This window comes from Triticum dicoccoides, chromosome 1B, assembly GCF_002162155.2.
Source record: "Triticum dicoccoides isolate Atlit2015 ecotype Zavitan chromosome 1B, WEW_v2.0, whole genome shotgun sequence".
In the NCBI taxonomy this organism is placed as follows: domain Eukaryota; kingdom Viridiplantae; phylum Streptophyta; class Magnoliopsida; order Poales; family Poaceae; genus Triticum; species Triticum dicoccoides.
Window position 1 is genome coordinate 91376533 of NC_041381.1, and position 72089 is coordinate 91448621.

Consider the following 72089-nt stretch of genomic DNA (forward strand, 5'->3'; position numbering starts at 1 on the left):
ACATGGTTCCCCTTCATCATCCATGGATGCGTCCCGACAGATCTATCATGCACAGGCACACACAGAAACACATCCCCACTCTTATTAATAACATTGCAGTTCCACCCTTAATTTGTCTAGTAGGCCTCTCCCAACATCTCCAAGAAGCAACTCCATCACCCATCCAGCACTCTACCCCTCTCCCTCCCTCTCCCTCCCTCCCTCTCTCTGTCCCATCATATTTCCCGTCCTTTAGTTATGTATGGATGTCGACCGATCTCCCTCAAGACATAGCTGGGTCTCTCCTTATCAACACATATACGAGTCGTTCTACCTGTATAGTTAGGCCTCTGCCTACCCCTCCCCCACCCCCTCGCCCCATACACACTGATACATCAAGCGCTCTAGCCATGTCTCCCTGCCACACACAAACTTGGCATGTGCCCTCTAACGTTCCGGTAGGCCAGTCGCCCTATATCTTTGACTTGCACACAGACACAATTTCGATGGCTCTCTTCATCGATCTCGCACCCACCCACTTGATCCTCTCTTCGACTCTATCCATAGCTATGACCCCTCCATCTCTTCTCGTGGATTGCCCGACCCTCTATGTATGATATGGATAGGCCTCCATTTCACACACATTGCATGCAAAATTTTGTTTGAGATGTCATCGACACATATTCCCACAAATAATTCACGAAATCAACCCCCCACCCCACCCCCACCCCCACCCCAAAACAAAAAACACTCATAGACGCGGTTTGTATCTCTCACACACACCCACATATGTGGGGGACGTGCACGAAGAGAAGAGGTGCATGCACGATGCACGTACTCCCGTCTCTTTCCCAACCACACCCGCGCGGGTACACGGTGGAGCTCATTTCTGTACGAAAAAGGCAGCCCACGTGGTAATTTGGCACGTGTACTGGTTGTCCACTTGGTGGAGGGAGGATCGTCTACCACGGGTGAACAAACAAATTGCGACTTGACGCGTTATGTTAAATTAAAAAAGAGGCAAACCATGTGGGGCCTACCTTAGAGGCAAGGCTCTATACACTGGAGTATTTTTGATGTGTCCCGTCAACTCGCAGAATGAGGAGAAGCTTTCTTAGTACGCCGTCTCCCCCGCCCACGGGCGCAGTGACTCGCAGGATGAGGTGAAGCTTGCTCCGCCTTACGCCCACTCCCTCGCCCATGCGCACGGTGGCTCGCAGGACGAGGAGAAAAATTTACTACTCCCTCCGTTTACTCCTCGTCCCTACTACCTTGGTTATAGAGATTATATCATATTGTTTGGAATATATATGTCCTTTAGTAGATTTCAATATGAACTACTAGTACATACTCCAAACGCTGATGTATATAGACGTATTTTAGAGTGTAGATTCACTCATTTTCCTCCGTATGTAGCACTCTCCCTCGCCCCTCGACCCTCGCCCACATGGTGGACGTGCAGCAATTCATTCGGTCTCATATAGCCAGAACGATATATACTGCACTACCATTATTGCTCGACTTCCCGAAGAGGCGAAGAGCCATCGCAAGGTTAATATTTTGGAGATGCCAAGCGCAAGGTTATAGGAGAACGAGTAGTAGGTGCCGCGTCATTTATAAATAAAGGTTTTTTTTTCTTCAGTGGCACGCACGCAATATGATAGGTTCATATGGAGAGAAAAGGAAACCGCTCCACTATATACATAGTCAGGACGGGCCAGCCTACACGGTTGCTTGCTGGGGTTGCTCTCTTCACACTCTCTCGCACAAAATGACTGTGGCCACATATCTAACATCCCGGCGGATCACGTCCGCTTGGGGAAGGGGGTGGATGCTTAGTGTAGATGCGGTGGCCGTCGCCGACGGCGAAAACCCACTATCGGCACATCCCGATCAGGGGTCCCCGCCGTTCTATCTCACAAAGCCAGTGAGGTTGCCTTCGTCCCTTGCTCACTGCCGCGACATGGGCAGTTGCCGCCTCCCGCCTACCTCCTCAAGGTTGAGCTACGTCCCTCAGAACTCTCTTTACAGCCGGCTTGCACCACTGCTCGAGCTGCCCACATCACTCCCTGTGGATATTTCTCTACTTCTTTGACCCGCACATACCTGATACCTCTACTGGCTTCTACGTACTGTATCTGTGATGAGTTTATGTCTCATCAACTAGTACCAGTAATCTTATTCTAATCACGCTTCTTCAATTTCTTTGCCACAAGGATGCTCATCTCGATTTTGGTGAAACTGCACAAAATGATCCGATGGTCAAAAGGTTGCAAACTTCATTTATTAGGAAGCTCGAACGTTGCTAGCAAATTGAATCCTGGTCAGGGTTCACGGTTCAAGGGCTAGGGACTGCATGGATCGTTTTTTTCTTTAGCTGCCTCTGTTCCAAAATAAGTGTCAACATTAGTAGTAGTACAACTTTGTACTAAAGTTTGCACAAAGTTGAGACACTTATTTTGGAACGGAGGGAGTACATATTTGCTATGATCTGTCAATCATTGAGTTGCAATAGCTTGCATGTTAGTCTCCTTTGTATTTGATGAAATGTTGCAACGGGCAACCTTGGACGCAAGATACATGTAACAGAAGCTGGAAGCTTCATAGCATTGTACTAATTTATCTCGCTGATAAATTACAGTACATACTATACTAGTACTTCCTCTGTTCCTAAATATAAGTCTTTGTAGAGATTTCACCATGAACCACATACGGATGTATATAGATGCATTTTAAGTGTAGATTCATTCATTTTGTTCAGTATGTAGTTCACCTAGTGGAATCTCTACAAAGACTTATCTACTAGTAATAGCTAGCCCCCACTACTAGGAATTCTCTATCCTCTCCTTGAGCCACATCATCAAAATTGATGTAGCCGTTAGATGAAGTAAATCAGTCCATAATAGCCGTCTAATCTAGACGTTGAGAGGCTCCGCACTAAGCCATATGCAAGCATGCAGAAATATCGTGGTACACGGATGTGAGTGGGTTTTAAATCACATCAGCATGTCTGCATGCAAGCATGCACTAGTAGCATGCATGTAAGTGAGCTTTTAAGTCCCATTAACATGTCAAAAAGAAAAATATAATCCCATTATGCAGTAGGAGTTAGCTGATCTTTTTTTCCTTACGTGGGATGATCTAAATGATGATGGGAGTTTATTTAGTTTAGCTACCACATATGTCATGCGGTTATAGAGTTTTTTTAGTTCTATGGAATCGATAATTTTGCGCAGGGAGATATACCGCTGTTCCCGGCAACGCGCGGGGACTCATCTAGTAATATTTAGGAACGGAGGGAGTACTATGTAAAGAGTTAGGTGTCGCACGGTGATAGTGTGAGGTGGGCCATGTAATCACTGAGCCTGCGTGTTTTCATTGCTCATGCACTCCTCCACTGTAAGAATGTAGAAAATTGTAATCTAGTAGTAGTAGTACTACCTCCTTTCGCCAAAAGCGTGGGACATCCAGCAGTCCTACCACCTCAGTAATAAAGACCAATGAGCTGTCAAATCACATAGACCCGGCAGTAAGTTGGATGGACGAAGCAACCATCACTCTTGTGCCAGTGAGAGGTCGCGTCCGCTCTACCCGGGCATGAATGCGGCACCAATTCTTTGGAGCGGCACTGACCGTTTCGGGCGGAAAGCACGTGCGGGCGATGGAGGGGCTTTGGGTGGGCCAGGCTGGTCAGGAGCGGGCGTGGCAGCTGTCCGCATGTCCCTACCAGACACACCCGGAAACGAGAGGATGCACCGAATCTCGCGGCTAAAATCATACACTACACACCATCTCTCTGTAGGAGTAGGTCGATCTGTCGCACTCTCTAACACACACATGCTGTTAAACACACACACGCACACGCACACACCTTGGTCTCGTTGCACCTTCTAACGTGACTTATTACACCTAGACGGAGGGAGTAGTAAGTATACGAGATACGGTGGCACACTGACTTAAGTCGAATACAAGTGCCCAAAATTTGTGTGCATGTTATAATAATGATTCACTTAAAATAGTACGTGAGCGAACAGAGGGATCAATTGGACAGTGTTCCCGAGCAGTAGCGAGATGTGTGAGGTAAGATACACCGCTGGCGCTTTTAATTTTTCTTATTAATTTGTTTGTTTCACCCTCTGGCTGGTGGGACCCAACGTACTACGTGGAGAGAGGTAAGGTGACTAAGGCTGCATCATTTCTGCACCACTGTGGATAGTCTTACCACCAAAGCCACATGACACGATTATGATTGAAATCCCAATGACTCCCACACACACACAAAAAAAACACGGCATGCTTGTCACATGAATGCAGGAATGTATAAAAGGTTATTTGACTCTCGTTGAACATAACGGGAGGGTTGTGTAGCTGGTTAGCCTGTTCGCTCATCAAACTTGAGGTCTCGGGTTCGATAACTACACTTGAGCATAATTTGTGCCAGGAGGATTCTTTGACTGGTCAAAATATTTTCTAGGGTTTGCACGCTTCACACTCTCTCTCCAGTATATATATACACGCAGGAGCCTCAATGCTTGTACTTGCTCTCTTCACACTCTCTCGCCCTCCCCGCTGGAGCCTCAGCGCTTGTAGTTGCTCTCTTCACACTCTCTCGCCCTCTCTAGATCTAAACAAGACTTCGTTGGCCTCTCTCTCCCCTCACTGCTGCTCAAAGAGCCGGCAGGATCCGTCCGCCGGGAAGGGAAGGAGGCTTAATGCTGTCGCCGTCGGCGAGGGAGGGAATCCACTACCGGTGCAGCTGTTCACTTTCCACCTAGCGGCAGCGTGGGAGGGCCTCCGGCCCCTTCTTCTTTGCCGTCGTCCTGTCGCCCACCGAACCATGCCCCAAGAACCTTAAGGTATAATTTACTTACTCCACATGCATTGCTCTAGCTACATGTATACCATGAATCTAGGACGTGGTTCAAAGAGGAAAGGAGTGGGGGAAAGTAGTGGGAAAAGTTGTATATAGCATGAATCTAGGACGTGGTTCAAAGAGGAAATGAAGGGGGAAAGTTGTATAGCATGAATCTAGGACGTGGTTCAAAGAGGAAAGGAATGGGGGAAAGTAGTGGGGAAAGTTGTATCGCATAAATCTAGGACGTGGTTCAAAGAGGAAAGGAAGGGGCGAAAGTACTAGTTCAAAAAGGAAAGGAAGGGACAAGGCTGTAGAGTTTGAGCAGGACTAGATTTGTTGCGCTCACATAGGGAAAGGTGTCTAAAGATAACAAAACTAGGACCAACACAAATATGCTCCTTGGTTGTTTGTTCTTTGTTGCAATAGAATGTGCATGACCACAGTACATTGGTAGATGCACATGGTGTTGGTGCGTCCACTGTCCCGTGCAACTCATTAGCCGTTGTTAATCTAAGGCCATGTTTGGTTAAAAACTCCCTAGTCCCTACCTGCTTGGTTCCAGGGACTAAACATGGACTAGAGGTTACTAAATGACATGCTAAAAGACCATGTTACCCCTAGTAATGAACTAATAGAAACAAGGTGCGATGCCTGGCAGGGGCAACTGTTGGAAAAAGTCCGAAAAAGACTCCCTCGGGGTCTTCTTTCTTTAGTCCCAAATGCCCACTTTTAGTCCCTAAAAGTCCCTCCTGTTTGGTTTAGATGGGATTGACACGGAGTTTTTTTAGTCCCTACACCAAAATGTCCCTGTAAACAAACACCCTCTAATAATGCCGCTGGAAAAATGATGCAATGCCACAGTTAAAAGCAAATTACATGTTTAACAAATTTTATTGTTAATATAATCTCTATGTTAATATTAATCAATGCCACCGTTTGAGAAATGCTACTGTCTTGCTTTCTTTCCCATTTAGATAAGGTAGATGCTTCTTTTTGTTGGCTTCTGTGTCATCCACCGTTATTGACCACTAATTGTTTCCTTTGCACCTCTGTGTAAGTAGGGTTATCTACTTCACCTCGTTGCCATTGTGATCTTTTGTTGCACTGCACAAAACACTTTTGTTTTAAGAGTGTTTTGTGCAGTTCAACCAAAATGTCACACCGACAACGTTGCTTGATTGCTTGATCTTAGTGGAACTGCACAAGAGGAGATCTTACTTCCTATCCGTTAAGGCGAATTTGGTTCTGATCTTCTTCTTGTGAGTTGTTTAAATTCCGCATCATGAGAGGTCAGTACTAGCCTTCTTTCACATGATTCTACAGTGTGCTTTCATATGTTGTGCTAGTTGTACAAAAATGTTGCTCGATTTTAGTGAACTGCACAAATGGAGACAAGACTTCCAATCTGTTTGTGCACCGTAATATCCCATTTGAGGTAAGATAAGGATATTTCACAACTACTGGCCTATATTTTGCCACTTTCATCAGAAAATTAAGTTTAGTACTATACTTGTGCTCCCTAATTGACATGCCAAATCTTACATTGAAGGCGAAGCTTGTCTGTTGTTGAACCAAGTGATGAAGGGGAAGAACAAGCGGAAGGAAAACAAAAATCAACTCCCAGTGCTGTAATGAAGCACTGGAACTGTGATGACACAAGTAATGATATAGTTTTGCATCTTAATTTATTGCTATGGCTGTAACGAGCAATTGTTTTGCCACTGATTTGATGCCACTCTTAATGTAATACGTAATTATCTCTACTTGTGCAAACAGGGATCTTCTTTGAAGATACCTTATATTCTAGTGGAACTGCACAAGAAGATGTTGGAAACATTAAACTAATCGAGGAGTGTATAGTAAGCATGGCCACCACCGTAGATAGCAACAGATGGTTCCAGAGAAGTGCTTCATCTGTATGCTCTACACAATAAGCCTCCTGACAAAGGTTGGTACTCGCCCACTGATTTCATCCATATGATTGAGCTTTGTCATCTCTATTGGTGTTGTGCTACTGTTTAGATACTGTCATGAAAAAGTGGTATTGTCCTTGAGAAGTGCTTCATCTGTGTTGTTTTAAATATTTCCTTCCCCTTTTTTCGAGCAAACAGGGATGCTAGCATTTAGTAGTCCTCTTGTCTTTGCACAACAGGATCATCTTCTTCTGAAGAAGAATATGGAGTACGTGAAGTGACTAGTTCCGATTATGCCAGGATGAAGAAGCCATGTCTATCATCTTATCAGAAGGAGCAGTTGAAGGATGGTTACATTACTCCCCACAAGACCAAACTAAGTTCAGCTCAGAAGGACTGACAAATCTCCATTTTTTGCTGTGATGCACGAGTACAATGTTGTTCTAGAATTCTTTCTGGTGAGTTCCATTTTTCTAAAAGTGTGCTCTACATGGACCATGTATGTGCCTGTTGAAACTGTCAATTCATAGTACAGTTTGCTTTATACTAATCACTTTTTTGTATTTGTGCAAACAGGGGTGCTCAACTTGATTTCAATGGGAACTGCACAAAATGTTCATGAATACATCGAATCATCCATTTCCACCACAAGAAAGGAGGTGCCGATAAGTTCAAGGCGTTGCAACATATAAGGGCGAAATCATACAAGCTATGCGCGAATTTGGTTGATTTTGGTGGAACAGCACAAAAAGAACAGTTGGTTTATTTAGCACGAGGTGCCATTCAATGTCCGAACTGATGGCAAACCCTGCCCATTCCAGAATCGTAGGCATTTGATATTTTGGAATGGGACAACCTTGTCAAATTTTGCTCATTGATTTTAGCAAGACATGTGTTTGATATTTTCGAATGGGACTCCCTTTGCTATCAGTAGCGTCGATCAATTTTTTTATTCTTTAGTTGTGAAGTAAATATTGCCTCTGACATGTGAGTCGCTGAGATGCATAATCATCAATTGTTTTGAATGTTCTCTATGAATTGTCAGGCCTGTGTGTTTGATTGCAATGTACAGAAATGCTAAAAAGCTGCTCAAACTCTTTGTACTCCTTCTGTTCCTTTTTACTTCGCACATTGTGAAAGTGCATACTTTTTTGTATAAGATTGGTCAAATTAGAGATACTTTGACTGCAGACAAAACTTGTATGCAGACTAGAAAGGACCGGAGGGAGTACATGTGAAATTGCTACAAACAAGGTGATCACCCTTGGAATAATGCTAGTACGTATTGTTTTGCATGTTCATCCAATGCCAGTGATACAGGAATTCGGACTAATCGAAATAAATGCATTCATACACGGTCGGATTTCATATAAACATGCCGGATTTCATTACATTTCATACATTCTTCAACTAAAAAGGGGTGCGCTCGAGGTATAATTAATTAACCGAAGCTACCCACCTGTGTCCCGCTGAGCCGAACAGAAGCTTCAGTGACTTAACTGCACGTGCAGGTGCGTAACTGACATGTGGCCTGTTGGGCCCACGTGTCAGCCAGCCAACTGCACCAGCAGTTAAGTAGAAGCAGCGTTCTTCTCCAGCGCAGCTCTCCGACTCCATGTCGCCGCCAAGAAGCTAACCGGCCGTCAATGGTCAACCTGCCTAGCTTGGCTTCAACCGGAGGGTAGCAGCGGTGGCCTTACTTGGACCCGAGTGGCGGCGACCTACAGTGTTCTACTCTTCCTTGTTTTCTGTGTGGCGCGGCCTCGTTGGCAGCGGGGCGGGGCCTCGGCGGAGCCGGCGATGTCCTCTATCTCGTTGCCGGCGGGCGGCACCTCAGCGGAGCGGTGGAAATCCTCCCCCACGTTGCCGGCAGGGTGGGGCCTCGGCTGAGCCGACGATGTCCTCTGCCTCGTTATTGGCAGGGCAGGGCCTCGGCAGAGCCGTCGGTGTCCTCTGCCTCTTTGTTGGCGCCGTGGGGCCTCGGCGGAGCCGGCGGTGTCCTCTGCCTCGTTGTTGGCGCCGCAGGGCCTCGGCGGAGCAGGGCCTCGTCGACGCCAGCGGAGCGGGGACTCATCAGAGCCGGCATTGTCCTCTGCCTCGTCCTCAGTCTCGCCAAACAGCGCCTCGCCCGCTTCATCGCCCTCTTTGCTAGCCTCTTTGTAGGCGGCCACAACCTCCGCCACCCGCATGCGGTACCGCCAGCGCTCGAGGCGGCCCTTGCGGGCGAAGCGGTACGAGTCGAGCAGCGCCTCCTGCCCCGCCCTCTCTGCGGCGATCTGCTCCTCCGCCTGCAGGTGCTCCTGGAGGAGATGATGGTTGTAGGTGGCGTCGGCCTGCGCCTCCCGGAACTGCTCCTCACGCATCTGCCTCACCCTGTCCATATATTGGGCATGTGCCTCGCCGATGGTCATGGTGCAATGCACCGGCGAGGATGGCGCGGAGGAGGGGGTTGGCGCCGGATCGTCGACTACCATGTTCTCCATTGGGACGTCGTCGTCCTCCGGCTGCCCGCCGGCCAGCCGGTCGGCAGCAATGGCTGCCATCTCCTTGTGGTCCATCGTCCGCCTGTCCCGAAGAGCGTTGGAGCGCGAGGAAGCCATGGTGGGCAGTAGTGGTGTGGACAGGAGAAAGGGAACGGATGCGGATGACTGCGGCTATGCTCGGCACAACAGTTTATATAGCAATGGTGGGCGGGCGGAGGGACGGACGTGTGGCGCCGGAGTAGCCGCCTCGGCAACCGCGTATCATTAATGTGTGTGGCAGATGGACGGACGGACGGACGACACTTGTGTCGTTTGAAGGCGGAGCAATCTCCTGCACCGGGAAGCGGGGCGGGCGGCGCTGACTGTTTCGGGCAGAAAGCGCGTGCGGGCGAGGAGATGACTTTACTTGGAGAGGATGACAATGGGGACCCACCAGGTCCATAGCCTCACGTACGCAAGTGCCTCCTTATTATATATAACCAAAATTTATTTTGCTTCCTCCTGGTTTCCTGACATCACGGTCCCACACCATTGTCAACCTATGTACTCCCTTCTTTCCGGTTTATAGGGCTTATCTCAAAATTTTAGTTTTTCCATTTTATAAGGCTCAATTTGGTTGTTTTCCATCACATGTTCAGATTCCAAGGTGCATTAAATCATTGCATGCAAGTACTAAGAGAAAATTGACCAATGCATGTACTTTATGCATGCATGCATTGCAATTAATGCATTGATAAACATAATTTTTTGAGGATAACAAGAGCATTAATTAGGTGCTTTTGCAAAACTACAAAAAGTATTCCACCACTCGCCATCTACCTTTATTGGTGAGATTTTGGAATTGAGCATTATAAATCGGAAAGGAGGGAGTAGTCAATAAACGAGAGAATTGCACAAGAAGCGGCCGACAGCTGGGACCAAGCAGCTCGAGCAGTATTTGTGTTTTTGAGGTGTGAGCACTGCAGAGTTTTTCAATGTTTAGCCCAGATATTAATTTTTCTCCTCTGAACAACAACAAAAACATCACTGCAGGTATTAACTGGGCGGGTTGTGGCCCGTCTAGCCCAGGCCAGATATCCAGCCCAAATATTAAATTTTTTCAAGCTGAAAATGGCTAGCCCAGCTATACTTTTTTTAGGAATACCCAGGCAAGGTCAAGTTGTTATTCTCCGCCCCGCTGGGCTGCAAATCTTTCCTAGGAGGGATGCATTAGGCTTAACAAGAAAATGGGCTTTAAGAAATAATAAATGGGATGTAATTATAAAAACTGGGTAGTGACTATAAAAAATGCACCAAACACGTGATTACTTTATAAAATATTATTTTTGGATATTGAAATTTTAATTTCATTAATTGTTGCGAGCGCAATTTTTTCTCTGGATTTTTACGTAATATAAATTTATATTGAAATTTTATTTAATGTGACTAGAAATTTCGGGATAAAAATATTCGGATCCCATCAAAATGTGGGAAATTTTATTGAATTCTGTTTTGAACGGTTGGTTGAAATGGGTTGTACTTTTAACAAACTGTAAATGGGCTGTAGTAAATTCCATTATAATTCAAAAATGGGCTACACATTCTTACAAATGTCAAATGGGCTATAAGTTCTCTACCACAAACTTCTGGCCTTACTAAGTTGACGCATCCCCTAAAAAAACAGAGTTGACGCGTATGCAAGGCTTTGTCAACTTATAGTCAACACACGGTTCTAGCAACAGTGGCCGTTGGATGTCCATCCAACGGATGTCGTGCTTCTTCTTCAATCTCGGATATTCTAGCTTCACCCCCCAAAAAATGATTCCTCCCCCTGACATCTGGGGCGCACCGTTTCGGAAGCTGACTTGTGGGCCTACTAAGTTGACGTACCAAGGGCTTTGTCAACTTAGTCAATATAAACGATTCTAGCTGCAGTGACCGTATGATGTCCATCCAATAGCCGTCATGCTTCTTCAACCTCTGGTCTTCTTGCTCCAGCCGCCCAAAGCAGCACCGGTCGTGCCGCCTGCTCCTGCCTCCTGTGGCCGGCTGTGCTACCGCGGAGGCCTCACCGCCCCCTACTACTCCCACCGCTGGCCAGGCCATCCCTCCACTCACCCACACCCCTTGTTATTCTGCGGCGACGGCAGCACAGCCATACCAGTGAACCCTCGTACTCCTCTCCGCGTGTGCATCCACTGCCGCGTCTTCCCCGGCTCCGCGTCGTCCCCTTCCTAGGCCTCGCCGTCGTCCACCACCATGGTGCTCTCGGCGCAGCATTGTCAACATGGTCAAGGAACGACCTCCATCGGACGTGGGCTGTACATGGAGAGGCTGGCAGCTGGGTCCACGGCAGCCGCAAGGAAATGCCTCCTTATTACGCGCACAATAATTATTCCTCCACCTGACAGTGGGGACCCACCGGACGAGCCACCGTATTTCGCAAAAAAAATGATTCGCCCCCTGACTGCTGGGACCCACGAGCTACATCTTCGCACGCAAGGAAGTGCGTCCGGAAAAAAATGATTCGCCCCCCTGACTGCTGGGACCCACCAGCTACATCTTCGCACGCAAGGAAGTGCATCCGAAAATAACGATTCGCCCCCCGACTGCTGGGACCCACCAGCTACACCTTCGCATGCAAGGAAGTGCGTCCGGGCAAAAAAAGACCAAAACGATTCGCCCGCCTGACTGCTGGGACCCACTAGCTACATCTTCGCAGGTAAGGAAGTGCCTGACAGTCGGGACCCACCTGGTCGAAGCGTACGTAGCATTGTCATTCTGGTCACGAACGTGTACGTACATATATACTGGTCGATGTAGAGGCGCGCACGTGTCGTAGTAGAAGCGCGTACGTGTCGTAGTATAGGCGCGCACGTAGCATGTACATGTACGTACAGCAGCCAGGGTGCAAGAAAGAAAATACGGCCACGTATGTGTACATACGGGCGGGGTCTCGAACGCCTACTCGCGCATACGTACGGCGAGGGCTCGTGTACATGGCTGGGTTGGAACGGAGAAACAGTGTCGTCGTCGTGTTCATGGGGAGGCAACGGAATGCATCGTGTTCATGGGGAGGCAACGGAATGCTTGTATTCATGGGAAGGAAACGGAATGCGTCGTGTTCATCGAGAGGCAACGGAACGCGTGGGAGCCAACCGGCTGGGTCAGAACGGAATGCGTCGTCGTGTTCATTGGGTGTCGGAGTAATGGGCCACGGGTAGGCTGACCCGGGACCCAGGATCTTTCAAGACATCGGGGCAGGCCACGCCCCTCTGGCCGAGTCCCAGCGGGCGACCTCCAGAGAGGCCGAGTCCCAGCTGGCGACCTTCAGAGAGGCCGAGTCCCAGCTGGCGATCCCCCGAGAAGCCGAGTCCCAGACGACGACTTTAAAGCAAGCCGACTCCCGGCTTCCGACCTCCAGGAGTGCCGACTATGGGAGTCGGCCCGTGACATTTCACGAAGACCGATGCAGGGCATGGCTCCGACGTGGCCGTCCCTTCCTGCCTACGAGGGGTTGGCATGGCTACAGTGAGCCGTATCGCTGGGAGATCTCCGGCGAGGCGCGTTACTGTTGCCATGCCTCCCCTGACCTCAGCCACAGTGCATGATGCACTGTGCCCACGACGCCGGCCTGTACGGCCCAGAGATCGCAGGACCACCTGTCAGAGGATGAATCAAAGACGGCCAGAGCGCCAGAAGACGGCCCTGTTGGAGTCGGCCTCCTCGGAGTCGGACGTCTCCCCGCCAGGGCCCCACAAGCCATAAACCAGATTGGATGGGGAGTGGCGACAGTGATCGCCTGACAGACGGCGGCACTGTTGCCACAACCCCATGACCAAGCCTGCGTCATCAGGAGCGCCGCATAGTGTCCGGCCTGTCCGCGGGACCCGCCAGTTGGCGGGCCCTAGAAGCCGGCGGGAAGGACGGCGGCATGAGAGACAGACGGCCGGGGCCCACCCCAGTTAGATTACCATTGTACCCCCGGGGGGTAGGCCTATATAAACCCCTCGGGGCACCCATGTAAAGGGTTCGACCCTTGATAGAGTTAGACACATAGACCAGGGAGGAGAGAACTAGCTTGCTCCCTCCTGCCTCCCGATACAGCTCTAGGAGCACCATTGTAGCCACTTTGCCATAGTGACCATGCGGAGGCCCCGCAGAGCAGCAGCAGGGGTGTTATCTCCCCGGAGAGCCCCGAAGCTGGGTAAGATTCGCCGGCGTGCATGTCTACGCCTCATCCCGTTTCCAGGCACCGGCGACGTTCTACTCGCCCCCACCATGATAAGCCATCCTTTGGCATATGTCACACCCAATCCCCGATATTTGGCGCCCACCGTGGGGCGAGGTGCACCGTCGTCCTGAGATCTGTTCTGGACGGGAACCCTCTTCCTCCCTGGCGAGCGCAGCCAGCCAGCCTCGCTAGACGGAGTCTGCATCGACACGCTGCGCGGTGCTGAGGCCGCCTGCGCCGCAAGCGGCCTCGCCGAACTTATCGGCGAGGTACGCCTCTCCGACGAACCTGCATCCGACGCAGGCACGGGTGGCCCCAAGAACCTTCTCGCGGGCCTCCTTGACCAACTCCACGTCGCCGTCGAGCCTGCCGTAGACTTGGAGTCCGTAGGCTCCTCCGACCCGATGCTGGTCGACTCCGACGCCGTGTCGCTTGACATCTTCCCCACTAACGTGGTGGTCTATGACGAGCCGCTTCCGTACGAGGAGAGCGGCGGAAGTGCCGTCACAGAGGTGCTCGTCATCAGCCACGGCGAGCACTCCGGCGAAGAAGCCCAGGATCCGCTGCCAGCGGCCCTGCAAGACCTAACCGCGCCCATTCCAGAGGACGCGGACGCCGAGACGCTGGAGACGCAGACGCCGAGACGCTGGAGACGCGCCGCCTTCAGATCATCGAAGGCGCCAAGAAGCTGGCAAGCATGAGGCACTTGTCAGAGGCATACCAGCGCGAGATGGATCGTGCCATAGGCGGCTCGCTAGCTCCGACTGGGCCGAGCCGTCTGGGTGCGGTCCGACAGCGCGGCGCAGCCATCGCCGACTTGCTCGGGGCGAAACGCCCCGTGTACGCCACCCCAGTGGAGAATATCCGCGCCGCCCAGGCGGCGACTGACGAGCTGAAGAACTTTGAGGGCGAGGAGCGCCGTGTAATGACGGAGCGAGTTCAGCAGCTCCTCGACGCGGTTGCTGCGCAAAACGCGGCCGGCGGCCGCGCAGATGCACTGCAGCAGCCGAACGACGACTTACCTCCCCGCCGAGATCAAGGCGCGACCTCCCGGACGCCGACTGGCTGAGTCCGCGGAAGTAAAGAGAAGGAGCCGGCTGCCAGTCACAGTCGGACTCATATCACCATCGAGCGCGACCAAGACGGCCGCCCGAGAGCAGTAGAACGGTGGGACGATTATCATCCTCCCCGGCCCAGAAGAGAACGGCGAGTTTCCCCGCCGCCCGTTGAGCATCCGACTCTCGGAGGTCGCCTTGGTCGCCGAGAGGGAGTCGGAGAGAATGACGCCCGCCATCGGATCGACCGACTCCACCGATCCCTGGCGCTGGAAGAAGAAGATGAGCTGGGTCCGCCTTGCTTCGGGCCCCGCATCAGAGACGAGCCCTTCCCCAAAGGGTTCACGCTCCCCCGAGACACGCCCAAGTACACCGGCTCCGTGAAGCCGGAAGACTGGCTAATAGACTACTCCACAGCCGTCAGCATAGCAAACGGCAACAAGCGAGTTGCCGTGAAGTATGTTCCTCTCATGCTCCAGGGCATGGCCCGGACATGGCTGAACAGCCTGAAGCCCCGCAGCATCAATAGCTGGGTCGACTTCACCGAAGCCTTCATCCGCAACTTCACCAGCACGTACAAGCGACCTCCCAAGCCGCGCCAGCTCTCCTTGTGTGTGCAAGGCCCTGAAGAATCAACGCGCGACTACCTCACACGCTGGGGCAAACTTCGAAACTCCTGCGAGGGCGTGCACGAGGTGCAGGCTATCGAGTACTTCACTGCCGGGTGCCGAGAGGGCACCCTCCTCAAGCACAAGCTCCTCTGCGACGAGCCAGAAACCCTTGACGAACTGCTAGTCATAGCAGATAAGTACACCATGGCCGACTCTTCTATGAAGACGGAGACTCAAGTCAACGCGGCTGGCAAAGTGACTCCCCAGGCTCCCAGAACCCCGGCTGGAGACGCCAGTCGGCGACAGCAACAAAACAACAACAAACGCAAGGCCCCACAGCTGACTTCCAACAGTCGGCAGGTCGCAGCAGTAGAAGATCAGCAGCCGGAGGGGCAGCCTCCGGCCAAGCGGCAGAAAGGCGGCAAGTCCAATTGGTTGCCGGCTTTCTCCTATGAGCAGACTTTGGATGGTCCTTGCAAGTTCCACAGCGGCACGAAGCCGTCGAACCACACCACCAGAAAGTGCCACTGGCTCGCCAGAATCGCCAAGGGAGACGGCCTCACTCCTCCGCCGCCTGCAGGGCCGCCGCCTCCGCCGCCGCCCCAGCAGCCGGCGGCTCGGCCAGTCGGCGCAGTACAAGACGAGTTCCCAGAAGAGCATGGAGCCTACGTAGTATTCACCAGTGTGGCAGATGACCGGCGCAGCAGGCGCCAACAGCAGCAAGAAGTAAACGCAGTAGCAACGGATGCTCCAGAGTTCATGCATTGGTCCGAGAGGCCTATCAGTTGGAGTCGGGCGGATCACCCAGAGGTGATGCCGAGTCCAGGCTCCTATGCCATGGTCTTAGGTGCGACCTTGGCTACTGATAGGCGGGCCGCCCGTTTTTCGCGGGTCCTGATAGATGGAGGCAGCAGCATAAACATCCTGTACAAAGACACCACGGAGAAGCTAGGAATCAGGCAAAGGCAGCTGCAGAGCAGCCGCACCGTGTTCCATGGAATTGTACCCGGCCTCTCCTGTTCACCGATTGGCAAGATCCTAATAGACGTCCTCTTCGGAGACAAAGATCACTTCCGCCGAGAGCCGGTCTGGTTCGAGGTGGTGGACTTGGAGAGCCCGTACCACGCTCTGCTTGGCCGGCCTGCCTTGGCCAAGTTCATGGCGGTTCCACACTACGCCTACCTCAAAATGAAGATGTCGAGTTCCAAGGGGATTCTGACCATTGCCGGCGACTACAAGAAGTCGTGCGCTTGCGCGGCCGAGAGCAGTCGGCTGGCCGAGTCCTTGGTGATCGCAGCCGAGAAGCGGCTCCTTGACCGAGTCGTGGCGATGGCCGGAAAACAGCCAGAGATGTCGCCTGACCCCAAGGAGTCGGAGGTAGAAGGATCATTCAAGCCGGCCAAAGAAACCAAGAAGATACCCTTGGACCCAGAGCACCCAGAGAGATACGCTGTCATAGGCATAGGCCTTGACAGCAAATAGGAAGGCGAGCTCGTCGATTTCCTCCGTGAGAATCGGGACATCTTTGCATGGTCCCCCAAGGACATGCCGGGTGTACCGACGGAATTCGCCGAGCACAAGCTACACATCAGGCCAGATATGAAGCCCGTCAGGCAGCCCTTGCGCCGCCTGTCAGAAGAGAAAAGAAGAGTTGTTGGAGAAGAGATAGCCCGGCTCCTGGCAGACGGTTTCATCATGGAGGTGTTTTTTCCAAAGTGGCTGGCAAACCCGGTTTTGGTGCTGAAGAAAAACAAGCAGTGGCGGATGTGCATCGACTATACAAGCCTCAATAAAGCCTGCCCGAAGGACCCGTTTGCTCTGCCGAGGATTGATCAAGTGATAGATTCCACAGCCAGATGCGAGCTGTTGAGTTTCCTAGACGCATACTCAGGATACCACCAGATCAAGCTGAATCCAGCGGACAGACTGAAGACCGCATTCATCACGCCGTTTGGAGCCTTCTATTACCTAACAATGACGTTCGGCTTGAGGAATGTCGGCGCCACCTTTCAGCGTTGCATCCAGAAGTGCCTCCTCAAGCAACTCGGCAGGAACGCCCACGTCTATGTGGATGATGTGGTGGTGAAGACGGAAAAGCGTGGGACGCTGCTGGAAGACCTCAAAGAGACCTTTGAAAATCTGTGCCGGTTCCGGATCAAGCTCAACCCCGAGAAGTGCGTTTTCAGAGTGCCAGCCGGCCAGCTCCTTGGCTTCCTGGTTTCCAAACGCGGCATAGAGTGCAACCCCGTGAAGATCAAGGCCATTGAGAGAATGGAGGTACCGAGCCGACTGTTGGATATGCAGAAGTTCACTGGCTGTCTGGCGTCCATCAACCGATTTATCAGTCGGCTGGGCGAGAAGGCCCTGCCCTTATATCAACTGATGAAGAAGACCACCTTTTTCGAGTGGAACCACAAGGCGGATGAGGCATTTCTCCAACTAAAAAAGATGTTGACTACTCCCCCCGTGTTGGCAGCTCCGACTCCCAAAGAGCCCGTGCTCTTGTACATCGCCGCCACCAGCCGAGTAGTCAGCACAGTCATTGTAGTCGAGCGCAAGGAGGAAGGCAAGGCGCTCCCTATCCAGAGACCGGTATATTACCTGAGCGAGGTACTGTCGACCTTCAAGCAGAACTACCCTCACTACCAGAAGATGTGCTATGGCGTGCATTTTGCCGCCAAGAAGCTGAAGCCCTACTTTCAAGAGCATCCAATCACTGTGGTTTGCACCGCTCCACTCGCCGAGATCATCGGAAGCCGAGATGCCTCCGGCCGAGTGGCCAAATGGGCTATAGATCTAGCTCCGTATACCATCTACTACCAGCCCAGCACCGCCATCAAGTCGCAAGCGCTGGCCGACTTCCTCGTCGACTGGGCCGAGACCCAGTACCTGCCGCCAGCGCCCGACTCCACTCACTGGCGAATGCATTTCGACGGCTCCAACATGCGCACCGGCCTTGGAGCCGGCATCGTCCTCACCTCCCCTAAGGGCGACAAGCTCAAATACGTGCTGCGAATCCACTTCGCCGCCTCCAACAACGTCGCCAAATATGAGGCATTCGTCGGATCCTGTGCTATGGCGACTCTGACTTGGTGGTTGAGCAATCATCCGGCGACTGGGACGCCAAAGACGCAAACATGGCGAGCTACCGCTTCCTGGTGCAGCAACTCAGCGGATACTTCGAGGGGTGCGAATTCCTTCACGTGCCAAGAAATGACAATGATCAAGCAGATGCCTTGGCACGAGTCGGCTCCACTCGCCAAGCAATACCTTCCGGCGTCGCCCTTCAGCGCCTCCTCAAGCCGTCTATCAAGCCCTCACCAGAGTCAGACTCCATCTTCGTGCCGGCTCCGCCAGAAATAGTCGGATCCGACTCAAAAGCTCCAGCAGGCGACCTCAAGAAAACCACAGTTGAAACCGGCCCGGGGACTTTAGAGCCCGGCCCGGGGACTACGCCAGTTGGCCCGGGGACTTCAGAGCCCGGCCCGGGGACTACGCCAGTCGGCCCGGGACTGCCCCAGTCGGCCCAGAGATTCCGTCAATTCAGCAAACGGCCGCAGACTCCAACCCGCCGCCTCCCGGCCCAGCCACCCTTGTCCAAGTCGCTGCGATAGCAGTTGAAGAGATAGCAGCACCTTCATGGGCACAGCCCATCCTCAAGTTTCCAGTGAGCAAAGAATTGCCAACAGATGAGATCTTGGCTTGGCAAGTGCAGCGCCGAGCAGCAGCATACACCATAGTCAACAGAGAGCTAGTCAGGCGCAGTGTCACTGGTGTCTACCAGCGCTGCGTAGAATCAGAGCAAGGCCAAGCGATCCTCAGAGACATCCATCAGGGCGAGTGCAGCCACCATGCGGCTTCAAGGGCACTCGTGGCCAAAGCCTTTCGGCACGGTTTCTTCTGGCTGACTGCCCTGGAAGAAGCTAAAGAGCTAGTCCAAAAATGCAAGGGGTGCCAGATGTTCCGCTCCAAGCCACCTCAGCCAGCTTCTGCGCTGAAGACAATCCCCATCGCCTGGCCCTTCGCAGTTTGGGGCCTGGACATGGTAGGACCATTCAAGACGGCCCGAGGCGGCCTAACTCATCTGCTTGTCGCGGTGGACAAGTTCACCAAGTGGGTGGAAGCAAAGCCCATCAAGAAGTTGAATGGGCCGACTGTAGTAACCTTCATTGCCGACATCACGGTGCGGTACGGCATACCGCACAGCATCATCACCGACAACGGCACAAACTTTGCCAAGGGCGCCTTGGCTCGTTTCTGCGCGACGCAGGGCATCCGACTGGACTTAGCGTCCGTTGCCCATCCGAAGTCAAACGGCCAGGTGGAACGAGCCAATGGCCTCATCCTGTCCGGCATCAAGCCTCGACTGGTCGAACCACTCGAGCGTTCGGCCGGCTATTGGGTCGAGGAGCTGCCAGCCGTCCTCTAGAGTCTGCGCACGACCCCAAACAAGTCAACCGGCTTCACGCCTTTCTTCCTCGTCTACGGTGCCGAAGCCGTCATCCCAATGGATATAGAGTTCGACTCTCCGCGAGTCTCCATGTACACCGAAGAGGAAGCCGAAGAAGCACGCCAAGATGGCGTCCATCTGCTGGAAGAGGGCCGACTGTTGGCACTCAGCCGGTCCAGCATCTACCAGCAGAGTCTGCGCCGATACTACAACCGCAAGGTCAAGCCAAGATCGTTCCAAGAGGGCGACCTTGTGCTCCGGCTGATTCAGAGAACAGCCGGCCAGCACAAGTTGTCAGCGCCTTGGGAAGGTCCCTTCATCATCAGCAAGGTGCTAGGGAACGACGCCTACTATCTGATTGATGCTCAGAAGCCTCGAGCGCGCAAGAGGGACGACTCCGGCAAAGAAACAGAGCGCCCGTGGAACGTGAATCTTCTTCGAAGATTTACAGTTGATGCAGTATGTATCACACTACCCTCTTTGTATTAAAGTACTAAGACCTTAGGCCCCCCGGGACGAGCTCGGGGACTGCCTTTTTGATTATCTGTATGATAAGAATTACGCTTCCGAATATGCTACTCTTTTTTATCATAATGTCTGGCACCGGGTCCGACTAGTCAGCCCGGGGACTTGCCGTCTTGCGCTATGAAATGCTTCGTGCAGTCAGACAAGTAATGTGTTGCGCTCAAGCCGTCTCCTGTCGAAAGCCGCAGCTCGCAGAGCGACTGTCGATAGGCAGGGAACAAGCAAGAACGAGCACACGCATGAAAAATGGCTAAGGACCTAAAAGCTTACGCATAGCCCAAGCCGGCTACCGGCCTCCCCCCACCGAGCCGACTCATGAGCAGTCGGCTCGCCGTCTCGACTTTTACCAAGGACAGCCGACTCTCGAATAGTCGGCCTGTCGCTTTCTAGCCGATTTGCTAGAGAAACTCTAAATGGCTAAGTACTTGCCTTCCAGAAGTAGCCAAGCACTTGACCTGGCGACAGTCCGCAAAGCGGCTGCCCAACCGGCAAGGCGGCAACTAAAGGAAGGCGGCAAAGGAAAAAGTCTAAGGAGCAATAAGCAAGGAAAGGCGGAAATTAGATAAATATTTACATAGGCCCTCAGCTGAATCTCCGAATAAGAATTCAGGATACACCCAGTGGGTGGAATTGTTCGAACCTAACAAGTCTTTCAAAAGATTAATGAAGACAGATAAACAGAAGCAGTCTAGGAGGCGGCCTCTGGGGCCAAAGGATCAGAGGTGATGGCGGTGTCGGATGCCGGGGCAGTCGGCTGGGCGGTCTTAGCCTGGTCGCCTCCGGCGGCGTTCGCCTTGTCCCCGCGCGGCTCGTTGCTGGAGGCGCGATCGGGCTGAGGCTGGCCGCCTGCTTCGTCTTCTGGCGCCTCCTCCTCGCCTCCGTCCTCTGACTCGTCCTCCTCCTCGGCGCTGGAGTCGATCACCTCCGCCGAGTCTTCCTCGTACTCCGGGTTCATCCCAAACCAGTCCGGCGGTGCTTCCTCGCCGCCTTCAGTCCGCTCGGGCACGAAGACGCTGGTGTCCGTGTACTCGGCGATGGCCGCCGCGCGCTCGACAAGGGCGCCTTCTACGGCCTCCGGCTCGGCTTGGGATTCTGACCGAAACGCGGCCAGGCGGTCCAGGTCCAGCCCCGGATACCACGCCTTGACGAATTCCAAGGCCCGGCGTGCTCCGGCCCGGGCCGAGGAGCCCTTCCAAGCCTCAAGGCGGCTGGCGGCAACTTCCAGCCAGTCGGTGGTCCGACTGGCGGTGCGCAGAGCCGGCACGTCCGGCCACAGGGCGGCAACCACCTGGGCACCGGCACGCTGAAGACGGCGCAGCAGCCGGTGAGCCGGACGAAGACGAGCCCCGATGCTCAGAAGCTGCTCGTCGAGGGTTCAGGGGGCGTTGGCGGCAATCACCTCACCCTTCGCCCTTCCCGCCTCCCGAGCCACCTCGATGGCCAGAGGGACGGCTTGTGAATGACCGGGAAAGAAGTCTGCCCAGATAGAAAAGAAGATAGTCGGAAAATCAGAAATCAGCCTAACACAAAGTCGGAAGACCAAAGAAGCCAAAAAGACTTACCATCGATGATGTCCTCAAGCTCGTGGTAGCCGGAGGTCAGCATCGCCTCCCGATCAGTCCAGGCGGAGCGTTCGACCTCGAACTCGGCCATGAGGGCGGCCTCCCGCGACTTAGCATCGTCCTGCGCCTTCCGGAGCAACTCCTTCTGCTCGGCCAGCTGCGTCGCCAGCAGATAGCGCTCTTTGGCGAGCCTGTCGCACTCCTCTTCCTTGGCACGACGAGCAGTGTTGGCCTCGCCCAGCTGCTCCTGGAGGGCGGCGTTGGCGCCTGAAGAACAAAGAAGAAGACAAGAAAAGTCATCAGTAAATTAGATCGCCGGGGAGATCCGGCCCGACTGCTCAGCAGTCGGCCCGAATCTCGGGGACTACAGCCCGCGGGCGCGCCAGCGCGCCCCCACGGAGAAGAAAGAAATTAGATCGCCTGAGAGATCCGGCCCGACTGCTCAGCAGTCGGCCCGAATCTCGGGGACTACAGCCCGCGGGTGCGCCAGCGCGCCCCGTGAAGAAGGAAGAAAGAGCTCACTCCGGCTTTCCGTCAGGTCGGCGGTCCGCTTGTTCAGCTCCTCGACATTGCGGTTGAAGGCAGTGCCGCGGAGATTATGATATTCCTGCAAAAAGCCGGCAAAGGCAAAAGTTAGTATTCGGAGCTCACCAGAGGGAGTTCCGAACCACCTGCTCAGCAGCCGGCCCGGAACTCGGGGACTACACCCAGTGGGTGCACTGGCGCGCCCCCACAGAGAAAGACAGGAATTAAAAAAGAGAAAGGAAACATACCCGAACGGATGTCCGCACGGCCAGATGCGCTCTGGTGCAGAGTTGAAGGGCGTCGCTCTCCGCGCACAGCTTTGACTAGACGTCCAGGAGGGCCTGATTCAGCGGGCCGGTGCCGCCTCCGCGCAACCAGCCGGTGGGCGCGGCACTGGAGGCCTCGACGTCCAGATTCGCCGAGCTGGCTGCGCCAGTCTCCCTAGCTCGCGGCCCCGAGCTCGTCCTCTCAAGCCGGCGGCGTGCTGGCACGGCGACTTGAAGAAGCAGCCGCGCCTCGGCATCGTCCATGGTCGGTGGATCCTGCGGGTCCACCGGCTTCTTGCCATGCGGCCTCCTACACGGTGGCGGAGGCGGCGGAGGCGGCGCGTGGGTGTCCGAGCCTGAAGCCTCGCCGCCCTCCTCCATGAGGGGGTTCTCGGTGCCGACCTCTCCGGTCTGCCCCGTGAACTCCGGAGCCGGCGGCGCCGACGAAACGGAGGGACGAGCATCGCCGATCGGCGACGCGCGACCTCCTCAGCGCGCCGTTTTGTCGCAGCGGCAGCCTCGGCCTCCTCCAGTTTCTTCTGGGCGTTGGCGGCCGCCTTCTCGGCCTCCGCCTTCTCCAGGCGGTCGGCCTCCTCTTCGTCGCGCTTCTCCCGCGCATTCCGTTCCGTCGCCTCCCGAAGGTCGGCAGCGGGATCGACCCGCCGAGTGTTGGCGGATGTCTCTACCGACCCCATGACAGAGGGGACAGCGGCTCTCTCAAGGGAGAGGGGAGCTCTGGAGAAGAACGGAGGGAAAATCAAAGAAGACTCGGATAAGATCCAACAAAGAAAATGAAAGAGTGAAAAAGACTTACGCGGAAACTAGCGGCGGCCTTCTCACCCTTCGGAAACGGTTGGCCTTCGCGGCCGCCTCCTCCCGCTTGGTCGCGGCGGCCGCCCCCTTGAACTTCTTCTGCTTGCCGCCGGGCGCGCTCGGCCCGGCGTGACGCCTCTTTGCGCCGACTTGGCCGGAGGGGCCGGCCCTCGGCTGGCGGCATGGGACGACTTCCACGTCGGCGTCGTCCTCGGGCCAGTCGGCGAAGGTGGCCGATGGCCTGAGGCCGCCGTCCGCCCCTTCTCCGCCGCCTTCGGCGTCGGCCTCCAGCGCCGCCACCCCCAAGTCGGGGTCGTCGACGTCGCTGTCCTCGCGATCTGGGACGTAGTCGCGGGGCTCTCTCATGGCGCCGGCTGCGGGCGCCGTGAGGGGATTCTGCCCAGAAGGAACCAATGAAGATTAGAGGCCGGAGTCGGCTGCAAAGAAGATCAAGCTACAGAAAGATGCGACTTACCACTGGAGGGGGTTGTCGCGCGAGTACGGCTCCTTGCCGAACTGCCAGTCCTCTATGAACTCGCAGTGCGCGATGTGGTTCACCAAGTTCGCCACCTCCCTGCGGGGCATCTCCTTGGTGCACAGTCGGCTCGGGTCGTGGCGGCCGCTCATCTGACAGATGAGGTCAGGCCGACCCTGGAGTGGGAGGAGTCGGCATGCCACAAAGGCGGCCAGAAGGTCGGACCCGACGAGGCCCTCCGACTGCAGCAGAACTCGGAGTCGCGCCACGGACGCGGCTCCCGAGGGAGACAACGACTTGGATCGGTGGGACCAACTGGCAAGCCTGCCAGTCAGAGGCTCGGGGTCGAAGGGCGGCAAGTTGACCCAGTCGCCATCAGTGGAGAGGTTCTTCACGTAGAAGTAAGAGCGCTGCCACATCTTCACCGACTTCACCAGCGAGATGGGAGGGAAAGGGTTGTCGGCCGTCAAGCGCCGCACCGTGATGTAGGTGCCGCACTGAGCCGGTGTGCCGGCGGCCTGAGTGCCGAGCTTCGAAGAGAAAAATTCTCCCCACAACTCGAGGGTGGGGAGAACGCCGAGGTAGCCTTCACACTGAGTGGCGAAGGCGGAGAGCAGCACCACCGCGTTTGGGGTGAGGTGGTGCGGCTGAAGATTATGGAACTCCAGGAACGAGCGGAAGAACCCGCTCGCCGGCAGCCCCAGCCCGCGCATTAGGTGCGAACGGAAGACGACCCGCTCGCCTTCCTCCGGCGCGGGCCGGATCTCTCCCGCCGGCGCGGGACGGGCGTGCACCAGGTCCGCACTGGGGAGACGGCGGGTCCGGCGGAGAAACTTGATGTGCTCCGCCTCCACATCCGAGTCGTCCCACACGCCGGAGCGCGGGGCGGAGGGCGCGGCGGAGGAGGAGCTCATCGTCGACGAAAGAAGATGCTTTGGCTCGCGGCGGAGGAAGAAGAGAAGGCAGGAGAGCGGGGGAGAGGGTGTGCGTGTAGTGCCGCCCCGCTCCTTCCCGCCTATTTATAGCCCTACGGGCTGAGGAGCCGAGGGGGCGGGCGTGGGATTAACTGCGCCCGAAGCCCCACGCCGCCCATGATTTACCCCACGAAGTTACTGCGCGCAGTAACAACGTGGGGATGCCAACCGTCCGCAGCCGCAGCGGATCCGCTCGGAAGCCGAGGCGCGGTAGTGGCGGGCCCCACCTAGCGGCCCGTCCCATCGCGCGCGTGGGTGGGCAGACTATCCTCCCCACGTGGCGCCGCGCGATAGGACCGTCTCGATGGCGGCAGGGAAACGTATCCGATGCGCCGCCTGTTTTCCCGCCGCGACTTACGGATAATGGCCCCTCGCTGAACAAGTCCGACTTCGGCGAGTCGGCCCGAAGAGGACAGCGGCCGAGTCTCAGAGTCGGCGCTGGGAAGATTGAAACTGTTGAAGCCCCACGAGGCGGCGTCCGCAGGGCTTCACTAGCTTCGGGGACTACTGTCGGAGTAATGGGCCACGGGTAGGCTGACCCGGGACCCAGGATCTTTCAAGACGTCGGGGCAGGCCATGCCCCTCTGGCCGAGTCCCAGCGGGCAACCTCCAGAGAGGCCGAGTCCCAGCTGGCGACCTTCGGAGAGGCCGAGTCCCAGCTGGCGATCCCCCGAGAAGCCGAGTCCCAGATGACGACTTTAAAACAAGCCGACTCCCGGCTTGCGACCTCCAGGAGTGCCGACTATGGGAGTCGGCCTGTGACATTTCACGAAGACCGATGCAGGGCACGGCCGCGACGTGGCCGTCCCTTCCTGCCTACGAGGGGTTGGCATGGCTACAGTGAGCCGTATCGCTGGGAGATCTCCGGCGAGGCGCGGCACTGTTGCCATGCCTCCCCTGACCTCAGCCACAGTGCATGATGCACTGTGCCCACAACGCCGGCCTGTACGGCCCAGAGATCGCAGGACCACCTGTCAGAGGATGAATCAAAGACGGCCAGAGCGCCAGAAGACGGCCCTGTGGGAGTCGGCCTCCTCGGATTCAGCCGTCTCCCCGCCAGGGCCCCGCAAGCCATAAACCAGATTGGATGGGGAGTGGCGACAGTGATTGCCTGACAGACGGCGGCACTGTTGCCATGACCCCATGACCAAGCCTGCGTCATCAGGAGCGCCGCACAGTGTCCGGCCTGTCCGCGGGACCCGCCAGTTGGCGGGCCCTAGAAGCCGGCGGGAAGGACGGGGGCATGAGAGACAGACGGCTGGGGCCCACCCCAGTCAGATTACCATTGTACCCCCAGGGGGTAGGCCTATATAAACCCCCCGGGGCACCCATGCAAAGGGTTCGGCCCTTGATAGAGTTAGACACATAGACCAGGGAGGAGAGAACTAGCTTGGCTCCCTCATGCCTCCCGATACAGCTCTAGGAGCACCATTGTAGCCACTTTGCCATAGTGACCATGCGAGGCCCCGCAGAGCAGCAGTAGGGGTGTTATCTCCCCCGAGAGCCCCGAAGCTGGGTAAGATTCGCCGGCGTGCATGTCTACGCCTCATCCCGTTTCTAGGCACCGGCGACGTTCTACTCGCCCCCACCATGATAAGCCATCCTTTGGCATATGTCGCACCCAAACCCCAACATTGGGAGGACTTGGACGGAACAGGCAATGGAAACGAGGCCTAGCGTACCGCGGAACGGAGGAAACGGACCTCCTATGTTCAGAACGGGGTCCTGTTGATCGGGAGGGGTGTGGCATACCGCAAAACGGAGGAAACAGACCTCCTACGGTCGAAACGGGGGTCCGGTTGATCGGGAGGGGTGTGGCGTACCGCAAAATGGATGAAACGGACCTCCTACGATTGAAACGGGGGTCCTGTTGATCAGGAGGGGTGTGGCGTACCGCAAAACGGACGAAATGAACTTGTGTTGGAGCGCTACGGTCGAAACGGGGGTCATGTTCATCGGGAGGGGTGTGGCGTACCGCAAAACGGGACTCCACGGGATATTGTTCATCTCCACCATCGACCTCCTCCAGCCTCCACGGGCTACTGTCGACCTCCTCCAGCCTCCACGGGCTCCTGTTCATCCAGCCTCCACCGCGCGCTACTCCACCGGCTACTGTTCAACCACCCCTCCACCATCTACTGTTCATCCAGCCCTCCACACCACGGGGTCCTGTTCAACCACCCCTCCACGGGCACCCCTCCACCGTCTACTGTTCATCCAGCCCTCCACACCACGGGGTCCTGTTCATCCAGAGGCAACGCCACCGCTCATTGTTCATCCAACCCCCCTGCAACGCTCATTGTTCATTCAATCGATCGGCTTCAGTTAGCAGCAGTAGCGAAGGAATCGCTCGATCGGGTTCAGTTAACAGCCATCGATCGATCGCTTGGGTTCAGTAACGCATAGCCTGAAGTGCAATCGCTCAGGTTCAGTTAGAGCCCAACGCCTCGCTCGGGTTCAGTTAGAGCCAACGCCTCACACACACGCGTGTACGTGTATGAGAGAAACGCGCATCGCTCGGCCCCCGACTTCCCACTGTAACCGGGAACTCCCCGAAATTTTCCTCGCCCTCACTTCTACCACGGTTTTTTCCGTCATGGACGGCCCAAAGAATGTCATGCAGCTGCGTCTCCGGCCCGCCCAGGATGAAAAGCCCATTTTCTGTCATGATTTTTTGCCATAGAAGTTGGAGCCCACCACATCTATGATGATATCGGGTTTTGTCACAATTATCGTCATAGAAGTGTCATATGTATGACAGAAAAAATTTCGTTCGACCCAAAATGTCATGGATGTGTCTTTTTTTGGTAGTGCATCTTGTTATCCTTAGTAGCAACGATACATACGTGTCAGTTCCCCTTCTGTCACTGGGATCAAGCACCGTAAGATCGAACCCACTACAAAGCACCTCTTCCCATTGCAAGATAAATAGATCAAGTTGGCCAAAAAAACCAAATATCGGAGAAGAAATACGAGGCTATAAGCAATCATGCATATAAGAGATCAAAGAATACTCAAATAACTTTCATGGATAAAAACATAGATCTGATCATAAACTCAAAGTTCATCGGATCCCAACAAACACACCGCAAAAAGACTCACATCATATGGATCTCCAAGAGACCATTGTATTGATAATCAGGAGAGTGAGAGGAAGCCATCTAACTACTAACTACAGACCCATAGGTCTACAAAGAACTACTGACGCATCATCGGAGAGGCACCAATGGAAGTGGTGAACCCCTCCGTGATGGTGTCTAGATTGGATCTGGTGGTTTTGGACTCTGCGGCGGCTGGAATTGATTTTCGTCCACTCCCCTAGGGTTTCTGGAATATTGGGGTATTTATAGAGCAAAGAGGTGGTTCAGGGGGCACCCGAGGTGGGCACAACCCACTAGAGTGCGCTTGGGCCTCCTGGCGCGCCCTGGTGGGTGCTGCTCCCCTCGGGGCACCCCCCAGGTGCTTCCTTGGCCCACTGGATGTCTTCTGGCCCAAAAAAATCCTCCAGGAGTTTCACTGCGTTTGGACTCCGTTTGATATCGATTTCCTGCGATTTAAAAACATGCAGAAAATAGAAACCGGCACTCGGCACTATGGCAATAGGTTAGTACCAAAAAATGATATAAAATGACTATAAAATGATGAAAACATCCAAGAATGACGATCAAAAATTATAGATAAGTTGGAGACGTATCATCCACCCCTTGTAGGCTCTCCTCTATTTCCACTATGGCCCATGTTGGCCCATTACTTCCCCGGGAGGGGGGGGGGTCCGGTAACCTCCCGGTACTCCGAAAAACATCAGAAACTTCCCAAAACCATTCCAGTGTCCGAATGTAATCTTCCAATATATCAATCTTCATCTCTCGACCATTTCGAGACCCCTCGTCATGTCCGTGATCTCATTCGGGACTCCGAACAACCATCGGTCGCCAAAACACATAACTCATATAATACCAATCGTCATCGAACGTTAAGCGCGCGGACCCTACGGGTTCGAGAACTATGTAGACATGACCGAGACACCTCTCCGGTCAATAACCAATAGCAGGACCTGGATGCTCATATTGGTTCCCACATATTCTACAAAGATCTTTATCGGTCGAACCGCAATGTCAATATAGTTATTCCCTTTGTCATCGGTATGTTACTTGCCCGAGATTCGATCGTCGGTATCTTCATACCTAGTTCAATCTCGTTACCGACAAGTCTCTTTACTTGTTCGTAGTGCATAATCTCGCAACTAACTCATTGGTCACATTGCTTGCAAGGCTTCATATGATGTGCATTACCGAGAGGGCCCAGATATACCTCTCCGATACTCGGAGTGACAAATCCTAATCTCGATCTATGACAACCCAACGAACACCTTCAGAGATAACTGTAGAGAATCTTTATAATCATCCAGTTATGTTGTGATGTTTGATAGCACATAAGGCCCGGAGTTGCATAATCTCATAGCCGGAGGAATATATATTTGACACAAAGAAAGCAGTAGCAATAAAACTAAACAATCATTAAGCTAAGCTAACGGATGGGTCTTGTCCATCACATCATTCCACTAACGATGTGATCCCGTTATCAAATGACAACTCATGTCCATGGTTAGGAAACGTAACCATCTTTGATCAACGAGCTAGTCTAGTAGAGGCATACTAGGGACATGTAGTTTTGTCCATGTATTCACACATGTATCAAGTTTCTGGTTAATACAATTCTAGCATGAATAATAAACATTTATGATGAATAAGGAAATATAAAATAACAACATTATTATTGCCTCTAGGGCATATTTCTTTCATTCTCCCACTTGCACTAGAGTCAATAATCTAGATTACATTGTAATGAATCTAACACCCATGAAGTCTTGGTGTTGATCATGTTTTACTCGTGGAAGAGGCTTAGTCAACGGGTCTGCAACATTCAGATCCGTATGTATTTTGCAAATCTCTATGTCTCCCTCCTGGACCAAATCTTGGACGGAGTTGAAGCGTCTCGTGGTGTGTTTGGTCTTTTTGTGAAATCTGGATTCCTTCACCAAGGCAATTGCTCCAGTATTCTCACAAAAGATTTCCATTGGACCCAATGCACTAGGTATTACACCTAGATCGGATATTGATAATCCCCAAGTGCAGGGAATCATCGTAGCAATTTCCAAAGGTGGAAGTGATAAGTATGGAGTGTTGAACCCACAAGGAGCTAAAGGTAAGATCAATATTCTCTTAAGTCCTATCTGCCACTGATACGACTCTATGTACACCGAACGTTTGCTTCCAACTTGGTATGAAGAGGATAAAACTACATTGTGGGTGTGAAGAGGATAACTTTGCATGATATCGGAGAGCTAAAATATAAAAGTAGGTGCTGTTATCATAAAGTTAGAATATATTAATAAGTATTATAAATAGCGAGTGTGGAATAATGATGGTTCGGTGTGCGGAATTATCCTAGGCAATTGTTAACAAGACCGGTAGTCGTCATTGCAATTTCATATGAGGGAGAGGCATAAGCTAACATACTTTCTCTTCTTGGATCATATGCACTTATGATTGGAACTCTAGCAAGCATCCGCAACTACTAAAGATCATTAAGGTAAAACCCAACCATAGCATTAAAGCATCAAGTCCCCTTTATCCCATATGCCACAACCCCCTTACTTGGGTTTATGCTTCTGCCACTCAAGCAACCCACTATAAGTGAATCATGAACGTATTGAAACACCCTACAACAGGAATCCCTCACGCTCGCGCGACACGGAGGGCAAAATAGGACAGCACCAAAATAAAACATACAACTCATACCAAGATCATCAATCAACCCAAAGACAAAAGATATCTACTCAAAACATCATAGGATGGCAACACATCATTGGATCATAATATGTGGCACAAAGCACCATATTAAAGTAGGGATTACAGCGGGGTGCGGGAGAGTGGACCGCGTAAAAGAGATGAGGATGGTGATGTTGATGAAGACGATCACCGCGGCGATGATTCCCCTCCCGATGGCACGCCGGCGCCACCAAGAGAGAGGAGGAGTGGTCCTCCCCCTTGTGCTTCCTCCTCCATGGCCTCCCCCCTGGATGGGGAGAGGTTCTCCCTCTGGTCCTTGGCCTTCATGGCGATGATGGCCCCTTCGGGATCCTCCTCCATGGCCTCCGGTGATGATGGCCCCCTCTGGCAGGGTGCCAGAGAGGGCCTAGATTGATTTCTCGTGGCTACAGAGGCTTGCTGCGGCAGAACTTCCGATCTAGGTTATTTTCTGGAGGTTTCTGTATTTATAGGAATTTTGGCGTCAGTCTCACGTCAGGGGGTCTCCAGATCGTCCACGAGATAGGAGCCCACGCCCGGGGGGGTGGGCGCGCCCCCCACCCTCGTGGACAGCTCGGGACTCTTCTGGCCCAACTCTTACTCCAGGGGCTTCTTTTGGTCCATAAAAAATCTTCAAAAATTGGCACGTCAATTGGACTCCGTCTGGTATTCCTTTTCTGTAAAACTCAAAAACAAGGAAAAAACAGAAACTGGCACTGGGCTCTAGGTTAATAGGTTAGTCCCAAAAATCATATAAAATAGCATATAATTGCATATAAAACATCTACGATGGATAATATAATAGCATGAATACTTCATAAATTATAGATACGTTGGAGACGTATCAGCATCCCCAAGCTTAATTCCTGCTCGTCCTCGAGTATGTAAATGATAAAAGAAATAATTTATGAAGCGTGAATGCTAGCGGGTGCACAAGTTTGATCAATGATAATTTCAATCACCTTTTGTAGCATCATTATATGTCATAACAGTAGCTCATCTCATAAAACTTTTCATGATCAAGTAACAAGCTATTCACATGTTAAAGTATAGATCATAAACTTTCTTGAAAACTAACAAATAGTTCTCTTAGTCATCAAACAATTGCAATTCATCCTATTTTCAGGAAGGGTCTATGTAAGAGCTTTGATTTAGCAAATCCCACATATTCCACTATCATATAGTCTTTCACAATTGCTAACACTCATGTGACATTTATGGGTTCAAAGTTTTAATCAGACACAGAGGAATATATGGGCTTATAGTTTTGCCTCCCAACCTTTTACCTCAAGGGTATTGTCAACAATAATACTTTATGAAAACCTACATCTAAGTGGATATATATATATATATATCCGGATTGCTCCAACACAAACTGCTTGCCAAAGGAAAAAGTGTAAAAAGGAAAGGTGATGATCACCATGACTCTTGTATAAGGGTAGAAGATAAAAGTAAAAGATAGGACTGTCACAGAGGGAAGCAGAGGTTGTCATGCGATTTAAGGTTGGATGCACAAAATCTTAATGCAAAAGAACGTCACTTTATATTGCCTCTTGTGATAGAGACCTTTATTATGCAGTCCATCGCTTTTATTTCTTCCCTATCACAAGTTCGTATAAAGCTTATTTTCTTTGCACTAATAGATCATACATATTTAGAGAGCAATTTTTATTGCATGCACCAATGACAACTTACTTGAAGGATCTTACTCAATCCATAGGTAGGTATGGTGGACTCTCATGGCAAAACTAGTTTAAGGGATGTTTTGAAGCACAAGTAGTATTTCTACTTGGTGCAAAGAATTTGGCTAGCATGAGAGGGAAAGGCAAGCTCGACATGTTGGATGATCCAAGACAACATAACGTTTCGTAAATAGGCAAACATATCCCATTAAGTTGTCTTCCTTGTCCAATATCAACCTTTTAGCATGTCATATTTTAATGAGTGCTCACAATTACAAAAGATGTCACATCCCTGGTCCTGTTATGCACTAGGCTAGACCTCATGTGAGCATCATGTTTTAATTCAAATGAAATTTGAATTGAGGAATTTTCAAAGCCTCAGAAACCTTCTAAAAATGATCAACATTAAAATCTCCTCAAAGAAGTCCAAGAAAATGTTCCTCTTAGTCTCTGAAAATATTGCAAAGAGGTAAAACTCAAAACAATATTTTTGGTATCTCAGAGTTAATTATTTTGGGCCTTTGAATTAAATAAATAGCTATTTGCATTGGATATATATTTGATATATAAATAATATATGTCCAATAATTACTGGAACATTTTATGTGGTTTGGTATATTTTAACCCTAGCCACATAACTATTTTCAGGATTTTATAAAATGGTTTAGTATTTTACTAAACTAAAACAAAACAGAACAAAATAGAAAACAATAAATAAAAACAGAAATAGAAAGAGAGAGAAGGACTACCTGACGCTCACCTGGTAGCCCACCTGGCCCAGCAGCACGGCCCAGCCCATCTCCACCCCCCTGTCGTCTTCCTCCCTGCCAGGAGGACAGACACCGCGACGCCGCCGCGCGCGCCACCTCCTGCTTCCTCCCCGAGCCCTCTAGCGACGCCACGGAGTCGTCCCCGACCGCTATCCCTCTCTCTGCTCGCTCTGGCTCTCTCCCTCTCTCGATTTGGAGCACCACCGAGAGCCACCGGAGGCCGCCGCCGTCGCATCCATAGCCACCGGCCACCCCTCGCCCTTCCGATGAGCTCAGGAGCTCCGTCCCGACCCCATGGAGCTGCACACCGACGCACGCGACCAGAGGAGGCCCCAGTCGACCGGAGCATCGTCGTCTTCATCCCTGGTGCCCGGAGATCGCCGCCGTAAATTCACCGTCGCAGAAGCTTCCCCGAGCTCGCCGACCCCTCCGTCCAGTCCACTGTGAGTCCCTCTTCCTCTTCCCCCTTCCCTCAAGCTCGCGCTCATCCCCTAGCCTCTTCCTCCACCGCGGCCGAGAGTTTCTCGCCGCCAGCCATGGCGTGGCCGTGGCCACAGCCACCGCAGCTCGTTTCTGAGCCCACTGACGTGCTCACCGCGATCTCAGGAGTTCGTAGCACGCCCTAGCTCCTCCTGCCGTGCTCCCTAAACCCGACCCCGAGCTCGCCCGAGCTCCGGCCGCCGCCGAGGTCGACGCAGTGCTCAACTCCGGCCACCTCCGCTCCAGCCGCCTCCACCACTGGAAGCGCCACTCCGCCAGCTCCCCGTAGATGCTCCCCGCGCCCCAAACCCTGGCCTGTAGCGCAATCCCGATGCGGACGCCGCCGCGATCTGAGGTCGCCGGCGGTTAAACGCCGGCAGCTGACGTGGCGATGTCATTAAACGCTAATGACGCCCTAACCAACCCCCTAGGCCACTGACTGTGGGCCCCACCCCTGATCAAACCTCAGTTAGCGCTGGGTTTGACCGGGATTAGTTCCTGTGTCACTGACGTGTGGACCCCGCACGTCAGGTTTGACCTGGACCTGGCCGTTGACTCGCTGACGGTATGCTGGCGTCAGGCTGACGCAGTTAAATCATTTTCTGGAATTATTTTAATTCTAAATATTCAGGAAATTCCAGAAAATGTTCAAAACTTCAAAAAATCATAGTAATTCAACCGTAACTCCAAATTAAATAATTTATATATGAAAAATTATCAGAAAAATTCAAGGAATCCATCTGTACCATTTTTATGCATGTTAGAACAACTTATAGCTGCTGTATAGCACAAATCAATTAAATGGCATTTGAATAATCACATATGGAGTTTGAATTTGAATCTTGTATTCAAACCAACTTCATTTAATATGTTGCTAGTTGCATTAGCTCAAAACACATTCATATTGCCATGTCATAGCATGCATCATTTTGTGCATTGCATTGATTGTGTTCTTCTTTGTTGCCGGTATCTGTTCCCTCCCGGTAGACGATGTTCTGACGTTGTGATCGTTGACACTGATGAAGACTCAATGTTATCTTCAGAAGTGCCAGGCAAGCAAAACCCCCCTTGTTCATTTCGATACAATCCTACTCTCTCGCTCCTGCTCTCTTTTAATGCATTAGGACAACACCGATTCATCTGTTACTTGCTACGGTAGCTGAACCCCTTTATCCTCTGCATGACCTGTCATTCCACAGTAAATAGATGAAACCCACTAGCATGAGTAGGAGTTGTTTGAGCCCTGTTGTGCCTACTCATTCTTGCTTGTTTGTCATGCCTGCTACTCCTTAGAGTTGAGTCAGGTCTGATTCATCGGGGATGAATCAGAGGCGTGTGAACATGTCCTACTGTGTGTGAGCTAAGTGTGTGAACACGTTTTGGTAAAGGTAGCGGTGAGAGGCCATGTAGGAGTACATGGTGGGTTGTCTCATTGCAGCCGTCCTCAGGAACTGAGTTCTGTGTTTGTGATCCATGATTCAGCTGCTACCACGCATTGGGCCCGAAACCAATGGACCCTCTCGGCTTCTTGATCACCCTTGTCCTCTGTCCAGGAGTTGCAAGTAGTTTCTGGTGTTTGTAGTATGCTGGAGGCCGTGGGCAGCGCTGACGGTAGGGGTGGGCTGTGATGCGGTAGGCACGTGGCACGGTGTACCGGGCGCCCGTTTGGTGTCTCGGGAACCCTGTTCACATCGTTTGGGGCTGTGAGCGAAACTCCGGCCGGATCTCCTCATGGATGGAACCCGAATAGGCGATAAACCTGGACTAGAGACTTGAGTGTTTAGGCAGGCCGTGGCCGACACCCACGTTGGGCTTCCGCTTGAAGGTTGTCGAGTACATGTCGTGTAAACGGCGGTAAGTGGTGAGAGCGTGTGTGAAGAAGTACACCCCTGCAGGGTTAATATGATCTATTCGAATAGCCGTGTCCGCGGAAAAGGACTTCTGGGTTGCTTATATCAGTTCATAGACAAGTGAAAGTGGATACTCTAAAATACGCAAGATAAGCGTGAGTGCTATGGATGGCGTTCTCGTAGGGAGACGGGAGCGGATCCATAGTGGTGTATTGATATGGTGAATATGTGGACTCGTGTGCGCCACCTCAAAAGAGTCGCTTGCAGTCGTAGTTTAGGATAGCCACCGAGTCAAAGCTGGCATGCTGCAGTTAAACCCCACCACCCCTTTGTTGATAATGATGCATATGTAGTTAGTTTTGATGTAAGTCTTGCTGGGTACATTTGTACTCACGTTTGCCTATTTTATGTTTTTGCAGAGAGACTTCAGTCTCACTAGTAGTTCCGCTTGGACTTCGACGTTTAGCTTGTTACCTCAGCTACGATCTTGTGCCCTCAGCAGTATTTGGTAGATAGTCAGGCTTCTCAGCCTTTTTCATTTATAGTGGTCTGTACTCAGACATGATAGCTTCCGCTTGTGCTTTGACTTGTATACTCTGAATGTTGGGTCATGAGACCTATGTTTGTAATATCTCGCTCCTCGAAGCCTAATGAATAAATACTTGAGTCATAGAGTCATGTTCTGATGCCATGTTGTGTTTGCACATATCGAGCATATTGTGTGTATGTTATTGAAATGCTTGGTATGTGTGGGATCTGACTATCTAGTTGTTTATCCTTAGTAGCCTCTCTTACCGGGAAATGTCTCCTAGTGTTTCCAATGGTAGCTTGCTACTGCTCCGGAACACTTAGGCTGGCCGGCATGTGTCCTTCTTCGTTCCTGTGTCTGTCCCTTCGGGGAAATGTCACGCGATGAATACCGGAGTCCTGTTAGCCCGCTACAGCCCGGTTCACCGGAGTCCTGCTAGCCCAGTGCTACAGCCTGGATTCACTCGCTGATGACCGACACGTTCGATGCTGGGTCATGGATGCCTGTCCCTGTAAGTTTGTGCCACTTTGGGTTTACGACTAGCCGTGTCAGCCCGGGCTCCTTATCATATAGATGCTAGCGACACTGTCATATACGTGTGCCAAAAGGCGCAAACGGTCCCGGGTAAAGGTAGGGCGACACCCGTGGGAATACCGTGCGTGAGGCCGCAAAGTGATATGAGGTGTTACATGCTAGATCGATGTGGCATTGAGTCGGGGTCCTGACAAAAGATGTCCAAGATAGTATATTTATATGTGAAATATCTCTTCCTTCAATATTCTTTCATGAATTGTTTGAGTGACCAATTCTGCGTTTGCTAACTTTCAATAAGTTTACTACCTATACTTATTCTGTGTGAAGTCATTACTCCCCATGGTATAAGAATATGAAACATATATAAATTCAGATTTATGATATTCAATTCATTCAACCATTTACTCATAGGATATACGTGAAGCGCGTGAGTAAATGACAAACTACTCCAAAAAGATATAAGTGAAGAACACTGAGTAGTCAAATAATTAACTAGCCATGGGAGGATTATTTTTCATACAAGATTTCAGATCCAATGATTTTATTCAAACAGCAAGTAGAATTGAAAATACTCTCCAAGCAAAACACATATCATCTGATGAATAAAAATATAGCTCCGAGTAAAGTATACCGATAGTTTTGAAGACGAAAGAGGGGATGCCTTCCGAGGCATCCCCAAGTTTAGGCGCTTCAGTCTTCCTTGAATATTACCTTGGGGTGCCTTGGGAATCCCCAAGCTTAGGGTCTTTCCTCTCCTTATTCTCCTCATATCAATATCTCACCCAAAGCTTGAAAACTTCAATCACACAAAACTAAACGGAACTTTGTGAGATAGGTTAGTATGATAAAGAGTAAACCATTCACTTTGGTACTGTCAAAGACAAGGTTCATAATTGTTCTCACACAATTCCTACTGTACATATCATTTCTACAATTTATATTGAGGAATATAAGCCATAGAAACTAGAAAACAAGCAAACTGCAATGAAAACAGAATCTGTCAGAAACAGAACAGTCTGTAATGATCTGAACAACAACCATACTTCTACTACCCCAAAAATTATGAAATAAACTGGAGGACGTGAGTAATTTGTCTATTAATCTTCTTCAAAAAGAATCAACTCAAAATCACTCTTTTGTAAAACAATGGCAGCTAATCCCGTGACGTAAAGTTTCTGTTTTTTACAGCAATATCACATTAACTTTCACCCAAGTCCCAAAGATCTTACTTGGCAATTTATTGAAACAAAAGCTATTAAACATGATTACTACAGTAGCTTAATCATGTAAACACACAAAGACAGCAAGGGTAGATATTGGGTTTTCTCCCAACAAGCGTTTTTCTTTAATGTCTTTTAGCTAGGCATGATGATTTCAATGATACTCACATAAAAGAAAAGAATTGAAACATAGAGAGAGCATCATGAAGAATATGACTATCACATTTAAATCTAGCCCACTTCCTATGCCTAGGGATTCTGTGAGCACATAACTTATAGGAACAAGAATCAACTAGCATAGGAAGGCAAAACAAGTATAACATCAAAACTTTAAGCACACAGAGAGGAAACTTGGTATTATTGCAACTCCTACAAGAATAAATTACTCCCTCATAATAATTTTCAGTAGCATCATGAATGAATTAAACAATATAACCATCACATAAAGCATTCTTTTCATGGTCTACAAGCATAGAAAATTTTCTACTCTCCACATAAGAAAAACTCTTCTCATTCAGAATAGTGGGATCACTAATTCCTAAAGTTGACACTCTTCCAAACCCACTTTAGATGATAGTATTATTCATACTCCAAAAGATATAAGTTAAGTCCATGGAGCATTATACAATTAATATAGACTAACCAATATCCAAGCTCAAAATATGTAAGTGAAGCACACGAAACATTCTATAAAACCATACTCAAAAGATTTAAGTGAAGCACAAAGAGAAATTCTATAAGATCATACTTAAAAGATATAAGTGAAGCACATGAAGTATTCTATAAATCAATGAAGGGCTAACTCATACTAGCATGGTTCTTAAAGGAAAAAAATAAAAACACAAAGGACACAAATCATGTGAACAAAACAAAAACCGAGGTATACCGATATTTGTTGAAGAAGAAAGATGGGATGCCAACCGGGGCATCCCCAAGCTTAGATGCTTGAGTATCCTTTGAAATATTTACTTGGGGTGCCTTGGGCATCCCCAATCTTGAACTCTTGCCTCTCTTTATTCCTCTCATATTGATAGCTCCTCGATCTTCGAACACTTCATCCACACAAAACTTTAACAAAACTTTGTGAGATCCGTTAGTGTAATAAAGCAAACTACCACTTTAAGGTACTGTAATGAACTCATTCTTTATTTATATTGGTGTTAAACCTACTGTATTCCAACTTATCTATGGTTCATACCCCCCGATACTAGCCATAGATTCATCAAAATAAGCAAACAACACGCGAAAAACAGAATCTGTCAAAAACAGGACAGTCTGTAGTAATCTGGAAGTTTAGTAAACTTATGTAACTCCAAAAATTATGAAATAAATATGATAATTTGAAAATTTTGTACAAAAGTAATTTGCGGAAAGTTTCAGACCCATTTGACCTTCCAGTAAAAAATGTAAAATCACGCGCTACAGCCGAAGGTTCTGTTTTTGTTCTGCACATAGTAAACAAGCAATCAAATCATCCTAAAACCAAAGCTTGGCACATTATTTTTATAATACAATGGATATATACAAGGGGATAATTATTTACAGAGAAACTTCGATGAAAAATTCTACATTGTTTCTGTGAGCATGAACACAAGTGCTCAAGGTCGACCCTCACTTCGTCAATGCATAACTTTCCAATCACTTCTCTTTTTGAAAAACTTTTTTAGGCATGAGAGGCAAGTAATTTTTTTGTATTTTCATTCTTTAATTTTTTTTATGTAAAAACAAAATCTACTTAGTGAAGAAATCAAACAAGCACACACGAGTATATCAACCCCACGCTATTGCTCCCCGGCAACAGCGCCAGAAAAGAGCTTGATAATCCCCAAGTGCAGGGAATCATCATAGCAATTTCCAAAGGTGGAAGTGATAAGTATGGAGTGTCGAACCCACAAGGAGCTAAAGGTAAGATCAATATTCTCTCAAGTCCTATCTGCCACTAAAACAACTCTACGTACACCAAACGTTTACTTCCAACTAGATACAAGAAATAAAACTACGTTGTGGGTATGAAGAGGATAACTTTGCATGATATCGGAGAGCTAAAATATAAAAGTAGGTGCTGTTATCATACAGTGAGAATATATTACTAAATATTATAATTAGCGAGTGTGTAATATGATGGATCGGTGTGCGGAATTATCCTAGGCAATTGTTAACAAGACCGGTAGTCGTCATTGCAATTTCATATGAGGGAGAGGCATAAGCTAACATAGTTTCTCTTCTTGGATCATATGCACTTATGATTGGAATTCTAGCAAGGATCCGCAACTACTAAAGATCATTAAGGTAAAACCCAACAATAGCATTAAAGCATCAAGTCCCCTTTATCCCATACGCCACAACCCCCTTACTCGGGTTTATGCTTCTGTCACTCAAGAAACCCACTATAAGCGAATCATGAACGTATTGCAACACCCTACAGCGGGAATCCCTCACGCTTGCACGACACGGAGGGCACAATAGGACAGCACCAAAATAAAACATACAACCATACCAATCTAGATCATCAATCAACCCAAATACAAAAGATATCTACGCAAAACATCATAGGATGGCAACACATCATTGGATCATAATATGTGGCATAAAGCACCATGTTCAAGTAGGTATTACAGCGGGGTGCAGTAGAGTGGACCACGTAAAAGAGATGAGGATGGTGATGTTGATGAAGACGATCACCATGGCGATGATTCCCCTCCCGATGGCACTCCGGCGCCACCGAGAGAGAGGAGGAGAGGTCCTCCCCCTTGTGCTTCCTCCTCCATGGCCTCCCCCTGGATGGGGAGAGGTTCTCCCTCTAGTCCTTGGCCTTCATGGCAATGATGGCCCCTCCGGAATCCTCCTCCATGGCCTCTGGTGATGATGGCCCCCTCCGGCAGGGTGCCAGAGAGGGCCTAGATTGATTTCTCGTGGCTACAGAGGCTTGCGGTGGCAGAACTTCCGGTCTAGGTTATTTTCTGGAGGTTTCTGTATTTATAGGAATTTTTGGCGTCGGTCTCACGTTAGGGGGATCTCCGAATCGTCCACGAGATAGGGTCCCACGCCCAGGGGGGTGGGTGTGCCCCCCACCCTCGTGGACAGCTCGGGACTCTTCTGGCCCAACTCTTTTACTCCAGGGGCTTCTTTTGGTCCATAAAAAATTATCAAAAATTGGCACGTCAATTGGACTCCGTTTGGTATTCCTTTTCTGTAAAACTCAAAAACAAGGAAAAACAGAAACTGGCACTGGGCTCTAGGTTAATAGGTTAGTCCCAAAAATCATATAAAATAGCATATAAATGCATATAAAACATCTACGATGGATAATATAATAGCATGAATACTTCATAAATTATAGATACGTTGGAGACGTATCAGATATGAACTCCTTCATCCAGACTCCTTCATTTGCTGCTTCTGAAGCAACTATGTAATCCGCTTCACACGTAGATCCTGCCACGACGCTCTTCTTGGAACTGCACCAACTGACAATTCCACCTTTCTATAAAAATACGTATCTGGATTGTGGCTTAGAGTCATCCGAATCAGTGTCAAAGCTAGTGTCGACGTAACCATTTACGACAAGCTCTTTGTCACCTCCATAAAGGAGAAACATACCCCTAGTCCTTTTCAGGTACTTTAGGATATTCTTGACCGATGTCCAATGATCCACTCTTGGATTACTTTGGTACCTCCCCGCTAAACTTATAGCAAGGCACGCATCAGGTCTAGTACATAGCATAGCATACATGATAGAACCTATGGCTAAGGCATAGGGAATGACTTTCATTTTCGCTCTATCTTCTACAGTGGTCAGGCATTGAGTCTGACTCAACTTCACACCTTGTAATACAGGAAAAAACCCTTTCTTCGACTGATCCATTTTGAACTTCTTCAAAACTTTATCAAGGTATGTGCTTTGTGAAAGTCATATCAAGCGTCTCGATCTATCTCTATAGATCTTGATCCCCAATATGTAAGCAGCTTCACCGAGGTCTTTCATTGAAAAACCCTTGTTCAAGTATCCTTTTATGCTATCCAAAAATTTTATATCATTTCCAATCAATGATATGTCATCCACATATAATATTAGAAATGCTATAGAGCTCCCACTCACTTTCTTGTAAATACAGGCTTCTCCAAAAGTCTGTATAAAACCATATTCTTTGATACCTCATCAGAGCGTATATTCCAACTCCAAGATGCTTGCACCAGTCCATAAGTGGATCGCTGGAGTTTGCACACTTTGTTAGCACCTTTAGGATCGACAAAACCTTCTGGCTGCATCATATACAACTCTTTTTAAGAAATCCATTAAGGAATGCAGTTTTGACATCCATTTGCCAGATTTCATAATCATAAAATGCGGCAATTGCTAGCATGATTCAGACAGACTTAAGCATCGTTACGGGTGAGAACGTCTCATCCTAGTCAACTCCTTGAAATTCTCGAAAACCCTTTGCAACAAGTCGAGTTTTATAGACAGTAACATTACCATCAGTGTCAGTCTTCTTCTTGAAGATCCATTTATTCTCTATGGGCGCCGATCATCGGGCAGATCCACCAAAGTCCACACTTTGTTCTCATACATGGATCCTATCTCAGATTTCATGGCCTCAAGCCATTTATCGAATCGGGGCTCATCATAGCTTCTTCATTGTTCGTAGGTCCATCATGGTCAAGTAACATGCACTACTAGGAAAAGGGCTATAGATGAAATTGACACTAATGGCGCACCAGACATGTGATGCGCCACTACTATATACTAATGGCGCACCATATGTTGGTGCGCCATTAGTGTCCAAATACTAATGGCACACCACATCTACGGTGCGCCATTAGTAACAAATTTTTTTATTTTTTTTTCAAAACTAGTAATGGCACACCAGGGGATAGTGCGCCATTACTAGTTAAACTAGTAATGGCGCACCACATCCACGGTGCGCCATTAGTAAAAAAAATTCAAATTTTTTTTCAATTTTTTTCAAAACTAGTAATGGCGCACCACGGGATAGTGCGCCATTACTAGTTAAACTAGTAATGGCGCACCACATCCACGGTGCGCCACTAGTAATTTTTTTTCAATTTTTTTTTCAAATTTTTTTTCAAAACTAGTAATGGCGCACCGTGTGAGTGGTGCGCCATTACTAGTTGAACTAGTAATGGCGCACCACTCCCACGGTGCGCCATTACTAACTTGGCCCAAAAATTCCCCCGAATGCACCCCACCTCGTGGACCGCCTTTTCAGTTTTAAAAATAAATAAAAGAAAATGATGAAAATGTCAAAAAAAATAAAAGAAAATAAGTTTCCCATGTGATATGTGGTCTAGTTGTTGGGAAAATTTACAAATATGAATTTCGACTTTATTTGCAAAATCTCTCTGGAATTTGTAAAATGGGCATAACTTTTGCATACGAACTCGGATTAAAAAGTTTTCTATATGAAAAATCATCTACTTGAAAAGTTACATTCAAATTTAACCAGAGGGAACCTCGTTAAACATTTTCAAAATCCTCAAAAACCTAACAGAAAAAAAGTTATGGGGCTTTTAAGATCTGGAGGCAAAAAATTCAAAAAATTCAAACTTACTAGTGGCGCACCGTTTGCTAGGTGCGCCACTAGTAACAGAAAAAAAATTAGTTTCGATTTTTTTTCGGGATTTTTTTTCAAAATATGATACGTAATATGAACGGAAGTTTGAAATATTTTTTCAAAATTTCATCACACTCATGAACATGAACAAAGTCCTAAACATCAACAAGGTTTAATAGGATTGATATGCTACATATATCAACAAGTGCCTGTAAGTGAGCTGGTGCTTTGACCCGAGATTAAGCATATTGACCCGAGATTAAGCCATAGTGACCCGAGATTAAGAAAAAAGCGAAAAAAAATAAAAAATGAAAATAAAAATAAAAAAGATTTAAAAAAAATTTGAAAAAAATTTATTACTAATGGTAAAATACTAGTGGCGTGGTACTAGTGGCGCACTAGTAGTGCGCCATTAGTAGGCAAAACTGGTGCGCCACTAGTAGGCCTTTTCCTAGTAGTGATGACCTCCAGAACAGGATTACCATACCACTCTAGTGCGGATCGTGCTCTGCCAGACCTAACTTGATTTGTAGTTTCATGATCTTTATCATTAGCTTCCTCTCTAGTTGGTGTAGGTATCACGGGAACAGATTTCTCGGATGAGCTACTTTCCAAATTGAGAGCAGGTACAATTACCTAATCAAGTTCTAGTTTCCTCCCACTCACTTCTTTCGAGAGAAACTCCTTCTCTAGAAAGGTTCCGTTCTTAGCAACAAAAATCTTGCGTTCGGACTTGTGGTAGAAGGTGTACCCAATTGTTTCCTTAGGGTATCCTATGAAGACACATTTCTTCGATTTGGGTTTGAGCTTGTTGGGCTGAAGCCTTTTTAAATAAGCATCGCATCCCCAAACTTTAAGAAACGACAGCTTAGGTATGTTGCCAAACCACAGTTCACACGGTGTCGTATCAACGGACTTTGACGGTGCCCTGTTTAAAGTGAATGTAGCTGTTTCTAATGCATAACCCCAAAACAATAGTGGTAAATTAGTAAGAGACATCATAGATCGCACCATATCCAATAAAGTGCGGTTACGACGTCCGGACACACCATTACGCTATGGTGTTCCAGGTGGCATGAGCTGTGAAACTATTCCACATTGTTTTAAATGAAGGCCAAACTCATAACTTAAATATTCCCCTCCACGTTCAGATCATAGAAACTTTATTTTCTTGTTACGATGATTCTCCACCTCACTCTGAAATTCTTTGAACTTTTCAAATGTTTTAGACTTGTGTTTCATTAAGTAGATATACCCATATCTGCTCAAATCATCTGTGAAGGTCAGAAAATAACCACACCCGCCATGGGCATCAACACTCATTGGACCACATATATCGGTATGTATTATTTCCAATAAGTCACTAGCTCGTTCTATTGTTCCAGAGAATGGAGTTTTAGTCATCTTGCCCATAAGGCACGGTTCGCAAGTATCAAATGATTCATAATGTGATTCCAAAAGTCCATCTTTATGGAGTTTCTTCATGCGCTTTACACCGATATGATCCAAACGGCAGTGGCACAAATAAGTTGCACTATCATTATCAACTTTGCATCTTTTGGCATTAATATTATTAATAGGTGTATCATGACGATCAAGATTCAATAGAAATATACCACTCTTCAAGGGTGCATGACCATAAAAAATTTACTCATATAAATAGAACAACCATTATTCTCTGATTTAAATGAATAACCATCTCGCACTAAACAAGATCCAGATATAACGTTCATGCTCAAGGCTGGCACCATATAACAATTATTCAGGTCTAAAACTAATCCTAAAGGTAGATGTAGAGGTAGCGTGCCGACGGCGATCACATCAACCTTGGAACCATTTCCGACGTGCATCGTCACCTCGTCCTTAGCCAATCTTCATTTAATCAGTAGTCCCTGCTTCGAGTTACAAATATGAGCAACCAAACTGGTATCAAATACCCAGGCACTACTACGAGAATTAGTAAGGTACACATCAATAACATGTATATCAAATATACCTCTGTTCACCTTGCCATCCTTCTTATCCGCCAAATACTTGGGGTAGTTTTGCTTCTAGTGATCAGTCCCTTTGCGGTAGAAGCACTTAGTTTTAGGCTTGGGTCCAACTTTCGGTTTCTTCCCAGGAGTGACAACTTGCTTGTCAGTCTTTTTAAAGTTCCCCTTCTTTTTACCCTTGCCCTTCTTCTTGAAACTAGTGGTCTTGGTAACCATCAACACTTGATGCCCCTTCTTGATTTCTAGCTCTGCGGCCTTTAGCATTGCCAAGAGCTCGGGAATAGTCTTTTCCATCACGAAGTTCATCACGAAGCCTTTGTAGCTTGGTGGCAATGATTGAAGAACTATGTCAATGACACAATCATTTGGAAGATTAACTCCCAGCTGAGTCAAGTGATTATGGTACCCAGACATTCTGAGTATGTGCTCACTAAACGAACTATTCTCCTCCATCTTGCAGCTATAGAACTTGTTGGAGACTTCATATCTCTCAACTCGGGCATTTGCTTGAAATATTAACTTTAACTCCTGGAACATCTCATATGGTCCATGACGTTCAAAACGTCTTTGAAGTCCCGATTCTAAGCCGTAAAGCATGGCACACTAAACTAACGAGTAGCCATCAACATGCAACTACCAGGCATTCACAATGTCTGCAGTTGCTGGGGCAGGTGGTACACCTAGCAGTGCATCAAGGACATAATTCTTCTATGCAGCAATGAGGATAATCCTCAAGTTGCAAACCCAGTCCGTGTAGTTGCTGCCATCATGTTTCAGTCATGTCAAGTTACGGACCCAGTCCATCATCTTTCAACTTAGCTTCCTCTAGGAACGCATTAAAATTCAAAGGAATGGTAGCACGGGCCATTGATCTACAACATAGATATGCAAAAAACTATCAGGACTAAGTTCATGATAAATTAAGTTCAATTAATCATATTACTTAAGAATTCCCACTTAGATAGACATCCCTCTAGTCATCTAAATGATACGTGATCCCAATCAACTAAACCATGTCCGATCATCACATGAGATGGAGTAGTCTTCAATGGTGAACATCACTATGTTGATCATATCTACTATATGATTCACGTTCGACCTTTCGGTCTCCAATGTTCTGAGGCCATATCTGGATATGCTAGGCTCGTTAATTAAGTTTAACTCGAGTATTCCACGTGTGCAAATATGGCTTGCACCCATTGTATTTCAACATAGAGCCTATCACACCCGATCATCACGTGGTGTCTCAGCATGAAGAACTTTCTCAACGGTGCATACTCGGGGAGAACACTTATACCTTGAAATTTAGTAAGGGATCATCTTATAATGCTACCGTCGTACTAAGAAAAATAAGATGCATAAAAGATAAACATCACATGCAATCAAAATATGTGACATGATATGGCCATCATCATCTTGTGCTCATGATCTCCATCACCGAAGCAACGTCATGATCTCCATCGTCACCGGCTTGACACCTTGATCTCCATCGTAGCATCATGGTCGTCTCACCAACCATTGCTTCTACGACTATCGCTACCGCTTAGTGATAAAGTAAAGCAATTACATAGCACTTGTATTTAATACAATAAAGCGGCAACCATATGGCTCCTGCCAGTTGCCGATAACTTCTACAAAACATGATCATTTCATACAACAATCTTTATATCACATCATGTCTTGACCATATCACATCACAACATGCCCTGCAAAAACAAGTTAGACGTCCTCTACTTTGTTTGTTGCAAGTTTTACGTGGCTGCTACGGGCTGCTAGCATGAACCGTACATACCTACGGCACAAAAAACCACAACGTTGATTTATCAAGTTTGTTGTTTTAACCTTCACAAGGACCGGCCGCAGTCAAATTCGATTCAACTAAAGTTGGAGAAACAGACACTCGCCACCCACCTTTATGCAAAGCTAGTTGCATGTCTGTCGGTGGAACCGGTCTCATGAACATGGTCATGTAAGGTTGGTCCGGGCCGCATCATCCAACAATACCGCCGAATCAAAATAAGACATTAGTGGTAAGAATTATGACGGTCACCGCCCACAACTCTTTGTGTTCTACTCGTGCATATCATCTACGCATAGACATGGCTCGGATGCCACTGTTGGGAAACGTAGCATGCAATTTCAAAAAAAATCCTATGCTCACGCAAGATGTATCTAGGAGAAGCATAAAAATGAGAGATGGAGAGTGCGTCCACATATCCCTTGTAGACCGAAAGCTGAAGCATTAACTTAACGCGGTTGATGTAGGCGAATGTCTTCTCGAATCAACCGATCAAGTACCGAACGTACGGCACCTCTGAGTTCTGCACACGCAGCTCGATGACGTCTCTCGAACTCTTCATCCAGCAGAGTGTTGATGGAATCGATGAGTTCCGTCAGCATGATGGCGTGATGACGGTGTTGGTGATGTGATCCGCGCAGGGCTTCGGCTAAGCACTACGATGATACTATCAGAGGAGTAAATGGTAGAGGGGGCACCGCACATGGATAAGACAATTGTTGTTCTTCCTTTGGGGTGCCCCCATGCCTGTATATAAAGGAGGAGGGGAGGAGGCCTTCCGCCAAGGGGGCGCGCCAAGGGGGGGAGTCCTACTAGGACTCCACTCCTAGGATTCGCCCCCCTTTTTTCCTTCTCATGGAGGTGCAAAGAGGGAAGGTGAGGGAGAGGGGGAAAGGGAAGGGGGGCCGCTCCCCCTTCCCCTTGTCCAATTTGGACAGCCCATGGAGGGGGCGCCACCCCTTGTGGGCTCCCCTCTCTTTCCCCTCCGGCCCATGTTGGCCCATTACTTCCCCGGCGGGGGAGGGGGGGTCCGGTAACCTCCCGGTACTCTGAAAAACATCCGAAACTTCCCGAAACCATTCCGGTGTCCGAATGTAATCTTCCAATATATCAATCTTCATCTGTCGACAATTTCGAGACTCCTCGTCATGTCCGTGATCTCATCCGGGACTTCGAACAACCTTCGGTCACCAAAACACATAACTCAAATAATGCCAATCGCCATCGAACGTTAAGCGTGCAGACCCTACGGGTTCGAGAACTATGTAGACATGACCAAGACACTTCTCTGGTCAATAACCAATAGCGGAACCCAGATGCTCATATTGGTTCTCACATATTCTACAAAGATCTTTATCGGTCGAAATGCAATGTCACTATAGTTATTCCCTTTGTCATCGGTATGTTACTTGCTTGAGATTTGATCGTCGGTATCTTCATACCTAGTTCAATCTCGTTACCGGCAAGTCTCTTTACTTTTCCGTAGTGCATCATCCCGCAACTAACTCATTAGCCACATTGCTTGCAAGGCTTCATATGATGTGCATTACTGAGAGGGCCCAGAGATACCTCGGTGTGAAAAATCCTAATCTCGATCTATGTCAACCCAGCAAACACCTTCGGAGATACCTATAGAGCATCTTTATAATCACCCAGTTACGTTGTGACGTTTTATAGAACACAACGCATTCCTCCAGTGTCCGGGAGTTGCATAATCTCATAGTCGGAGGAATATATATTTGACACGAAGAAAGCAGTAGCAATAAAACTAAACGATCATTATGCTAAGGTAACAGATGGATCTTGTCCATCACATCATTCCACTAATGATGTGATCCCGTTATCAAATGACAAATCATGTCCATGAAACTTAACCATCTTTGATCAATGAGCTAGTCTAGTAGAGGCATACTAGGGACATGTAGTTTTGTCTATGTATTCACACACGTATCAAGTTTCCGGTTAATACATTTATAGCATGAATAATAAATATTTATCATGAATAAGGAAATATAAAATAAAAACTTCATTATTGCCACTAGGGCATATTTCCTTCACATATCACTATCTCCATATCGCAAAACTATTGCAAGGAATCAAGTTTATAATATACATTGATCTTCATGAAAGTTTTTATTATATCCCTCTCGAATATTCATCACTTTTGGACCAAATTCATATCTCGTGCAAATTTACCATTGCTATTATCAACTCTCGAAAAGGTTTACATGAAGCACGAGAGCAAAAATATTTCTTCAAAAAAATTCATGTATCAACTCTCAAAATAATATAAGTGAAGTATGAGGGTGCATTTCTTTAATACATAATCGTATCAACTCTTAAAATAATATAAGTGAAGCATGAGAGTTTTTTCTTCAAAATTTAATCAGCATCATGCTCCCAAAAATCTAAGTGAAGCACATAAAGCAATTACCTAGCTCAAAAATTTAAGTGAAGCACATAGAGCAATTCTAACAAATCATGATAACATATGGCTCTCTCAAATAAGTGTTTCCAACAAGGATGATTGTGACAAACTAAATAGCAAACAAAGGAAGGACTCTTATCATACAAGATGCTCCAAGCAAAACTCATGATATGTGACAAATAAAAATATAGCTCCAAGTAAAATTACGGATGATCGTTAGAAGAAAGAGGGGATGCCTTTTGGAGCATCCCCAAGCTTAGTTACTTGGGAGTCCTTGAATATTACCTTTGGGTGCCTCGGGCATCCCCAAGATTAGGCTCTTGCCACTCCTTATTCCTTCATCCATTGTGATCTCACGCAAAACTTGAAAACTTCAATCACACAAAACTTAACAAAAACCTTCGTGAGACCCGTTAGTATAATAAAGCAAATCACCACTTTAAGTACTATTTCAAACCCATTCATATTGTGTTATTGCATTATACTTATTGTATTCTAACTTTACCATGGCTTATACCCCCCGATACAATCCATAGATTCATCAAAATAAGCACACAATGCAACGAAAACACAATCTGTCAAAAACATAACAGTTTGTAGCAATCTGAATATTGACGATACTTCTGTAACTCCAAAAATTCTGAGAAATGAGGACAAAATGGGAAATTTGTATATCAATTATTTGTAAAACAATTTAGAGTAAAATCACATTTCTTTGAATTTACAAAATTCCAGAACTGGGCGTGAAAGTTTCTATTTTTTCACAGAATCAAGTCAACTATCACCCAAACCATCCTAAAGGCTTTACTTGGCACAAACACTAAATTAAACACTAGAACACAATCATAAAAGTAGCATAATTTTATATTTATTAAAAAACAACAAGGAAAAAAATTAGAACTTAACTATTTGGTTTCCTCCCAACAAGCATTATTGTTTTATGCCCCTAGCTAGGCATAATGCATAGTTCCAAGTGTTGTAATCTTTGGTTTTAATAATCTTTGTAGGGGTTTTCTCAAACCCAGTGGGTCTTTACACTTCCCATTATTCTCAGCAAAAGAAAACATTTTAAGATCTAAAATATCCAATCATTTATTACATAGAATAATCAACGTGTTCATGCGATTAAGGATTCCACTAATATTTTTAAGGGGTACATTAGACTTCTGCAACTCAACCATATTTTTCTGCATATCACCTAATTTATTTTATATTTGAACCCCCTCTTGAGTAAAAGCAAATCCTTTCGGTGGTGGTGGAACCCCCAATATTCCCTCTATTATTTCATAAGAAGTATTGGCATCACATTCAATAAAATTCCCTTTTGCGGCAAAATCCAAAAGTTGTCTGTGGGGCATGGTTAATCCCACGTAAAAATTATGAAGCAAAATTTTTAAATCCCCTTTTTAGTGCAAGATTCCATTAACCTATACGAAGAATCTTTTAAATTTTCTCCTTGTTTCTGCTTGAAGTATAGAACTTCAAAATCCGGTGACAAAGGAGGGATAGTTATGCAAGTCATAGCGATAAAGTGGATAAGCAAGCAAACACACATAAGACACAAGAAGGCAAACGGAAAATATTTTTGTATTTTTGTAAAAACGTTTTAGAAGTGGGGGAGATGAAAACAAGAGGCAAATGGAAAATAAAGTAAATGCGAGGAGATGAAAGCTTATGCGTAGGTACTTGATTGATGTTGGTGATGTCTCCCCGGCAACGGCGCCAGAAATTCTTCCAGGTACTTGCACTACTGCAGGATGCTGCTAACGCGACACTACGATCAAAGACCCTTCGATGAAACTATGTGCGATGCAATAATCGTAAATGGTGGTGTAAAAAACCCGTCAAAGAAGGTGCAAAACATTTGCGATGACGGATGCATCAAACACGGTTTAGATTTTGGTTGCGTGCGCGATTCAGGGCATACATTTCTGTTAAATTAACTGTTTGCAATGAGGAGGAACAAAAGAAACGGGTAGCAAGATGAAGGTGTTTGCAATATGCAGCATACGCTTCGCTCGGATGAACTGTTTGTGATTAGGCAACACAAAAGAAACGGTCAGCCAGATCAAGGTGTGTATGATATACGACATGCGGTTCACTCAGATGAACTGTTTGCGTTGAGACAAGAGAACGGAAATGGTTCAATATAACAAGATGTGTGTGATACGTGACAAACAGGTCTGTAATCAGAAATGTCTGCGAAGATTGATAATAACACAGACGATTGCTTCTAATAAGATGTATATGATATGCTCTGTCTACACAACATCTATTGGCCATTGGGGGACGGGCGGTTATCCGGATACACCATAAGGATGCGAAGAGGCATCCTATATCAGCAAGGACCAGTGGTTCCACTAGTAGCTCATGTAAGAGAACTCTCAAGTTAAGTGTGCTCAGGCTGGAGCAGCCATCAGATGGGTGACTGGATGGGAAGTTGTGTTGATATTAAATTAACTGATAGGATGGGTCATATTTGTCAAATTAAATGACTGATATGACCCATCCCATGACTTAATTTAACCTCGAGGTCCTTATTTTTTATTTTTTAACAGATGTTAAAGAAGGTCTACTGCATTACTATTTGACAATGTGCGATACATGGCATACAGTTGATCCATCCGACCTGTTTGTGATGGAATAAGCCTTGTGTGTTGTGGGCAAACGCTTCCTACCGTTTGCAATTGATGAATTCATCACCGATGGATTCCCTAGTGTGGTCCGTGTTCATATCATCATCATCTACTTCTTGTGCTAGGTCGATGTTCCTTATATGCTAAGTTTCCATTAATTGATGGCATTTTACGAACACGCCACCGTTTCCCGCCATTTACTCACCTGTTTCCGGCCACCCAACGATATTGCGCATAAACCTAGGTGGCGCATGACGCACAGAGGCAACAAGCGCAACCTCATCCACCTTTTCCAAGCATGCCAACCCACCAAAGAGTCGCCTCTGCCATCAACCTCTATGACGAGGAAACCCAGAAGGCGCCATGGCTCGTTGAGGCCACGGCACTCCCCGGCAATGAGATGGACGACGCCGTGATGCGCGTCTTCGCTAGGATTGAGAAGACCCTTGGTGCATGGCGCTTCAGCGCCGCGGATCAAGATAGGCATGTCAGCGCCGAGAGGTTACAGCTCGGCCGCACAACATGATCGATGGCACGCCGCAGAGCAAGCTAGGCGTGTCCGTGCTGATAGGCCGCGGCTTGCCACATGGTGAGACCGTTGGAGCGCCGCAGAGCAAGAGGCGCGGCGCGCCGCATAGGAAGAGCGGATCCATCGGCGCTTTCCTGCTGTCGACAGTGCGTCGCAGCTAGGTACACGTCCCGACAGTACCCCCATTCCTCGCCAGGAGTGGGCACAGGCCCTCTGAGCCGTACTTGCACCAGAGGCCGACCGCGTCGTACTTGCACCGAACGCCCGCCTTGATGTTTGCATGGGTTGTGCTGCTCGCCTTGTCCGCGGACCGCTTGATGCCAACGCGCTGGTCGGTAGGCTCAACCGCCTCCTTGGCCCAGGTGTCCACCTGGGCGCAGTAGAGGAACATGGCCGTCACATCCTCAAGGTGGTGATCTCCGATGAAATAGCCAACTTGGAGCTCGAGATCGCGCTCTAGATGTACCGCGAGGGTGTCGACCGCTTGGACGAACGTCTGCATGAGTTCAGGCAGAGCCAAGAGCTACCGTAGGCAAGGGCTGATAGCCATGGTCTCATGGACGTGTTTTATTTGTTGAGTCATTTCGACGTGGATAGCTATGTATTCGTAGCAATCATAGTATTACTCTCTTTGAATGTGTGTATTCTGTTTTCCGTTCTTATATGTTCTGTTTCAATGTGTGTTTATATGCTTTCCATTCTGTATATGTGGATGATAACAACTAGATTCAAATTAGTATACAAAAACAGATAGAAAATGGAATTCATAGTATATATATTAATTGTTCATTAGTTCATCACAGAATATATATAATATCATCACATATACGTGATGATACTTAACTACTAGGTACAATGCATAAAATTGAAAACGAACAATACTAAAACTAATAATCCCTCCTGGGGCCAGTATTTCGGCAACCCCTCGCCAGCAGCTCCCTGGTGCGTGGTATCTTCCCAGCGCGAAGGCCGTACTTGTCGTGGTATTTCCTCGACATATGCCAAGGGATGGCTTATCATGTGTGAGGACATGAGTACGTTGCTGGGCTCTAGAAGCGGGCGTAGGCAAGACCTCAAACGGCGACGAGTCTTATCCAGGTTCGGGACTCTCCGAGGATATAACACCCCCCCCACCTCCTGCTCTACGGGGTCTCCGCATGGTGACTATGGTCAATATGGTAGCTACAAGGTTGCTCCTCGAGATGTTCGGCTAGAGGAAGAAGAAGGGCAGGGCTAGCTCTATCTCTTCCCTAGCTATGGGTGGAGGGAACTAAAGGCTGAACCCTTTGCATGGGTGAACCTGGGGGGTTATATAGGCCTACCCCCCTAGGGGTACAATGGTAATCCGGCCGGGTGGTAGGCCCTGGCCGTCAGTGACTAAGGAGGCCGGGTTCTTTGCCGGCTGCTTGGGCCCACCTCAGGTGGGCCCTGACGGCTGCCGAGGAACCGGCCGACAGGTGGGGCCTGCCGCCTATGAGTCCTACTGATGGCTCTCCACTGTTGCACCATCCATGCTAACGAAGGCCGTGTCGGGCGCGCCGTGGCTACAGTGCCGCGCCGCGGATTGCTGGCGGCCTTGCGGCGGTCACTGTAACCATACGTCTCGGAATCAAGGGAGGCGTGGTGCACGGTAGCCATGCCCCAGCCCGCCTCTTGGTCGGGCTCAGACTTCAAGGGAGAGGGAAGGCCGCCTACTAGGAGTCGGCCCATGCCCTTGCCGCCTTTTGGAGCGCCCCGCCTTCTTGGGGTACGCCGCCTTCTAGGAGGTGGTCCTTTGGCACCAGCCGGCCCCAAGGGCCGGCCTTGCGACCAGTCGGACTGAGGGGCTTGGCCAGCCCCGATGTCTTAAAAAGTGTTGAAGTATTGATGAGGCTACCCAGGGTCTATCCCCCCGTCAGTACTTCGCCTCCTCCGCCTCGCAGTGCTTGATGTACCGATCTGCCTCTTGCAGGCGGACGAGCGCGAACGATCTTTCCATTTTGTTAGGCACCCACCAGAGCTCCTCGTTGATGGCACGCTGGAGCTTATTGGCCCACCTCCATGGAGCGATGAGGCACCTAGCGCCTTTGGCCTTTCTCGCGAAGTACCCATCTTCGTACACCTCCTCCGCATGATGACCTGGCCGCCCCCAAAGCTCCACCACCTCCTTTTTCCAGGCGGCATCACGGGCTTCATAGGCCTCCTGGTACCTGGCATCCTCCTCCGCCATCTCCTTCTTGAAAGCCACTTGCCTGGCTTTCTCAGCCGGCGGCAGCGACTTCCAAAGACAAAGATCGTATTGGCCCCAAAACCAATCCAAAGTTGGGGGTATGGGGCAACCACGTTTAGCACCGCGTAGGGCTCCTCGTCGCTGCTCTTCGAGTGAGCGTCCTCGCGGGGCGATGACTCCTCGTCGGCGCGTGGGTAGACCGGCGGCGCCATGGCAGAGGTTTGAGAGAGAGAGAGAGAGAGAGAGAGGGCGAGCAAGGGGATGATTTAGATGAGAATGCAGGCGGGACGACATGAGCAAGGTAGTATTTATTGGCAGCCGGAATCTAGATCGACGGGAACATTACACACGACGGTCGCTGGAATTTACGAGTACTATAGTTTGAATTACACACGATTCCCGCAGCAAAATCCGTGTGTGAATATAATAGCTGATAGTTCCCAATGCAGAACCATGTCTGATTAATAACGCCCGCCACTCACCTTCCAAACCTCGAGACGCAAAATAGAGTGCCAATCATGTGGGGGCCGGTTGTCTTGCCAGATTTTATATTTTATTTTTTGAACACCAGATATTTACATCATCTGGTGTTTTTTTAACTCACACACAAGTACACAAATATGATTTTCAAACCGTTATGGTTAGCCGTTACATGCAGATGTAGTTCAAATTTGAATTACGGTCATTAAATGGCTAGAAAATCACTTAAGTGTCTTCAAAAGGTCAAATGACCCCTGAAAATTTTCAAATTTTCACATGACAGTTGTATTAGTGCACATTACACGTAGAAATTTTTTGAAGGCCGTAAGAGGAAGCTATCTCCCGTTCATCATCAAACATGCATTGTTCCCTCTCGGAACCACGAGCCTTCTAGTGAGTTGCTTCAGTTTGTGAGGGGTGTGTGTGTCCAAACTTTCATCAAATAGGCCAATTTTTTTACCACATCATCTTGGTAGCATGACATTACATCAAGCAACATTTCATGTTTTTCTGATCATTTTTTAATTTTTTGGAATTAAAATGCCATGGCACTCCATGAATGTGTCCATGCCATGAGATCAATATGTTTGAAAATTCCTTCTAATTTACTGCACATGGAATTAACTCGCACACAAGTACATAAATATGATTTTTAAACCATTATGGTTAGCCATTTCATGTAGATGTAGTTCAAATTTGAATTACGATCGTTAAATGGCTAGAAAATCACTTAAATGTCTTCAAAAGGTTAAATGGCCCCTAAAAGTTTCCAAATTTTCACATGACAGTTGTATTAGTGTATGTTACACGTAGAAAATTTTGAAGGCTGTAAGAGGAAGCTATCTCCCGTTCGTCAACAAACATGCATTGTTCCCTCTCGGAACCACGAGCCTTCTAGTGACTTGCTCCGGTTTGTGAGGGGTGTGTGTCCAAACTTTCATCAAACTGGCCAATTTTTTTACCACATCATCTTCGTGGCATGACATTACATCAAGCAAGGTTTCATGTTTTCTGATCATTTTATTTATTTTTTGGAATTAAAATGCCATGGCACTCCATGCATGTGTCCATGCCGTGAGACCAATATGTTTGAAAATTTATTGTAATTTACTGCACATGGAATTAACACGCACACAAGTACACAAATATGATTTTTCAAACCGTTATGGTTAGCCATTGCATGTACATGTAATTTGAATTACGGTCATTAAATGGCTAGAAAATCACTTAAATGTCTTCAAAAGGTCAAATGACCCCTAAAGGTTTCCAAATTTTCACATGACAGTTGTATTAGTGCATGTTACACGTAGAAAAAAAATTGAAAGCCGTAAGAGGAAGCTATCTCCCCTTCGTCATCAAACATGCATTGTTCCCTCTCGGAACCACGAGCCTTCTAGTGTGTTGCTCTGGTTTGTGAGGGGTGTATGTCCAAACTTTCGTCAAACAGGACAATTTTTTTACCACATCATCTTGGTGGCATGACATTACATCAAGCAAGGTTTCATGTTTTTTTGATAGTTTTCTAATTTTTTGGAATTTAAATGCCATGGCACTCCATGCATGTGTCCGTGCCATGAGACCAATATGTTCGAAAATTCCTTTTAATTTACTGCACATGGAATTAACTTTCACATAAGTACACAAATATGATTTTCCAACCGTTATGGTTAGCCGTTGCATGTACATGTAGTTCTAATTTGAATTACGGTCATTAAATGGCTAGAAAAATACATAAATGTCTTCAAAAGGTCAAATGACCCCTGAAATTTTCCAAATTTTCACATGACAGTTGTATTAGTGCACGTTACACGTAAAAAAAATTGAAGGTCGTAAGAGGAAGCTATCTCCCATTCGTCGTCAAACATGCATTGTTTCCTCTCGGAACCACGAGCCTCTAGTGAGTTGCTCCGGTTTGTGAGGGGTGTGTGTCCAAACTTTCGTCAAACATGCCAAATTTTTACCACATCATCTTGGGGCATGACATTACATCGACCAAGGTTTCATGTCTTTCTGATCTTTTTTTAAATTTTTTTGAATTTAAATGCCATGGCACTCCATGCTTAATTGTGGCATAGCCGTTAGACCAATATGTTTGAAAATTCCTTCCAATTTACTTCACATGGAATTAAATCGCACACAAGTACACAAAATATGACTTTTCAAACCATTATGGTTAGCTGTTGCATGTACATGTTGTTCAAATTTCAATTACGGTCATTAAATGGCTAGAAAATCACTTAAATGTCATAAAAGGTCAAATGACCCTAGAAATTTTCCAAAATTTGACATGACAGTTGTATTAGTACTACAAATTTTCTCATACATTTAAAACACCATCCATTGCCACTTTACTCCAAATTCGTCTTTCACAGCTAATAAAAAATATCTACAGCATCACACACAGTTGTTTTGTAGGAATCGTTTGCGATGAAAATTTCTGGGTCTATTTAAGTCTTCCTCCTTAAGCTTCGCCGGCTCGTCTGCTCCAGTGCCGGCAACCCCCGAATCCACAAATCCCGATCCCCATTCCCGCACTTGCTTCTTGCAAAGATGACACCATGGAAAAGCATCGTGAAGCCCCGCACGATGGCCGCGTCCCTCCCCCTCGAGTGCCACCGCTTGCACCGAGAGCGCGCCTGCCTATGCCAAGAGTGCCGCCGCATCCGCATTGAACGCAGCCGCTTCCACTGAGAGGGCGTCTGCGGCAGCCAATAGGGTAGATGTAGAAGCCGAGACGGCTGCAGCTGTTGCTGCGACGGCGGCTGCAAACGCCGAGATCGCTTGAGCTATCGTCTGTGCCACCGATGTCGCCCTGGCCCGGGTCGAGGCCATCCATGCCAAGATATTCCAGGCCACCTCGGAATCCAGCATGCAACACACGTCCGAAAAGGCGACGGTGGCCATGGAGCACCTGCTTCCTCATGAGGTAATCGAGCGGGAGCTGGAGATGCAGGAGGCGGCGGAGATCAAGGAGCGCCAGGGGGAGGAGTTGCGCGTGGCCCAGGTCGAGGTAAAGAAGAGTCTGTCGGTCGAGGAATCGGCGGTGGAGTACCAACGTGAGATCTAGTGCAGCCACTACTACGAGTACTACAACCTTGAGGGCGGCGCCGAGAATGAGGACGAGGACAAGGTCCACTTCAGCAGGAGGACGTGGAGTCCACCAACGACGGCATGTCGCCAGGACAAGTCATCGATATCTCATCTCACAACGGCGATGCATAGGCCGGCGCGGTGGCGGATTTGTTAAAATTATGCGTACTTAGGCTTTGTTTTTAATGCTGGTCTTTTGTTAGAGCAATGTTTAGGTCAACTGGCTCTGTTTAATTACTAAAATTGCTCGATTCAGTAAATGTGGTCTGTGTGATGTACGCTCTTTTGGGTGCCCAAATTAGCAAGTGATGTTAAATTAAGCAATGACGTACCCGGAGAAATTTCCACCAAAATTTGAATTATCAAACTCATCCCATGCACGTAAAGCAGAAGAATTGTTTGTGATGCACACCATCGTTCAAAGTGAATGGTGCCTGGCGGCACCGTGCGCAAAGTTTCCCTCCACATTTCGAAATTTTTTGCCTACCGCCGAAATATCTACCCCCCCCCTCTTTCTCCCGACCACAAGTCACATTTCCCCTGTTTCCCCCTTCCTTCCTTCCTTCCTTCCTAAGCTATAGCCGCTTCCTCGCTTGCTCCCACGCTCTCGTCATCTCGCATCCTACCACAGGGGTCGCCATGGTCTTATTCAAAGACCTATCCAGCGGTTCCTCCTCCTCAAACGACTCCTTCACCACCCGGGTATGCCTCTCTTCTCTCTCTCGGGCTATGACTTGGAATGAAGGATTTTTACCCGACGGTTGACTTGAGTCATTTCTTCCTCTTATAGTTCCCTAGGACCATCAGTTGCAACGAATGGAGTGGGGTGGCTGAAGATCTGTCTGCTTGTTGTCACCATCAATCTCCATGCGTGAAGCTAGTTGCCTTTGAATCTGTGGATAGTGGGAGGAAGTTTCTGGCATGTGCAGAGAAGGTTAGACCCTCTTTTGTTGTTACAAATCATTTGTTAGATGTGATTCAGACACTATCATGGTCCCAACCCATTCATACCACACCTTCAACAAAACACATCCTAATACAGTGTCATAGTTTGTACCTAGTATCTAAAAATGTTGCCATCTCATTAGCAGTGCCATTAGAAAATTATTTGGCACCGCTTCAGCAGTTTGTGCAGCCAACTTGTCCACAAATCCGAGCAGCCTAGAAGTAAAATACTAAATCTTTATGGAAGGAAGGAACAGGGCATCAGAGCAACTAGGTGCTCCAGAGTTCGGGTCCCTGATTTTTTTTCCCCTGCATCGGCTCACCAGTGCAGGGCACCGGTGCGAGATCTAGCAACAGTTCTCTTTACACCAGTTTTGGCATACATAGTGTATGACCTTAGTGCTATTAGTTCTATGTTACTAAATTTGTACATGTACACACCTGTTAGTATCAATTTGCTGTCATCCAAACACTGTCACTATGTTGTTACAGTTATATTTACCTTCCTCTTAAAATGTTCAATTTGTTATTTATAGTACATGAGTAAGACTTGTAGCATTGTTGTAGTTAATTATAGCTTCTGATGTTTCAAAATTTTGTTGTTGTCTCAGTAGCAATTAATTCATTTGCACATTAATCTTTTTGAGAAGATATGTCATAATTAACCTGTTTCTTCAATTTTTTCAAGTAACTATTGGTGATTTTCTATGTTGCTATAAACCCATTTTCCCTACAATTATCACTGATATAGTTTTAAATATTATAGGATGAACGGAAGTGTTCTTACTTGGTGTGTGTTGATCAAGAGTGGCCACAGTCTTTGAAGATGTGCCCTAGCAAAGCTCTAGAGCATGTATCAGGAAGAGAACAGAGGTAGGCTTAGAGAAAGTGTTGTCAACGCTGAAGAATATTTGAATATGCGGAATAAAAAGAGGTAGGTGGAGACTGAGCTCAGAATTTTTAAATTAGACTATACTAAGATAGTGTTGGCGAAGGAGGAGGCACTTTCCCAGTTGGCCAGTGCAAAATAGGTTCTTACTGAACTAAAAGCAGAGGTGGATAAGACAAGCCTGGATGATCTCGATTAGGGAAATTAATATATTGTTCTAATATTGTTCTTATGAAGTTGAACTAGCTATATGCCGTATTGTGCTGTTTTCAGGCAGCTATCGTACTTTGATGTTAAAATATATCTATGTGCCTGATATGAAATTGGCAAAGAGCTGTTAGATATGAAATGTGAATTTGCGTAATACTGAAATTATTAATTGTACACTAATAAACCTGCTAAATGGGTTATGGAACTTTGCAAACGGTTCTAGAAGTAAAAGCGCTTGTGATGGATAGCCCAATGCCACACAGTGTTCATCGTCAAATCGTGTGTGATTTAGTTGATAAAAGCAAACCGTTAACCAAGGTAGAGCGTGTGTGATAGTTACACCTATCACACACGAGCCTATACATAAACCTGTGTGGGATGTACATACGAACGAAAACGTTTTCCCTGGATTGACTGTGTGGAATATACATACGAACGGAAACGTTTTCCCTGGATTGACTATGTGGGATGTACATATGAACGGAAATGTTTTCCCTGGATTGAGTGTGTGGGATGTACATAAGAACGTAAATGTACTCCTTGGATTGACTGTGTGTGATATACATACGAACGAAAATATTTTTCTAGGATTCACCCTGTGGGATGTACATACGAACGAAAACGATTGGGTTTCGATGCCTCGCCCGATCGCACACGAGCTCATTTTGCCCCAGCCTGTGTGCTAGGCGGGCCTATCCCCGACGGTTTCTGGGTCGCATGGGAAGGACCCCCCTATCAACCACACTCACTTGGCGACGGTTCCAAATGCTGTCGCGGAAAGGGGCTAAAAACCGTTTGTATAGCACCGACGCGTACACTGTTGTGACCTGCCTTGCGATTTCCTCGAAGAGGAGAGGATGATGCTTTACATTAGAGATAAGTATTTACCTCAGTTATGAAACCAAGGTTATTAATCCAGTAGGAGAACCAAACAACACTATGTAAATAGCACCTGCACAAAAAGAAAAAATACTTGCAACCCATCACGTAGAGGGGTTGTCAATCCCTCAACGGTTACGAGCAAGATTAAGTTGTATAGTTTTTGATAAATCGATCAAAAAAATAAAAAAATAAAATAAAATTGCAGCAAGGTATTTTTGGTTTTAATATATGATAAAGATAGACCAGGGGGCCATAGTTTTCACTAGAGGCTTCTCTGGAGAAAATAGCATACGGTGAGTAAACAGATTACTGTTGGGCAATTGATAGAAAAGCAAATAATTATGACGATATCCAAGGCAATGATCATACATAGGCATAATGTCAAAGATTAGTAGACCAAAATGATTCTGCATCTACTACTATTACTCCACACATCGATCGCTATCCAGCATGCATCTAGTGTATTAAGTTCATGGAAAAATGGAGTAATGCTTTAAGCAAGATGACATGATGTACACAAGATAAACTCACGTATGAATAAACCCTATCTTGTTACCCTTAATAGGAATGATACATACGTCTCATGTCCCTTTCTGTCATTGGGATTGAGCACTGCAAGATCGAACCAATTACAAAGCATCTCTTCCCATGGCAAGATAAATCAATCTAGTTGGGCATACTCTTGGTGCTGTTGTAAATAAGCTTACATGTTGAATTCTTGGAGTTCGAAGTAGTTTGAATGCATGATATAGCCTCCAAACATCCATATGAGTAGTTTCTATCAATCTTGTGAAGTTTCGTAGACATCAATTTTGTGTCCCAAAAATTTTCAGAAATTGATCACAAATAAAGATGCACCTATTTAGGAATTCTTCGAGGAGGAGGTCCTTTGAACCATCATTGAGCGAGATCTCGATACGATAGTCCTATGTTGAGCCAAGTGAAAGCTCTATGCGGGATGCCGAGAAATCATGCTTATGGCCATGTGATGAATTCATGATACGAGCAGATATTAAAGAAGAATTTGAGCAGTATGTCCACCAAACCGAGCTCACTCCCTTCATCGTAGATAAGTGCATCCAACATCTCAACTTAACTCAGATGTTCACCAAGAAATTTAAATATAATTCTCGAGAGTCTAGAGTTTCATTTAGCCTTTATGATTGTACCTTCACCATGCCTCTAGACCGATTCTATGTTGCATGCAAAATTCCATACTGGGGTTCGCTGGACGAACCACCACCATCTAAGCATGAAATGTTTTTAACTAGTTTATGTTGTGGTGAGGATAGAGGAGTGACACACGGTAGAATAAATAGTATACACTTTCCATTAATTCGTTACTTTGCACTCTTTAATGGCAAATGCCTCGTTGGCAAACAAGATTGCAGTACTCCCTGTGCCCCAGACTTGAGCCTCATACACACTACTTTGATAGGAATTAAATGTTATAATCTAGGGGCAATAGTTGCACGGAGGTTGCAACACAGTGCTGATAGTGGCAGTTTATATGGAGGGATTTATGCTTCCCATATAGCTAGGGAACTAGGTGTGTCACCTCGGCCTAATGATCCTATTTTACCTACTCAGTACCTAGACTTTGGAGCCATGTAGCATCACAACTTCCTTAAGTGTAGTACCACTGATTATGATTATAACTTGATGTTTGATAAGAAGCACATTGTATCTGTTATTTTGCCTGCACCTGCTCTCTTTGATTATCATAGGAAATGAAGATACTATGTTCATCAGAGCGAGGTCCGCGAGCAAAATGTGGTAGTAGCAGCCGCCCGCCAGGTTGAGGAGGCTGCACCAAGAGCCTCCATGAGCTATCATTCTAAGTATTATCTAGGCTATGGATGCTGATTACCAAGCTAGGACAAAAGCCTAAGCTTGGGGGAGTATGTATACCCACCGACATTAAATTCATGTTCACACATTTCAGTTGTCGGCATTCATACTTTTTCATTGTATCATCCATGCTAGTTTTATTTTTCTTGATTTCTTCTTGTGTGTTTGAAAAACTTTGAGAAAATCCCAAAATATTTATCGCTTCTTTTTGGTTTTTCTTTCTAGTTGAAATTAGTTGTAGTACTAAAAAGCCCAAAAAGATTTCTTGAATCTTATTTTGCTTGTTAGGAGCTTTCCCATGTAAATAGTTTTTCTCGTTTGTTTTCCTCCTTTAATTTGCTTTCTTCAAGAAAAACTAAAAACTCCAAAAATATTTCAGTGTGTTTCTCTGAAATTCTTTTGTTTTGTTGAGTCATGCCAAGGAGAAGACCACAATGAAAATGTTGAGTGGCTCTCATACGCATTATTGTTGATATAACAAAGAGCCCAAATTACCTTGTCTTCTCCTTTTGAATAAAATGTTTGTAGGTTCTAGCTTAGTCCATGGCACTCTTGCACTATTATTATTTCCATATCATTCGGTCATGCAAGTGAAAGGTAATAATGACGAGATATGATGAAGTGATTGTGGCAGGAATAGCGGGTATGAACTGAACTTGTTTTTGTTTTTGTAAATATGTTTAACTCGGTATCCATGATTCAGCATATTATGACTAAACATGTTTATGATGACAATTAGAGATTATAGTTGCTCATGCCATGCTTAAGTAGCTAGGAGTGTATAATGATTTATTTTAGATGTCAACATGCATCAAAATCATTTTGATGTAGTATGATGATATGGTATCCTCCTCTAAATATTTCAAGTGGCTTGACTTGGCACATGTCCATGCATGTAGTTGAATCAAAACCAACATGGCCTCCATGATATTTATGTTCATGGTGTGTATATCCTACTCATGCCAGTATTCTATGTTGATTGTTCATAGTGCATGTTCATGACCGTTTTCGCTCTCTAGCTGGTCGCTTCTCAATCTATTTGCTAGCCTTCACCTGTACTAAGCAGGAATAATGGTTTTGCAACAAAATATTTAAACCAAAGTTATTCCAGATGAGTCCACTATATCTACCCATATGCGGTATTACCCTGCCGCTCGAAGTAAATTTGCATGTGCCACCTCTAAAATTTCAAATGAACATCTGTTTGTGTGCCTGGACCGCTCATGGAGCGATAGGGGGTGGTCAGGGTCTTCCATGCTAAGCGGGTTATTCTCATGATGAGCATTTATTCACTCATCCTTGCACGCAAGGGGCTGGTAATAGGGATGCCCAGTCCCAAATTCAGAAACACAAATAATTAAACAAAACTCCCCCGGACTGTTGTTGGTACGGAAGGCACCGGTGGATTCGGCTAGCCATGCACTACAAAAAAATACACTTCCGTGATGATACGTGTTTGTCACAGTAGGTCATGTTTTCTGTCATGCATGCACATTGATGACGATCTTATGATAGAATCAAGATAGTCATATGTGTGTTGTCGTAGAAGTGTTCCATGACATTACCAAAATTATCATCACGGAAGTGTCCACTTCCATGACGATAAATTGCGCGTCATAGAAGTGATTTCGTCAAGGGTGACCGACACATGGCATCCACCATAACGGGTCGCTGTTAAGCTATCAGGTTCCGGTTTGGATCTGATAACCCGTTAACAGCCCATACCAATGGGGATTTTCCACGTGTAAAATTCTCAATGGCCAGAGGAACCACATGTCGGCCACTCATTGGACCGAAGGCGCCTATGATACGTCGACACGTGGCATGGCCCAACAGAGGCCCATTCTGATGAAAAGGCCGGTCCATTTGACTTGGTCAAAAGGTAGCGGGCCGGCCCACGGAAAGCCTGTTAACAGCATGTTCGCATACAGCCCATTTACACCCCGCTAAGTCACGGCCCGTTACGGCCTATCCGAATTAGGCCCGGTAGTGTCATCTGGGCCAACCAATATGATTCCAGCCTATTGTAACTTTCGGCCCATGTATGGACCATGATGTCTTTCGGCCCATATGAGTCCCTTTGTAACTCTTGGCCCATTAATGACCCGTGGTGAAACTAGCCCGTAATGAATAGTGTTTCGCTTTATACCCATTAACGACCCATTATTTCATTGGGCCGTTTCCAGCCCGTGTTACCTTTCGGCCTTCTCAGGGCCCATTTATTCTTGGGCTTATTTCTAGAATTTGGTTACTTACGGCCCATTACTGGCCTTTTCTACTTGTGGGCCAAATTCAGCCCGTGGTTACAGTTGGCCCGTTTATGGCCCGTTAATCCATTGGGCGGTTTTCATAGCGTCGTCAAATACGACCGATTAACAATGGTCTGTTATGGTCGGCCCATGAACAAACGATTCCAACTCTAGCCCGTTTACGACCCATAATGCAGTCCGTTATTGGCCCATGTTTGGCTAACCGATCATACGGCCCGTAGAAGACCCATTGATGCTACGCCCCGTAAAGGCCCATTGTTTCTACGACCCGTAGGAGGCCCATGGTCACTATAGTAAATATGTAGCCCATGGTTATTGTGGCCTAGTTTTGAAAAATAGGTTTTTGCGGCCACTAGCAAACTGCGAAAAAAGAACTGCATTGACTACAAGCAAACAAATAAACAAGACAACAAGGAAATAAATAAGCAAGCAACTTACTCTAGGCTATCACGGCTATTACACATATTACATCCACTGGGCATCAAAGTTCGCCACCAGTGCAAATATAAGGAACAAAGCAGCATATCACATACATTGGTTGTCAAAGTTGGCGACCAGTGTAAATAAACGTCACAGCAAAACAAGTCCAGAAATGAAACCACTTCAGAAGAGCTCAAGAAACAATATCCCGGGTACCCATAATGCTGGCAATATGCTTAGCAAGCTTATTAACTTTGTCTTGTTTGGCGCTTAAATCCTCTAGCGCTTGTTGTTGCACCAAAAAGTATGCATCTGAATTCTGCAGGGACCTCCTCAATCCTTCGGCTTCCTGTCGCGGAACATCTGATCGATGTCTTTCAACTTGAAGTTGGGACTCAAGAAGCTGAACTGATTCAGGCAGTGAGTTCGAAGAGCTGGTGCCAGCAGTAGTGGCTAGTAACTCGAACATTACATCAAGACAGGACTTTGGGGTTGTCTCAGTGTCTTCAATATAGTTTTTATCAGCTTTCTTGGAGACCAACAGGGTTGTCTCACTATCTTGAACCTTATCTGCATTACTCCCTTTACCATTGCATAATGGGGTACTCTTCTCCAATATTTTATATGCATTCTGAAAGAGAAACAAACAGACACATGACGGGTTTACCATGTTGTATATGAAACTCAGTTTGGTAAACCAGTTCAGTAGTAAGGTGGATAGGATAACAACATGAAACAAACATATATCTATGTAGTATGGTCACTAAATGGTCTATATCATTCTAGTTTATGATGCCAGATCAAGATAGAGATAGTTCAGATCATATGTATTTGAGACAAAGCAATATAGATAGAATATAAGTGTGGGAAACTACACAGCAATAACAACACTTGTAATGTGCATGGCATGAGAACATAACTGTTTATTCAATTGAAACCAAAATCAACATAGAGCAAGTTACAACAGCAAACACGTTAAAGAATGGGTTTAAAACATACCTGTTGCACCATTGGAGTTTCAATTGCATCCTTCAAATTTGAAATTAGTTGGTATGAGTAAATACAGTAATGCAAGAGCAAAGGAGTATGAACCATAGCTACGGAACCTGATCTGAGAACAATTCTTCTTCTGCTTTAAGCATTAACTTGGGGTTCGGAGTGGTGGTCCTCGTGCTTTGGGCAGTGCAGTTGCCTTACTGCTCGTGTTTGGGTGCTCTGTGGTGGAGACGGTGCTGTGTCAATTGGAACTGGGTTACTATCTGCTGGGGTTGAGGTTAGAAGGGGTGTAGCTGGTTCTCTGTCCAACGGGTAGGGGTACAATCTATGTGAGTCTGGGTTATGTGTGGTGGGGCTAGTTCTTGGGCAAGTACAACCATAGTTCTATCTGCATCGACAGGTAGCACGATCTTTTCTGAAGACCGTGTTTTTACTCCCATAGATACTGCCATCACCCCCTCCAATTCAAATGGCCGATAAACAAGAAAAGTAATTGAATGTACAGGCATTGTAAGATAGACACGTGCAATGGATAGTAGGTAAGAAAACAGGGCATGAAATAATTCACATTTATGTTGTCTAACGAAACAGAATAGCATGACATAATTTCACATATATGATGGCTAACTAAACAGGATAGCATGACACAATTTCACATGTATGATGGCTAACTAAACATGATAGAATGACATAGTTCAAAATATGATGACTATGTAAATAGGATGACATGATATAACTATAGGATGTGTCTATTAAAGTGGTTGGCATGCCATAATTCACAAACATGCCATCGATGGAAAAATGATGGCATGATATACTTCACGGAAAGAATGACATATTTCAAAATATGATGACTATATAAACAGGATGAGATGATATAACTATATTATGTCTTTAGAAAATGGGTTGGCATGCTATAATTCAGATACATGTTGTCTATGTAAACATCATGGCCTGATATAATTCAAATACATGATTGATATACTAAGCAAGTGAGCAGAGGGCAATTGCATATATGATGTGTCAACTAAGGTGATGGCATTCAATATTGTGTATATGATGTAAAAACTAAGCATTGCAAGACAACATATGTATGATATGGGTAATATATATAACCCTACCAAGTTTGAGCATACACATCAGGGGGATAATAGGACTGGTCATCTTCCTCTGAATCCTCCTCTGAGGAGCTATCTGTAACCAGCAAGATATCTGCTTCAACGGGTAGGATTGTTTTGTCTGAAGACCTTTTTTCACTCTAGATACTTCCATCACCGCTTCAAATGGCTGATGCATAGGAAGAGCAGTTGAATATACAAACATTGTCAACAAATGCAATGAGTAATACAAAAAAAGGACGACATGATATAATTCACATATATGATGCTTGGCTAAAAAGCATGGTGAGGGAGTCCTGGACTAGGGGTGTCCGGACAGCCGGACTATCATCGTCCGCCGGACTCCAAGACTACGAAGATACAAGATTGAAGACTCCGTCCCATGTCCGGATGGGACTTTCCTTGGCGTGGAAGGCAAGCTTGGCAATACGGATATGTAGATCTCCTACCATTGTAACCGACTCTGTGTAACCCTAGCCTCCTCCGGTGTCTATATAAACCGGAGGGCTTTAGTCCGTAGGACACAACATACATTACGACAATCATACCATAGGCTAGCTTTAGGGTTTAGCCTCCTTGATCTCGTGGTAGATCCACTCTTGTACTACCCATATCATCAATATTAATCAAGCAGGACGTAGGGTTTTACCTCCATCGAGAGGGCCCGAACCTAGGTAAAAACATCGTGTCCCTCGTCTCCTGTTACCATCCGCCTAGACGCACAGTTCGGGACCCCCTACCCGAGATCCGCCGGTTTTGACACCGACATTGGTGCTTTCATAGAGAGTTCCTCTGTGTCGTCACCGATAGGCTTGATGGCATCTACAACCAACGACGCTGTCCTGGGCAAGACTTTTCTCCCCGGACAGATTTTCGTGTTCGGCGGCTTCGCACTGTGGGCTAATTCGCTTGGCCATCTGGAGCAGATCGAAAGCTACGCCCCTGGCCGTCAGGTCAGATTCGGAAGCCTAAACTTCACGGCCGATGTCCGCGAAGACTTGATCTTCGACGGACTCGAGCCACAGCCGAGCGCGCCGCACTGTAACGATGGGCATGATCTAGCTCTGCCGCCGAACAGTGCCTTGGTGGCCGCACATGTACCCGCTTCGGCCATCAGTCCGGAGCCGATCGCCCAGATCGAGGATCGGTGGATAGACGCCGCCTCGGGGGCTTCAACTTCTACGGTGGTGGAGCCGAACATTAATCTTGTCCCCCGCGAAACTCGTGATTCCGAGGTGCCGGACTCCTTGCCGGACTCCGAACCTCCCGCGCCCCTACCAATCGATTCGGATTGGGCGCCGGTTATGGAATTCACCGCCGCGGACATCTTCCAACACTCGCCCTTTGGCGACATCCTAAATTCGCTAAAGCATCTCTCGTTATCGGGAGAGTCCTGGCCGGACTATGGCCAGGAGGGTTGGGGTACGGACGACGAAGAAATTCAGAGCCCACCCACCACCCACTTTGTAGCCACTGTCGACGATCTAACCGACATGCTAGACTACGACTCCGACGACATCGACGCTATGGACGACGATGCCGGAGACGAACAAGAACCAGCGCCTACAGGGCACTGGAAGACCACCTCGTCATATGACATATATATGGTGGACACCCCAAAAGACGGGGACGGCGAAGAAGCAGCGGAGGCGGACTCTTTAAAGAAGCAGCCCAAACGCCGGCGTCAGCGGCGCCACTCTAAATCCCGCCACAGCAAGAATGGAGATTCCGGCACAGGAGATAATAATACTCCAGAGAGTGTCGAAGACAATCCCCTCCAGCAAGACTCAGCGCAGGAGGATGCAGAAGTAAGCCCTCACGAGAGGGCAGCAGATGAAGAGGTCGAGGATCATAACTATATGCCTCCCTCCGAAGACGAAGCAAGCCTCAACGATGACGAATTCGTCGTACCTGAGGATCCCGTCGAACAAGAGCATTTCAAGCGCAGGCTTATCGCCATAGCAAACAGCCTAAAAAAGAAGCAGCAACAGCTTCAAGCTGATCAGGACCTGCTGGCCGATCGATGGACCGAGGTCCTCGCGGCCGAAGAGTATAAACTCGAACGCCCCTCCAAAAGCTACCCAAGACGCAAGCTGCTCCCCCGATTAGAGGAGGAAGCATACATACCTCCATCACCAGCGCGCGATATGGCTGACCGACCACCCCGTGGTCGTGACAGAGGGGCACCCAGGCCCCCAGCCAAGACCGTACCCCGGCATCGCTCCAAAAGTACGAAGCCAAGAGGGAACGCACCGGACTTGCGAGACATATTGGAGGACAAAGCAAGGCAATCCAGATCCATCTACGGATCACGTGGGCGCCCCACGACCCATGACGAATACCGTCGCGCCGGATACAATAACCCCGGCCGGGCCGAACACAGCAGACAGCGCTCTCTCGAGCTGCGTCGCGATATTGCTCAATACAGAGGCGCCGCACACCCGCTATGCTTCACTGACGAAGTAATGGATCATCAAATCCCCAAAGGGTTCAAACCCGTAAACATCGAATCCTACGATGGCACAACAGACCCCACGGTTTGGATCGAAGATTATCTTCTCCACATCCATATGGCCCGCGGCGACGATCTCCATGCCATCAAGTATCTCCCACTCAAGCTTAAAGGACCAGCTCGGCATTGGCTAAATAGCTTGCCCGCAGAGTCAATTGGGTGCTAGGAAGACCTGGAAGCTGCATTCCTCGACAACTTCCAGGGCACGTATGTGCGACCACCAGACGTTGATGACCTAAGCCACATTATTCAGCAGCCAGATGAATCGGCCAGACAATTCTGGACACGGTTCTTGACAAAGAAAAACCAAATCGTTGACTGTCCGGATGCAGAGGCCCTTGCAGCCTTCAAACATAACATCCGGGACGAATGGCTAGCCCGGCACCTGGGGCAGGAAAAGCCGAAATCCATGGCAGCCCTCACATCATTAATGACCCGCTTTTGCGCGGGAGAGGACAGCTGGCTAGCTCGCAGCAACAATCTCCATAAAAATTCCGGCAGTCCGGATACTAAGGACAACAATGGCAGGTCACGTCGAAACAAAAACAAACGCCGCATTAATGGCGACGATAAGGAGGATACGACAGTCAACGCCGGATTCTGAGGCTCTAAACCCGGTCAGCGGAAGAAGCCATTCAAAAGAACCACTCCTGGTCCGTCCAATTTGGACCGAATACTCGACCGCTTATGCCAGATACATGGCACCCCTGAAAAACCAGCTAATCACACTAATAAAGATTGCTGGGTGTTCAAGCAGGTAGGCAAGTTAATTGCCGAAAACAACGACAAGGGGCTAAACAGCGACGACGAGGAGGAGACCCGACCGCCGAACAATAGAGGACAGAAGGGCTTTCCCCCACAAGTGCGGACGGTGAACATGATTTACGCGACCCATATACCCAAGAGGGAGAGGAAACGCGCACTAAGGGACGTCTATGCGATGGAGCCAGTCGCCCCGAAGTTCAATCCATGGTCCTCTTGTCCGATCACCTTCGACCGAAGAGACCATCCGACCAGCATACGCCATGGCGGATTCGCCGCATTGATTTTAGACCCAATCATCGATGGATTTCACCTCACGAGAGTCCTGATGGACGGTGATAGTAGCCTGAACCTGCTTTATCAGGATACAGTGCGCAAAATGGGCATAGACCCCTCAAGGATTAAACCTACAAAGACAACCTTTAAAGGTGTCATACCAGGAGTGGAAGCCAACTGTACAGGCTCAGTCACACTGGAAGTGGTCTTCGGATCCCCGGATAATTTCCGGAGCGAGGAGTTAATCTTCGACATAGTCCCGTTTCGTAGCGGCTATCACGCTCTGCTCGGACGAACCGCGTTTGCAAAATTCAACGCGGTGCCGCATTATGCATACCTCAAGCTCAAGATGCCAGGCCCTCGTGGAGTCATCACGGTCAACGGGAATACGGAACGCTCCCTCCGAACGGAGGAACATACAGCGGCTCTCGCGGCAGAAGTACAGAGCAGCCTCTTAAGGCAATTCTCGAGTCCGGCCGTTAAACGGCCGGATACAGCAAAACGCGCCCGAAGCAATACCAACCAAGACCACCTGGCGCGATCAGAGCACGCGTAGCAATGCGGCCCCAACCCTCGCCCGCGCATGATCGCAAGAATAACACTCCGCGTACATCATTACGCTTGGGAGATACCATGGGCACAGG